Source organism: Homo sapiens, chromosome 10, assembly GCF_000001405.40.
Source record: "Homo sapiens chromosome 10, GRCh38.p14 Primary Assembly".
Classification (NCBI taxonomy): Eukaryota; Metazoa; Chordata; class Mammalia; order Primates; family Hominidae; genus Homo; species Homo sapiens.
The window spans coordinates 55,877,382-55,949,470 of NC_000010.11; the positions used below are offsets into that span (position 1 = coordinate 55,877,382).

At 35.8% G+C, this 72,089-nt stretch overlaps 2 annotated features.

The window, feature by feature from the left end:
- Window positions 21,912-22,487: an enhancer, noted in NCBI's record as "H3K27ac hESC enhancer chr10:57659053-57659628 (GRCh37/hg19 assembly coordinates)". NCBI's record gives its function as "activates a minimal SCP1, AML or CMV promoter by ChIP-STARR-seq in naive H9 embryonic stem cells {active_cell/tissue: H9 hESC(naive)}" and the evidence as "EXISTENCE:reporter gene assay evidence [ECO:0000049][PMID:30033119]".
- Window positions 22,488-23,062: an enhancer, noted in NCBI's record as "NANOG-H3K27ac hESC enhancer chr10:57659629-57660203 (GRCh37/hg19 assembly coordinates)". NCBI's record gives its function as "activates a minimal SCP1, AML or CMV promoter by ChIP-STARR-seq in naive H9 embryonic stem cells {active_cell/tissue: H9 hESC(naive)}" and the evidence as "EXISTENCE:reporter gene assay evidence [ECO:0000049][PMID:30033119]".

Sequence of the window (72,089 nt, forward strand, 5' to 3'; positions counted from 1 at the left end):
CTTTCTCTTCTCATTCTGTAACTTTCACAATGAAAATGTTTGCTCACTTGGTGTTGCTTCACAAGTCCTTGAGGCTATAATCACTTTCATTCTTGTATTTCTTCTCCTGAGACACAATAATTTCAATTGTTTTACCTTCAAATTTGGTAATTCTTCTGCCTGCTCTAATCTACAATTAAAACCTACTGGTCAATTTTTAATTTTACTTTTTAGTCAATTTTTAGTTTAGTTTATCTTTTCTTTTCAGGACAATAATTTATATTTGGTTTCTTTTTATAATTTCTCTCTTTCTTTTTTTTAAATGGTCATTTTGTTATATATTTAAATTTTTTCTTTCATTCTTTATTCTTGTTTTCCTTTAACCCTTTGAGAATATGTAAGAATTTAAAAAAATATTTTGCTGATTAAATCTAATGTCCAGGCCTCCTCAGGGATGGCTTCTGCCCATTTACTTTATTATTTTGAATATAACACACTTTCTATTTCTTTGTATGCCTTATGGGGCTTTTGTTGTTGTTCAAAACTGTGCATGCAAATATGGTGATGTGTAACAGTGGGAGTCAAATTTGCCCTCTTCCCCAGGGCTTACTATTTTTTTATTTTATTTTTAAGTCTGTAGTAACCCATTTGTTTTCCAAAGTATTTTTGCAAAGACTGAATTTTGTGTGTGTGTGACCACTCAAGTATCTCTTTCCTTAGCTCCTGTTTAGCTAATGCTTGACAGAGATATACTTTAATACCAAGAGCAAAACAAACAAACAAAAAGAAGCAAAACAGCTGGGCATGGTGGCTCACACCTGTAATCCCAGCACTTTGGCAGGCCAAGGTGGAGGGATCACCTGAGGTCAGGAATTTGAGACCAGCCTGGTCAACAGGGTGATACCATGTCTCTACTAAAAATACAAAAATTAGCTGGACATGATGGTGGGTGCCTGTATTCCCAACTACTCAGGAGGTTGAGGCAGGAGAAGCGCTTGAACCCTACATTTCTGGGTAGAAGGTGTAGGTTGCAGTGAGCCAAGATAACACCACTGCACTCCAACCTGGGCGACAGAGCGAGACTCCATATCAAAATAAAATAAAATAAATAAATAAAAGCAAAATAACTCAATAAAATGAAAACAAGAAACACAAAGAACACATAAAAACAATTAAAAAAAAAGAATCAAAAACAAAACAAAAATAATCAAATACTCTTCCAATCTTTGCAGATTGGCTCTTTGCTGGGACATGCCAACACTTTGGTAGTCTTACAATAAATTCTGATAAGCTCAAAGTGCAAGTTTGGGGTTTTCAGGGCTTTTCAGAGAATATGTCTTGCTTTAGGCATATGTGTGGGTTTCTCAATTCCCCCATATAAAAGGGTGCTGTGAATGTTCTAGTTTCCCCAAATCTCTCCCAGTATTTCCTCCAGGTTTTAGGCAATTTTTGTATGTTGAGATGGTAATACTTTGCTCTAATAATCTGTGGGTTGTTTGTCTTGGTGAGTTTTTAAGCAATGCCCACATTTTTTTTCAACCTGTGTTGTGAGTTAAGCAAAATAGAGTCTAGCAACTTTCAATAACCTGTAGGTATCCACAATCACATTAAACAGACAAACACAATTACTGACTAATAAGATCTGCCCATCTCCCTCCCAAACCAGGCACCAGGGTCTCAGACTGGGAATGTGAGCGTCTCCCTTCAAGTTTGCTGATGTGATGGGAAGAAAGTTGAGTAAGGGTAAGTAAATGCCACTAAGCTTTCCTACCATTTAAAGCTGCTATTTTCTTGTTCCAGCATTCACTTGGTTGCTGGGAACCTTTGTGTCTAAGAGTTATGACAAAGTTGGTTCTGATGCTGTCTCTTGCTTTCTCAATATTTCTGTGGGAGGGCAAGAGTTTGGGTCTGCCTACTCTACCATTATTCTGCTGTTACTCTTTGAAGTTTTTTTTTTTCTGATATTAGAAGAGCCACTTCAGAATTCCTATGGTTTCTGATTGCATAATGTATTTATATCCATCCAATGAAGCTAGTATGCTAAGGAGGGATCTCTTATTGACTTACTCTGCCTTAGATGCGGAATAGATGGCTATCCTGAACCATTCCTCTTTTTGGCTATGTGTAAGTATAATGTCAATTTGATTTTAATGATTTCTACTGAAGAACAGTTAACAGAGTATAGGCAATATTATTCTTGGGTTTGTTAACCAAAACTACATAGGTGTAAGAAAATCAGGATAATAATAAGATTCAGATTATGAGATAGTGTAAAAGAAAAAAAAATCATGTAAATACATTTTTTAGCTTTTGTATTGCCTAATAAACAAGGGAAAATAAAAAATCCAATAATCAAAATACTGCTACAATTATTATGTGAATAATCTAAATGGCATGCACTAATTTTTTTCCTGCTATTTGTTGACTCAAGGTAGCATATTTTCTTCAATTCTTCATAGATTGCCTTTTCTTGCAAATTAATTTATAAAATTCGTTTATTCCAAAGAGTTCATTTGATAATTATTTTAATTTCTTCTTGTTTAAAATTAATAGACAAAGAAAAAACAAAACATAATCTTACCTCAAAATTAGAAAAAAAATGAGCAAACATAAAAAAATTCAAATAGTCTTTGTAAACCACATATATTCTCTTCTCCTTCAGGCCCATCATCTTACAATGTTTCCTTATCACTTAGTAGCAAATAGACTCTTTTAGATTCACACTAATGCACACTCAATCTCACAGGACTTGTTATTTCAATGTGCTCCAATGTTTCTTATACAATTTACTTCTAATAAACCTTACTTTCCTCTCTCAAGTTAGAATCAAAATCAGTGGTCATAAATTTTATAAATCTTTTAAGGTTTGATCATCTCTGGTAATCAAATTACTATCATTTTAAGTAGCATTCTTTAACTGCTTCCTAAATCCACATTCAGTTCTTATCTCAAAATTACCTAAAGCTATTAAATGTATTTGATAATATTCTTCATAACATTTCAAAAGTAATTTCTTTTTTATTTTACTGAAAGAAACACAAAGATAGGGCCGGGCACAGTGGCTCACGCCTGTAATCCCAGCACTTTGGGAGGCTAAGGCTGGCGGATCACCTGAGGTCAGGAGTTCGAGACCAGCCTGGCCAACATGGTGAAACCCTGTCTTTACTAAAAATACAAAAATTAGGTGGGTGTGGTGGCAGGCACCTGTAATCCCAACTACTCAGGAGGCTGAGGCAAGAGAACTGCTTGAACCCAGGAGGCGGAGGTTGCAATGAGCCAAGATCGTGCCATTGCACTCCAGCATGGGGGACAAGAGTGAGACTCCATTTCAAAATAAATAAATAAATAAAATAAATAAAATAAAAAAGAAACACAAAGAATAAACAAATAATTGTTACATAGTGAAACAGGCATGGAGTGACCCACTCTCACCATGGATCTCTAGAATCCTATTTGTGGGAGATACCATGACGCCTACAGACATCTGAGCTGGAAGAGAGAATTGCCTGTAGAAATGGTTAAGGCAGAACTCCAGCCTGCACAGAGCCAAGAAGGTATGCCCTTGGAACAGCTGCAGTGGAGCACGACTATGGGTATCCATCCCCCAACACTCACTATACTCTCTAGGCAACTTTGGCCTCTGATAGCTGCCAGACCTGGACAGAGTTGGGCTATCTTACCTGTGGGACAGAGTCAGTTAGATCTGAGTACCCCACAGTCTGCTGGTTTCTCCCAGGGTCCCTGCCTTGCTATACCTACTTGCAGCACAACTTCAACTTGCCAGCGGCCACCACCATAGTACTTTTGCCAGCAGATCCCACCTACCCATTAGAGCACTTTTACAAATGGATCCCTGCCAATGCATACTCCCTTCATGGTCTCATCGGCATGCATTTGTTGGCAGCCCCTTTCAGAGTGTTGTTGCCAGCAGACTGGAAACACATTGACCCCTCCAGCACAGCAGTGGCTTAGCCTCAGGGGCTAGAGAACAAAGCTACAAGGCCTGCTCCCATTGTCCTAGGGACACACAGTCCAGGAGTGCTGAGCTGAGCCTTGGCCCTGTGAAACATCCAGAAACAAAGCCAATTCACTAAACCCAGCTTATACCACAGTCAAACCTTCAAGGGTATCAAAGAAGGTAAAAGCAAAAAGCCCCATCCAAAAGACAGCAAATTCAATGATTAAAGGAACTTCAGCCCACAAAGAGGAGAAAAACCCTATGCAAGAACTCTGGCAACTCTAAAGGCCAGAGTAGCTTCTTACCTCCAAAATATCACAACAGCTCCTCAGCAATGTTCTTAGCCAGACAAAAATGGCTGAAATGACAGACATAGAATTCAGAATCTGGATGGCAAGAAAGCTCATCACAATACAGGAGAGGGTTGAAATCTAATCCAAGGAAAACAGTACAACTGTCCAAGAGTTGAAAGATGATGTCACCATTTTAAGAAAAAAACAAAATGAACTTCTGGAAAAAAAATTGTTTTCAGTAATTTCACAATGACTTTTGAATCATAAATAATAGAAGAGACCAAGCTGAGGGAAGAATATCAGAGTTTGAAGAACAGTCATTTGAATTAATGCAGGCAGACAAAAATAAAGAAAAAAATAATTTTTTAAAAAAATAAGCAAAACCTTTAAGAAATATGAGGTTATATGAAGAGATGAAACTAATAAACATAGGATAAATTGCCATTCCTGAAAGAGATAGCGAGAGAGCAAGCAAGTTGACAGAGAAAGAGTAGACACATTTGAAGATATTGTTCACATAATTTCCCCCATCTCACTAGAGAGATCAACATGCGTATTCAGGAAATTTAGGGAACCCCTGAGGGATACTATATAAGAAACCATCACCAAGACATAGATAACAGATTCTCCAAAGTCACTGCAAAAGTAAAAATTCTTAAGGGCAGCTAGAGAAGGAGCAGGTCATATACAAAGGGAATCTCATCAGTGGACATTTAAGAAAAAATCTTACAATCAAGAAGAGATTAGAGGCTCATATTCCGTGTCCCTTCAGAAAATAAATTCCAACCAAGAACTTTATATCCAGCCAAATGAAGTTTCATAAGCAAAAAGGAATAATATCCTAATCAGACAAGATAATAATAAGGCAATTTATTACCACAGGACCTGCTTTTCAAGAGGTCCTCAAAGGAGTGCTAAACATGAAAACGATAGATCATTCACAGTCAATACAAAAACAAACTGAAGTACATAGACCATTGACAATATAAAACAACTATACCATCAAGTCTACGTAACAAACAGCTAACAACACAATGACAGGATGAAATTCTTACATATCAGTAGTAACCCTGAATGTAAATTGCCTAATGCTGCATTTAAAAGCTACAGGCCATGTGCGGTGGCTCACGCCTGTAATCCCAGCACTTTGGGAGCCCGAGGCCAGTGGGCCACCTGAGGTCAGGAGTTTGAGATCAGCCTGGCTAACATGGTGAAACCCTGTCTCTACTAAAAATACAAAATTAGCTGGATGTGGTGGCATGCGCCTGTAATTCCATCTACTCGGGAGGTTGAGGCAGGAGAATCACTTGAACCTGGCAGGGCGGAGTTTGCAGTGAGCCGGAACTGCACCACTGCACTCTAGCCTAGGCAACAAAGTGAGACTGTCTGAAAAAAAAAATAAAAAATAAAAAAGCCACAGAGTGGCAAGTTGAAAAAAAAATCAAGACCGAACTGTATGCTGTCTTCAAGATATCCATCTCACAAGAAATTATACCCATAGGCTCAAAGTAAAGGATGGAGAAAGATCTATCACGCAAATGGAAAACAATAAAGAATAGGAGTTGCTATTCATATTTTACTCAAAACTGACTTTCAACCAATAACAAGCAAAAGGGACAAAGGAGGGCATTACATAATGATAAAGGGTTCAATTCAATGAGAAGATATGTATACACACACACACACACACACACACAAAAAAAAAAAAACATTGCAGCACCTAAATTCATAAAACAAGTTCTTACAGATTTACAAAGAGACTTAAATAACTACACAATAATAGTGGGAGACCTCAACACCCCACTGACAGTGTTAGATCATTGAGGTGGAGCACTCACAAAGATATTCAGGACCTAAACTTGACACTTGGCCAAATAGACCTAACAATCACCTAAAGAATACTCCACTCAATAATTGACTGTACTTTCTTCTCCTCTGCACATGGCACATATTTTAAGATTGACCACACACTCAGCCATAGAGAAATTTTCAAACAAATTCAAAAAACCTGAAATCATACTAACCCCACTCTTGGACCACAGCACAATAAAAATAGAAATTAATGTTGAGATTTCTCAAAACCATACAATTACATGGAAATTACGATTTCTCAAAACCATACAATTATATGTGACTGGAGGAGTCGCTATGGGTTCTTTCACTTGACCAACCCTTTCTTTGCCAGGGGCAGAGAATGTAAAGGGGGTAAATTTATTGTCCCAAGGGCACTGCAAAAGTAAGCTTTCTTTCTATCTATCTGCTGAGGCCTCTTCTCTAGCTCCTTGCCTCTGTTCATGTCTATTGTTTTGGAAAAGGATGGTCTCTTTGTCTCAAGGCTGTGTGATACAGTCATCTCCAGTTAGGATTGACACCTTTTTCTTTCTTAATAGTGTTTGGCGTTAATTACAGGTAGTCGGGAGCCCTCTCATGTGCAGAACATCTGGTAGATTAACCTGCCAGTCTGGGTGGTTATACTGCTTTCTAAATTTCTAAGAACATCTTTCTTTTTCTTTCCTAAAGAATTCTGCAGAATTATTTGACAATATATGTATGGACCATGTTTCCTTGTGGTGTACACTCTGTTTTGGTTTATCTTTTTAAATCAAGTGTCTGTTTGGGAGGAGATAAAGATATTTAGTCTATTAGATTTGCTCCGCTGGATTTTTTTTTTTTTTTGAGACAAAGTCTTGCTCTGTTGCCCAGGCTGGAGTGCAGTGGCACAACCTCGGCTCATTACAAGCTCCACCTCCCGGGTTCACGCCATTATCCTGCCTCAACCTCCTGAGTAGCTGGGACTACAGGTGCCCACCACCACGTCTGGCTAATTTTTTTGTATTTTTAGTAGAGACAGGGTTTCACTGTGTTAGCCAGGATGGTCTTGATCTCCTGATCTCATGATCCGCCCACTCAGCCTCCCAAAGTGCTGGGATTACAGGGGTGAGCCACTGCACCTGGCCCAGCTGGATTTTTTAAAGTGTAATTAGATTAGCTGTCTTATTGTTTATTTAGTAAGATTAGTCTATTAATTAAAGTTTGATAATTAAAAATGAAACAAAACAGCCTGCTCCTGAATGACTTTTATGTGAAGAATAAAATTAAGGAAGAAATCAAAAAAAATTTGAAAGGAATAAAAATAAAAATACAACATATCATAATCTCTAGGACATAGCTAAAGCCACACGGAGAAAGTTTATAGTGCTAATTGCCTGCATCAAGAAGTTAAAAAGATATCAAATTAAACACCTAACATAACATAAAGGAACTAAAAAAAAGAGAGCAAACCAACCCCAAAACAAGCAGAATAAAATAAGTAACCAAAATCGGAGATGAATTGAATGAAATCAGATGCAAAAAATTCATACAAAATATCAAAGAAAACAAAAGTTATTTATTTGAAAGAATAAACAAGATTGACAGACTACTAGTTAGATTAACAAAAAAAAAGAGAGAAAATACAAATAAACACAATAAGACATGAAAAGTTGACCTTACCACTGAAATACAGAAAATCCTGATACACTATTTTGAACACTTCTATGAACACAGACTAGAAAATCTAGAAGAAGTGAATCAATTTCTGTAAACATACAACCTCTCAAGATTAAACCAGGCCAAAATCAAAATCCTGAAAAGGCCAATAATGTGTTTCAAAATTGAATCAGTAATAACAAACCTACCAGTCAGAAAAAGCCCTGGACCAGATAAATTCACACTGCAATTCTAGTAGATATATAAAGAAATCCTGTTAGCAATCCTACTGAAATTATTCAAAAAAATCATGGAAGAGGGAAACCTCCCTAACTCATTCTGTGAGGCCAGCATTACCCTGATACCAAAATCTGGCAGAGATACAACAAAAAAGAAAACTTTAGGCTAATATCCTTGATGAACACTGATGTAAAAGTCCTCAACATAATACTAACAAGCTGAATCCAGCAGTACATCAAAAAGCTTATCCATCACGATCATTTAGGCTTCATCTCCAGGATGCAAAGTTGGTTCAACACAGGCAAATAAAGTGATTCATCACATGACAGAACTAAAGGCAAAAACCAAATGATTATCTCAATAGATGCAGAAAAGGCTTTTGATAAAATTGAACACCGCTTCATGTTAAAAACTCTCGATAAACTAGGGATTGAAGGAAATACCTCAAAATAATAAGAGCTATCTATGACAAACCCACAGCCAATATCATACTGAATGGGCAAAACCTGGAATCATTCCCTCAGAGAATGGGAACAAGACAAGGATGCTCACTCTCACCACTCTTACTCAACATAATAAGGGAAGTCCTAGCTGGAAAAATAAGTAAAGTACATCCAATTAGGAAGAAAGGAAGTCAAACTATCTCTGTTTATGGATAACATAATTTCATACCTAGGAAAATCCTATAGTCTCTGCCCAAAGGCTCTTAGAACTAATAAACAGTTTCAGTAAAGTTTCAGGATACAAAATCAATACATAAAAATCAGTAGCATTTCTTTACCTCAATAATATATAAGCTGAGCACCAAATCAAGAATGCAATCACATTCACAATAGCCAAAATAAAAGACTAAAATATTTAAGAGTACAGCTAACCAGGGAGATGAATGATCTCTACAACAAGAATTACAAAACACTGTTGAAAGAAACCAGAGACAACACAACAAATGCTTATGGATAGAAAAAAATCAATATTGGTAAAATGGCATACTAGCCAAAGCAATTTACAGATTCAATGTTATTTCTGTTAAACTACCAATGTCATTTTTCACAGAATTAGAAAAAATATTCTAAAATTCATATAGAACCAAAATAGAGCAGAAATCATCAAAGCAATCCTAAGCAAAATGAACAAAGCCAGAGGCATCACAATACTCTACTTGAAACTATACTACAAGGCTACAGTAACTTAAAAAGTACTGGGCTGATACAAAGACAGACACATAGACCAGTGGAACAGGTAAGGAAGCCAGAGATAAATCCACACATTTATAACCACCTGATCTGCTACAAAATTCACAATAACAAGTAATGGGGAAAGGAATTCCTATTTGACAAATTGTGCTGGGGTAACTGGCTAGTCATATGCAGAAGATTGAAATTGGACCTCTTCCTTACACCATATGCAAAAATCAACTCAAGATGTATTAAATACTTGAATCTCTAAAGATGTGAGTAAGACATCAAACTATAAAAATTCTAAAGGAAAACCTATAAATTACCATTCTGCATATAGGACCTAGCAAAGATTTTGTGATGAATTCTCTAAAAACAATTGCAACAAAAACAAAAACAAAAAAGCAAACAGGACATAATTAAACTAAAGAGTTTCTGCATAGCAAAGGAAACTATCAATAGAATACATAGACAACGTACAGAAAATATTTGCAATCTATACATCTGACGAAAGACTAATATCCAGAATCTATAAGGAACTTAAATCAAGAAGCAAAAAACAACCCCATTTAAAAAATGGGCAAAGGAAATGAATGGATGCTTCTCCAAAGAAGACATACCAGCAGCCAACAAGCATATGGAAAAATGCTCAACATCACTAATTATTAGAGAAATGCAAATCAAAACCACGATGAGATACTATCTCACACAAGTCAGAATGGCTGGTATTTAAAAAGTCAGGAAATAATAGATATTGTCAAGATTGCAGAGAAAAGGGAGGACTTATACGCTGCAGGTGGAAATAAAAATGAGTTCAGCCTCTGCCAAAAGCACTGTGGAGATTTCTCAAAGAACTTAAAGCAGAACTACCATTTGACCCAGCAATCCCATTACTGGTTATATACCCAAAGGAAAAGAAATTATTCTACCAAAAGACATATGAACTCTTATGCTCCTCACAGCACTATTCACAAAAGCAAAGACATGGAATCAACCTAGATGCCCATCAATGGTGGATTGAATACAGAGAATGTGGTGTATTTATTCCATGGACTAATGAGCAGCCATAAAAAAGAACAAAATCATGCCCCTTGCAGCAACATGGATGGAGCTGGAGGCCATAATCTTAAATGAATTGATGCTGGAACAGAAAACCAAATATTTTCGTGTTCTCACTTATAAGTAGGAGCTAAACATTGAGTACACAGGGACACAAAGACGGGAACATTAGAAACTGAGGCCTTCTTGAGTTTGGAGGGTGGACGAGGATGAGGGTCAAAAAACTGCCTGTTAGGCACTATGCTTACTATGTGGTTGATGAAATCATTTGTACACCAAACCCCAATGATTCACAATTTACCAATATAAGAAATCTGCATATGTACCCCATGATCATAAAACACAGGTTGGAATAGGAAAAAAAAGAAAAAAAAAACAATTGTCACATAAGTAAATATTATATTGAAAACATTGTTATTTTCCTTTCCTAAAACATTCTTTCCCTTCACCTTAGTTTGACTTACAGTCATCAAGTCTTAGCATGAATATAATTTTCTTCATGATACTTTCTGAGTTGTTATTTATCATTAATTGTATATGCAACATTCTCCCATAGTACTCTCAACATCTCTTGTTTTTATCATAGTAGAATATCATTGCTTGCTATCAAACAATCTCCATTTAGCAAAAGTCTGAGAAAGAGAAGTGGGATTGCTGTCTTTGTCATCATTGTATATCAGCACATTACTTTGCTCGGTAAACACTTTCAAGGATAAAAACAGTATCCAACTTAACTAAGTAATATATATTTTTTTAAATTAGCAAACAACATCTGGGTTAAAGTTAGTAGGGTGGTAGTAAATGTTTATTAACTGGCTACTAAAAAATATGTTTATTATAAATTTGGAAAAAACTATCATATTCATTATAAAAGATTATTATAAAGTGTTATATTTTGTTATAAAATGGAAAGTATATTAATACATGTGCATTCATTATAAATTTTACTGAATAAAAAGCATAATATGATTTAACAAAAATAACGTCTATAATACTCTTTACTGTAAATTGCATAGAGCTAATTGATACTTACAATTGGCTTTCATTGTTCCTGCCAGATAATTGTATTCATAGAGAAACTACTGTTACAATTAATGAACACATGTAGTTTTGGTAAGAATACTGGTTGATATTCCCCTTTACATTAATTAGTAAGACAAAGGAGAAGTACTATGCCAGAATGTCTCTTGTCCACCAATGACGTGAATGACTTATTTATGAATCAGAGAGTAGTTCTAGGATATTGAAATAAAACTTTTTGTGTACATTATTCAAAATGTGATTGCTGCAGACACAACATACTTTTGTTTTTAACCTGTATTATAAATAATTTTTCCTCATGATAGGCTTAATTCTGAATAAATAACAAAATAGAAAATTAAGCCCCCATTTAAAGAGTTTGCCAATTTGTGTACTGTAAGTACTCCCACTGTTGCCAATTTCAAGCTTCTGATGTTGTCTCTGCATAAAGTTGGGAGAAGTAGCATACCATTACATAGTATTTTCACCACTCAGGTATGATGAACATAAGTAACCTCAGAAGCATAAATAATTGCAAAACATAAAATAATTAAAACAATAAATTTTAAGTATATATTTAATTTTTAAAATATAATTTATTAAAATATGTTTATATAATATAATTTTAATAATGGTTAAGTTTTAAAATCAGCTCAGAAACTTCCTAAAACTTTAACAATTAGCTCTGGTTGGGTGGTATATGCCAGCTCCAGCACATCGATGGAAATCATTACATATCTGTAATTTTAATAGAGTGAATTCAATTATCATTGAAGTATTTACTAATTGTACTATGCTATAGTTAATCTGATTAGTCCCCCAAATACTGTTCCTTTTATTTCTAAAAATATGTCATTCCCATGTATTTACCAATTCAGAAAATCTAAATTCTAAAAATCAGGGATTTTTGAAAGCATAGTCTTAAAAAATAATTTTCTTTTATTCTCTTTGTCTCTCTTTGTTCTGTTTTCCTTCCTTTCTTCTTTCATTAATTTATAGAATCTCTTTGAAAATAAGTTCTTGGTTTCCATGACAATACAGGAACACACAATAGTATTCATACAGTTTAAAAGTTTTAATGCTCCCACTCAACCTCTTCTGTGTTATTACTGTAGACCTGTTAACCTGGAAAATCAAAGGCCGCACCTGTAATCCCAGCACTTTGGGTGGCTATGAGAATGATTGCTTGAGCCCAAGATTCTGAGACAAGCCTGGGCAACAGAGGAAGACCCAGTGTTTACAAAAATTTATTGTTATTATTATTTGAGACCGAGTCTCGCTCTGTCGCCCAGGCTGGAGAGCAGTGGCACGATCTTGGCTCACTGCAACCTCCACCTCCTGGGTTCAAGCGATTCTTCTGCCTCAGCTTCCCAAGCGGCTGGGACTACAGGCGCACGCCACCACGTCCAGCTAATTTTTGTAATTTTAGTAGAGAGGAATTTCGTCATATTGGCCAGACTGGTCTCGAACTCCTGACCTTGTGATCTGCCCACCTCGGCCTCCCAAAGTGTTGAGATTACAGGCGTGAGCCACCGTGCCCAGCTCCAAAATTATTTTTAAAAATTAAGTTACTCACTTATCATCAGAGTTCTTTAAAACATTAATTATATAATTAGATATCCAAAAATCTTACCTCTTTACTTAAACCATTTGGAGCCTCAGTTGAGGTTTCCAAAGCACTGATCATTTCCCTCAGTTTTGTTGGCTGTCAGTGTTGTAATAAAAATACCTCCTATATTGTATGTATATGGCAATTTTAATGAAATTTTAAAAATTGAGATAGAGGCCAGGTGTGGTGGCTCATGCCTGTAATCCTAGCACTTTGGGTGGCCAAAGCAGGAGGATCATGAGGTCAGGAGTTCGAGACTAGCCTGGCCAACATGGTGAAACCCCATCTCTACTAAAAATGCAAAAAAATTAGCTGGGTGTGGTGGTGCATGCCTGTAATCCCAGCTACTTAGGAGGCTGCGGCAGGAGAATTGCTTAAACCTAGGAGGCGGAGTTTGCAGTTAGCCAAGATCGCATCACTGCACTCTAGCCTGGGCGACAGAGCAAGATTCCATCTCGAATTAAAAAAAAAAAAAAAAATTGAGATAGGGATTTAAGGTGATTCTAATGATTCAAGGTGGTTCTTTGAATGCAGGGATCTTGAAAAGTTAACCATTGTTTGATAAGCAAGTTGTTCAGGTGAACAAGCTATTATTCGAATAAATTAATTTTCAGAAATTTCATGAAGTAAAAAGTGAAGTTACTTGTTGATTAAAAGTCACATCTTCTTGCAGGGCGCGGTGGCTCACGCCTGTAATCCCAGCACTTTGGGAGGCCAAGGTGGGCGTATCACGAGGTCAGGAGATCCAGACCATCCTGGCTAACACGGTAAAACCCCGTCTCTACTAAAAATACAAAAAAATTAGCCGGGCGTGGTGGCAGGCGCCTGTAGTCCCAGCTAATCAGGAGGCTGAAAAGCAGGAAAACGGTGTGAACACGGGAGGCAGAGGTTGCAGTGAGCCGAGATGGCGCCACTGCACTCCAGCCTGGGCAACAGAGCAAGACTCCATTTCAAAAAAAAAAAAAAAAGTCACATCTTCTTAAGAATTTATTTGATAAAATAGTGAAGTCATGTTGACAAAGGTGACCTTCATTATTTATCCTGATAGTTAATCTGTATAGGTAAAGATGGTCTCCATTTTCATCAGCAAAACCCAATTAACTGGTACCAGGCAAGTCAAGTAATTAAAAAAATTTGCTTAGATTAAAGTTGAAATTAGAAGTAGTGACCAGATCAGTGTAAAACAGTATGTGTTTAAATGAATTCTTTCTAATCCCTTGAACAAGATTTCAATTTTCTTTACTCTAGGATTCCACATATGACTGAATACTATTTTTTAAGAGGTACTATTTCTAAGTTTTAACAAACACTTCAGAAGTTAGAGATCAGTGACAATCTTAATATATCATGGGTTGCATATTCATGAGTAACATTGTAAAGCTGAATATATACGTGGAGATTGTGGCTCTAATTGAGCAATGAATTCTGTATGTATAATGTTATTATTTTTAATCTTTAGTTTTTTCTCAACAGATTTTCCCTACAGCATGTCAGGCTTCTGTGAATTCATTTCATATACAAGCAATTATAAAATAATGAAATAGGAAGGAGACTTATCATTGCTTTGCAAATTTCTTCCCAAGTAAAATTTCTTTTTATATTCATTCTGCATGTCAAAATCGTGTATATTTTGCATAGAGCCCTAGAAATATCAAGGATCCAAGACTAGAATAGATCAATACATTGTAAAAATTCAGATTAAAATCAAAACATATCACTGAAGGCAGACTAATAGTTTTATACTCCTTCAAGCAAATATTTATTTTAAACTATTTAGTATGTATCTAAAGGAGAAACTGAGTTATTTTGAGAGAAAGGGTAGAAAGAAAAGCCTAAAATAGCACATGTAGTCAGAGTAGCATCACTTTCCCAGAGAAATTCAGTTCTGGATTCAAAATTGAACCCCAATTCAGCAAAATAACACAGTAATATCCAACGTTACCAGACTGATTTTACTAGAAAGTTGTTTAATATACTCTGTTTCTATATAAGTTCCTGTGTTCTTATCCCTCATTCATGCAGATTATTTGAGAATACCATTAAACATGGATAAAATTATTCTCAAATATATTTTTATTATCCCATCATATACTGCAATATTTTAGCATCGTTATGAACACAGGAACCTGCACTACTGACAACCTCACTATTGGGTCTGTTGCAAGAAGAGATTCCACAGTTATCTCATTTTTTGGACACTAGCACATTGCCTTATATCCTGTGAATGGTTAAGGAACACAGTGCAAACTCAAACTACTTATTTTAGAGAGAATGAAAGTAAGTCAATAAACACAGACTTTGCTTTCCCACAATTGAACCACAGTAACCAGAAAGCACAGTGCATGACACCATTTAGTAACTTGCCTAGGGTTTAAGGAAGAGAGTCTCAGGAACAATTATTTAAATTACATAGATATTAAAAATTAAAAGTAACAAAAGAACTAAACATTCCATCAGCTAAATTGTTTACCAGACCTTTGCCAGTAGATGCCAGATATTATCACTCTTTCAGTTAACATGATTTATATCTAAAAGAAGAACTGTTCAGCTATTTCATGATTTGTATCATTTAGTCATTGCTTTATTGTAAAATTCACACGTTATTCTTAACCATTTGATTTGTGTTGAGTGATAATAGTATAAATTTTAGAAATATAGCCTAGTAATCATTTTAGAGTGCTACTTTTAGTATTTATATTTCATCGTATTTTGTTCAAAAAAAATTTACTAGATTAGTCATTTAAAGATTTCAGAAACCTGAAAGTACTGAGCAAGCACTCTTCCAGTGCTTCCTAAAGAGCCTTCTTCTTAGACATAGTCTCCTTAACTATTGAGCATATTTATAAGTATCTAGCTATACCATGTCTGTCATATATTAGTATATTATATTTAAGTTTTATTTATATAACTATGATGAATTAATATGTCCTAAGTTCAGTTAATAATTGAACGTGTAAAAACACTTAGCTATTGAGTCACAGTATCTATATAGATGTTAGCTATTATTTCATCAAAGGACTAAAATATGGTTTTCATTCAATAGTGAAGTCTCCCACTGTACTTAATATCTTGTTTAATTTGCTAAAAGTGGGAATGTGGCTCACACATAAAGTTTTAGAAAAACATCTGTATTACAAAATTAAGCTTGTTTGTTTTACCAGATCTTGGAGTAAAATATAAAATCCATAAAAAGCAATCCATCAAAACATCTGGTATTTAAATAAATAAATGAATAAACAAGCAAACAAACAAGAAAAGCAAACAGCTAAATAAGACATACATGAATCTTAGTGAAAACAGATATTCAATAATTTTTTAAAAACAATTTATAAATTAAGAGATGGCAAATGTCATGTCAGAAATACTTATTTTGGCTTTATTATTTACACAAATATAGTATTTAGCAGTTAATAGATAATTTGGTGAAATTAAACAAATTTTTTTCAGTAGTATCAGGGAAATCAGTCACTAAAACACTTTAATATGGCACATAAACTCACCATAAACTGAGCTTTGTCCAATTCCCTGGCCAAATGTTGAACAAATGTTTTCTTTTTCACTAGATGTATGTTAAGGAGATGAAAACATTCCTATATCTTTAGTATAATATCATTTTTTATGGAAACTTTCATCAGCCTGCTTTGAACTGCACTTATGCATGAATCCTGATTCTCTGAATGAACATCTTTGAAGGCAAAGTGTCAGTCTCCCTCAAGGACCCAAGTTCAGTTCCTAGGGCAATTATTTGGCAAAAGGTGGACGCTCCATATCGAGACTTGAATGAATGCATGAAACTTCTGTTCAATAGATCATTTTCTCGCTTTTGCTGATTGCTTAGTATATTTAAGATGTAAATGTTTGGCTGTGAAAAACTTCAACCCCAACAAGCTTTGGCTCCACTAAATAATCAGTTTATTTTCCTCACTTTAGAGTTCAGTGGTCCAATTCAGAACAGAGATCCCACAATCCTTACCGACAGTCAGGTTCCTTCAACTTTATACTCTGCCATCCTTAATGTATAGGACTTTCCCTCAAGCTTACAAGAGTGCTCTGGCTCCATTAGACATCAAGCTTTTAATTAAGATAGGAGAAGGCTGAGGCTGATGGGGAAAAGAAAGGATAACAGGAGCAAGTCAACAGGACCAATTCCTTACTTTTTCAGCTTGGAGCCCCACCTTGTAACTCCTTACATCTCCTTGACCAGAACTGTGTCTCATGACCTGTTCTATATGCAAGCCAGTCTGGGGTGGTGAATTTTTACTACCAGGCAAAAAATGAAACTGATTGATATGGTTTGGCTGTGTCCCAACCCAAATCTCAACTTGAATTGTATCTCCCAGAATTCCCACACGTTGTGGGAGGGATCCAGGGGGAAGTTATAGAATCATGGGGGCCTGTCTTTCCCATGCTATTCTTGTGACAATGAATAAGTCTCACAAGATCTGATAGGTTTATCAGGGGTTTCTGCTTTTGCTTCTTCCTCATTTTGGCAGAGGAGTCAAATTCTTGGGTGGCTCTGTCTCTGGTTCTGATCTATGGAATGATTTTTTTTTTCTTTTTTTTGTCCCCATCTCCTTCACAGCTCCTGGATCTCTTCTTTGGGACAAACCTCATTTTGTATTTTTCTCCATGGCCACATTTGAGATGGACCATAAGGAAATGCCTTTCATGGATGCACAGCAGTTTTCTCTATTCCTTGTTGCATTGAGTTCAGTGTTCCAGCAAATGACCTGGGAATTGAAGCCTTACGAACACTTTCTAGCAGTTTTCAGTGTTTCTTTAGCAGTGCACTTTCATCAGAAACGTAGTAAATGTCCTACTCATTTACTTCCGGCCAATTTCTTTGATTAGTAACCACAGGTAGAAATGTTGTCTAGGCAATGTCTGTTTTTCTTCTACCCTCACCCCCGTAGGCTTTAAGTAAATAATCATTCCATGGAGGGAATTGAAAACGACAGCATCAAATTGGAGAATTATCATTTTTTATTTCATTATGGCTGAAACATCCCATTTAAGCAGATAAATCTTGATTGAAAGTGCTAGAGAGAGGCTTTAGATCATAAACTTTTTTTTTTCCTGTAAACGGTGTCTCATCACAGCTGCTTATAACAACTTCTATTTGGCATACAGAGGCAATATTGTTGAACCATTAAAGTTTACAAAGAAATCACACTGAATTTTTATTGTATGCCAGTGATTGAGTGTTCCTTCACAACTTGAGTGTTTAACAAAGTGGTTTTCCTTTCCTTCTCTGCTGGTAAAGTGACTGTTCCTCATATGATGTTGTTTTTTTCTTTCACACAATGCTTGGATGAAATCAATAAAATAAATAAGAAGGCAATTCTGATTTACTTCTTTGTTTTACTCCTAATACTGCAGCTCAGTCAGCACATAGTCTGTGGCTCAATGGTCTTTGTTTTACTCCTAATACTGCAGCTCAGTCAGCACATAGTCTGTGGCTCAATGGTCATTGTATGAAAGTTTTTCTGAAATGTTTGAAGAGTTTACATGTGCATCAAAAAGCTGACCAGCACTTGAGACTTTAATAGTAAAGTTAACAAATGCCTAGAGCCCAATCTCTTATTGACCACCCATTCTGTATTTTAAAATCTGTTACTTGGCACAACACAATATAGTTAATTAGTGTAATTAATCTGGATAATTCATTCAGTGGCTGTTAGTAATATATTCAATGCAAAAAATACAATAAAAAGAGTAGTTTAATCATTTAGTTATTTATTTCTTTTCTTTGTTTGTTTGTTTATGACCTAATTAAAAGGCAAGGATTAGCTGTGGAGAGTGGCATTGTGACTCCATTGTTACTTCAAGGACCCCAAATTCTACTTTCAGCTCCATTAATATTAGCATGTGACTCTCTCCCACTGTGCTTTAAAAATATCTGTGACTATAGTTCATAATACTGTATTGTATATTTGAAATTTGGTAAGAGAGTAGCTCTGAAGTGTTCTCACCACACACACCCACATAATTGTGACTATGTGAGAAGATGGATAAGTTAATGACCTTGACTATAGATATCATTTTACAATGTACATGTATATCAAAATATCACATTGTGTACCTTAAATATATACATTTTTATGACAAAAATATTCGCAAGGTCAACTTTATGGGTTAAACCTCTTATGTAATCAGAGAAGTCCCTACACTCAGAAGAAACTTTGTTCTTGGTTTAATGCCTGTATTAGTCTATTTTCACACTACTAAGACATACCTGAGACTGGGAAGAAAGGTTTAATTGCTGGGGAGGGCTCAGAATCATGATGGGAGGCAAAAGGCAATTCTTACATGGCAGCAACAAGAAAGAATGAGGAGAAGCAAAAGAAGAAACCCCTGATAAACCCATCAGATCTCCTGAGGCGTATTCACTATCACGAGAATAGTACAGGAAAGACTAGGCCCCATGTTTCAATAACCTCCCCCCCGGTACTTCCCATAACATGTTGGAATTCTGGGAGATACAATTCAAATTGAGATTTGGTTGGGGGCACAGCCAAACCATATCATTCCATCCCTGGGCCCTCCAAATCTCATGTCCTCACATTTCAAAACCAATCATGCCTTCCCAACACTCCCCCCAAGTGTTAACTCATTTCCACATTAACCCAAAATTCCATAGTCGAAAGTCTCATCTGAGACAAGGCAAATCTCTTCTGCTTATGAGCCTGTAAAATCAAAAGCAAGCTAGTTACTTCCTACATAAAATGGGGGTACAGGTATTGGGTAAATATAACCACTCCAAATGGGAGAAATTGGCCAAAACAAAGGGATTACAGGGCCCATGCAAGTCTGAAATCCAGCACGGCAGTCAAATTTTAAAGCTCCAAAATGATCTCCTAGTTCCTAAATGATCTCCTTTGACCTCAGGTCTCACACTCAGGTCACACTAATGCAAGAGGTAGGTTTCCATGGTCTTAGGCAGCTCCGCCCCTGTGACTTTGCAGGGTACAGTCTTCCTCATGGCTAAATTCACGGGGCTGGCATTTAGTGTCTGTGGCTTTTCCAGGTCCACAGTGTAAGCTGTCAGTGTATCTACCATTATGGGGTGCAGAGAATGGTGACCCTCTTCTCACAGCTCCATTAGGCAGTGCCCTAGTAAGGACTCTGTGTGGGGTCTCCCACCCCACATTTCCCTTCTGCATTGCCCTAGCAGAGGTTCTCCCTGAGGCCCCTGCCCCTGCAGCAAACTTTTGCATCCAGGCATTTCCATACATCTTCTAAAATCTAGGTGGAGGTTCCAAGACTCAATTCTTGACTTCTGTGCACTTGCAGGCTCAACAGCACATGGACGCTGCCAAGGCATGGGGCTTCCACCCTGAAGCCACAGCCTGAGCTGTATGTTGACCCCTCTCAGCCATGGCTGGAGCAGCTGGGACACAGGGCACCAAGTCCCTAGGCTGCACACAGCATGGGGACCCCGGACCTGGCCCATGAAATGACATTTTCCCCCTGGACCTCGGGGCCTGTGATGGGAGGGGCTGCTGTGAAGGCCTCTGGCATGGCCTGGAGACATTTTCCACATGCTCTTGGAGATTAACATTACATTCCTTGCTGCTTATGCAAATTTTTGCAGCCAGTTTGAATTTCTCCACTGCAAATGGGTTTTTCTTTTCTCTCACAGTGTCAGGCTGTAAATTTTCCAAACTTTTATGCTCTGTTTCCCTTTTAAAACTGAATGGTTTTAGCAACACCCAAGTCACCTCTTGAATGCTTTGCTGCTTAGAATTTTTTTTCTGCCAGATACCCTAAATCATCTCTCTGAAGTTTACAGTTCCACAAATCTTTAGGGCAGGAGCAAGATGCCGCCAGACTCTTTTCTAAAACATAACAAGAGTCACCTCTGCTCAAGTTCCCAACAAGTTTCTCATCTCCCTTTGAGACCACCTGAGCATGGACCTTATTGTTCATATCACCATGAGCATTTTTGTCAAAGTCATTCAACAAGTCTCTATGAAGTTCCAAACTTTCTTATATTTTCCTGTTTTCTTCTGAGCCTGCCAAACTGTTCCAATCTCTGCCTGCTACCCAGTACCAAAGTTGCTTTCACATTTTTCAGGTATCTTTTTAGCAGTGACCCACTCCCGGTACCAATTTACTGTATTATTCCATTTTCACACTGATGAGAAAGACATACCTGAGTCTGGGAAGAAAAAAGAGGTTTAATTGGACTTACTGTTCCACACAGCTGTGGAGGCCTTAGAATCATGGTAGGAGGTGAAAGACCCTTCTTACATGGAGGTAGCAAGAGAGAATGAGGAGAAGCAAAAGAGGAAACCCCTGATAAACTCATCAGATCTCGTGAGACTTATTCACTATCATGAGAAGAGCACAGGAAAGAGCTGCCCCTATGATTCAATTACCTACTGCCAGATCCCTCCCACAACACGTGGGAATTCTGGAAGATATAATTCAAGTCGAGATTTGTGCAGGGGCACAGCCAAACCATATCAACCCCCTTTTGAAATTTTTAACAATTTTTTCTTTGAACCTGCACTTTGTAAGTGAATTCCATGAGAAAATAAAGCACGTGCATGAGTAGAGGGGATTTGATGTGTGGCTGTGTACACAGAGGCTCAGACCCTAGGCACAGAGGGCAATGAGCAACTTGTAAACAAAACAGTTACACTAGCTAGAAAGTTACAGAAAATAGCAAAGAAAACAATAAAATGCCATTTTATAAACTAATATTTAAAATTAAATTTACAATTACCCCAAAATAATTTATTTGAAGACTTAAATATTTTTAGAAAAAAAAAGTTCTATTAGTGTCATCATCTCCAGATATGCTAAAATATATATTTTAAGCTAATTTACCAGAACCTTATCCACAAATTTTTACATTCTATAAAATACACTTAAGAGTTACAGTACCAATTGCATTAGCATAAAAATCCTTTCCAAAATTAGAAATTATAAATATTATCTGGATCTTGCATTTGTCCAAAGAAACTGGCATCACTTTCAACTATACTGCTTAAAAATGAAATTGCTAAAGTATATATTTAGAAGACAAAGTAAATTGATTTGCAGAAAATTTAGTCCAAAGAATCATATAATCAATCAAATGTCACATTAACAGACCATTATTATTTATTGTTATAAAAGTTATGAATGACATAATTTTTTTGTCCTTTGTAATATGATTTTCTGTCATTATATTGTTACTTATATATTACTTTACCCCCATATCAAATTTTAAAGTAACAAAGTATTTTCACGAAATATTTTATATTTATCTAAACATTTTCCCCTGATTTTTAAACAAGAGTCCCACATTTTTATTTGTACTGGGTAATGCAAATTTTGTAGCTGGTTCTAGATATTTGATAAAACTTCTGGCATTATGTCTACACTGCAGCAAGGAAATAGTAAAAATGAAATAGCAAGAAAAAAAAGCCATATGTGATAAATATTTCTGTCTTAGAAATACCTTCTTTCGGGAGGAGCCAAGATGGCTGAATAGGAACAACTCCGGTCTACAGCTCCCAGCGTGAGCGATGCAGAAGACGGGTGATTTCTGCATTTCCATCTGAGGTACCGGGTTCATCTCACTAGGGAGTGCCAGACACTGGGCGCAGGTCAGTGGGTGCGCGCACCATGTGCGAGCTGAAGCAGGGCGAGGCATTGCCTCACTTGGGAAGCACAAGGGGTCAGGGAGCTCCCTTTCCTAGTCAAAGAAAGTGGTGACAGACAGCACCTGGAAAATCGGGTCACTCCCACCCGAATACTGCGCTTTTCCGACGGGCTTAAAAAATGGCGCACCAGGAGAATATATCCCGCACCTGGCTCGGAGGGTCCTACGCCCACGGAGTCTCGCTGATTGCTAGCTCAGCAGTCTGAGATCAAACTGCAAGGCGGCAGCGAGGCTGGGGGAGGGGCGCCTGTCATTGCCCAGGCTTGCTTAGGTAAACAAAGCAGCCAGGAAGCTCCAACTGGGTGGAGCCCACCACAGCTCAAGGAGGCCTGCCTGCCTCTGTAGGCTCCACCTCTGGGGGCAGGGCACAGACAAACAAAAACACAGCAGTAACCTCTGCAGACTTAAATGTCCCTGTCTGACAGCTTTGAAGAGAGCAGTGGTTCTCCCAGCACGCAGCTGGAGATCTGAGAACAGGCAGACTGCCTCCTCAAGTGGGTCCCTGACCCCTGACCCCCGAGCAGCCTAACTGGGAGGCACCCCCCAGCAGGGGCACACTGACACCTCACACAGCAGGGTACTCCAACAGACCTGCAGCTGAGGGTCCTGTCTGTTAGAAGGAAAACTAACAAACAGAAAGAACATCCACACCAAAAACCCATCTGTACATCACCATCATCAAAGACCAAAAGTAGATAAAACCACAAAGATGGGGAAAAAACAGAGCAGAAAAACTGGAAACTCTAAAAAGCAGAGCGCCTCTCCTCCTCCAAAGTAACGCAGTTCCTCACCAGCAACGGAACAAAGCTGGATGGAGAATGACTTTGACGAGCTGAGAGAAGAAGGCTTCAGATGATCAAATTACTCCGAGCTATGGGAGGAAATTCAAACCAAAGGCAAAGAAGTTGATAACTTTGAAAAAAGTTTAGAAGAATGTATAACTAGAATAACCAATACAGAGAAGTGCTTAAAGGAGCTGATGGAGCTGAAAACCAAGGCTCAAGAACTACATGAAGAATGCAGAAGCCTCAGAAGCTGATGCGATCAACTGGAAGAAACAGTATCAGCGATGGAAGATGAAGTGAATGAAATGAAGCGAGAAGGGAAGTTTAGAGAAAAAAGAATAAAAAGAAACGAGCAAAGCCTCCAAGAAATATGGGACTATGTGAAAAGACCAAATCTACGTCTGATTGGTGTACCTGAAAGTGATGGGGAGAATGGAACCAAGTTGGAAAACACTCTGCAGGATATTATCCAGGAGAACTTCCCCAATCTAGCAAGGCAGGCCAACGTTCAGATTCAGGAAATACAGAGAAAGCCACAAAGATACTCCTTGAGAAGAGCAACTCCAAGACACATAATTGTCAGATTCACAAAAGTTGAAATGAAGGAAAAAATGTTAAGGGCTGCCAGAGAGAAAGGTCGGGTTACCCACAAAGGAAGCCCATCAGACTAAAAGCGGATCTCTCGGCAGAAACTCTACAAGCCAGAAGAGAGTGGGGGCCAATATTCAACATTCTTAAAGAAAAGAATTTTCAACCCAGAATTTCATATCCAGCCAAACTAAGCTTCATAAGTGAAGGAGAAATAAAATACTTTACAGACAAGCAAATGCTGAGAGATTTTCTCACCAGCAGGCCTGCCCTAAAAGAGCTCCTGAAGGAAGCGCTAAACATGGAAAGGAACAACCAGTACCAGCCGCTGCAAAATCATTCCAAAATGTAAAGACCATCGAGACTAGGAAGAAACTGCATCAACTAACGAGCAAAATGACCAGCTAACATCATAATGACACATCAAATTCACACATAACAATATTAACTTTAAATGTAAATGGACTAAATGCTCCAATTAAAAGACACAGACTGGCAAATTGGATAAAGAGTCAAGACCCATCAGTGTGCTGTATTCAGGAAACCCATCTCACGGGCAGAGACACACATAGGCTCAAAATAAAAGGATGGAGGAAGATCTACCAAGCAAATGGAAAACAAAAAAAGGCAGGGGTTGCAATCCTAGTTTCTGATAAAACAGACTTTAAACCAACAAAGATCAAAAGAGACAAAGAAGGCCATTACATAATGGTAAAGGGATCAATTCAACAAGAAGAGCTAACTATCCTAAATATATATGCACCCAATACAGGAGCACCCAGATTCATAAAGCAAGTCCTCAGTGACCTACAAAGAGACTTAGACTCCCACACATTAATAATGGGAGACTTTAACACCCCACTGTCAACATTAGACAGATCAACAAGACAGAAAGTGCACAAGGATACCCAGCAATTGAACTCAGCTCTGCACCAAGCAGACCTAATAGACATCTACAGAACTCTCCACCCCAAATCAACAGAATATACATTTTTTTCAGCACCACACCACACCTATTCCAAAATGGACCACATACTTGGAAGTAAAGCTCTCCTCAGCAAATGTAAAAGAACAGAAATTATAACAAACTATCTCTCAGACCACAGTGCAATCAAACTAGAACTTAGGATTAAGAATCTCACTCAAAACCACTCAACTACATGGAAACTGAACAAACTGCTCCTGAATGACTACTGGGTGCATAACGAAATGAAGGCAGAAATAAAGATGTTCTTTGAAACCAACGAGAACAAAGACACAAAATACCAGAATCTCTGGGACACATTCAAAGCAGTGTGTGAGGGAAATTTATAGCACTAAATGCCCAAAAGAGAAAGCAGGAAAGATCCAAAATTGACACCCTAACATCACAATTAAAAGAACTAGAAAAGCAAGAGCAAACATATTCAAGAGCTAGCAGAAGGCAAGAAATAACTAAAATCAGAGCAGAACTGAAGGAAATAGAGACACAAAAAACCTTTCAAAAAATTAATGAATCCAGGAGCTGGTTTTTTGAAAGGATCAACAAAATTGATAGACCGCTAGCAAGACTAACAAAGAAAAAAAGAGAGAAGAATCAAATAGAAACAATAAAAAATGATAAAGGGGATATCACCACTGATCCCACAGAAATACAAACTACTATCAGAGAATACTACAAACAACTCTATGCAAATAAACTAGAAAATCTAGAAGAAATGGATAAATTCCTCGACACATACACTCTCCCAAGACTAAACCAGGAAGAAGTTGAATCTCTGAATAGACCAATAACAGGAGCTGAAATTGTGGCAATAATCAATAGCTTACCAACAAAAAAGAGTCCAGGACCAGATGGATTCACAGCCGAATTCTACCAGAAGTACAAGGAGGAACTGGTACCATTCCTTCTGAAGCTATTCCAATCAATAGAAAAAGAGGGAATCATCCTTAACTCATTTTATGAGGCCAGCATCATCCTCATAAATGTTGTATCATCCTGATACAAAAGCCGGGCAGAAACACAACCAAAAAAGAGAATTTTAGACCAATATCCTTGATGAACATTGATGCAAAACTCCTCAATAAAATACTGGCAAACCAAATCCAGCAGCACATCAAAAAGCTTATGCACCATGATCAAGTGGCCTTCATCCCTGGGATGCAAGGCTGGTTCAATATATGCAAATCAATAAATGTAAGCCAGCACAGAAACAGAACCAAAGACAAAAACAACATGATTGTCTCAATAGATGCAGAAAAGGCCTTTGACAAAATTCAACAGCCCTTCATGATAAAAACTCTCAATAAATTAGGTATTGATGGGACATATCTCAAAATAATAAGAGCTACCTATGACAAACCCACAGCCAATATCACACTGAATGTGCAAAAACTGGAAGCATTCCCTTTGAAAACTGGCACAAGACAGGGATGCCCTCTCTCACCACTCCTATTCAACATAGTGTTGGAAGTTCTGGCCAGGGCAATTAGGCAGGAGAAGGAAATAAAGGGTATTCAATTAGGAAAAGAGGAAGTCAAATTGTCCCTGTTTGCAGATGACATGATTGTATATCTAGAAAACCCCATCGTCTCAGCCCAAAATCTCCTTAAGCTGATAAGCAACTTCAGCAAAGTCTCAGGATACAAAATCAATGTACAAAAATCACAAGCATTCTTATACCCCAACAACAGACAAACAGAGAGCCAAATCATGAGTGAACTCCCATTCACAATTGCTTCAAAGAGAATAAAATACCTAGGAATCCAACTTACAAGGGATGTGAAGGAACTCTTCAAGGAGAACTACAAAACACTGCTCAAGGAAATAAAAGAGGATACGAACAAATGGAAGAACATTCCATGCTCATGGGTAGGAAGAATCAATATCATGAAAATGGCCATACTGCCCAGGGTAATTTACAGATTCAATGCCATCCCCATCAAGCTACCAATGACTTTCTTCACAGAATTGGAAAAAACTACTTTAAAGGTCATATGGAACCAAAACAGAGCCCACATCGCCAAGTCAATCCTAAGCCAAAAGAACAAAGCTGGAGGCATCACACTACCTGACTTCAAACTATACTACAAGCCTACAGTAACCAAAACAGCATGGTACTGGTACCAAAACAGAGATATAGATCAATGGAACAGAACAGAGCCCTCAGAAATAACACCACATATCTACAACTATCTGATCTTTGACAAACCTGAGAAAAACAAGCAATGGGGAAAGGATTCCCTATTTAATAAATGTTGCTGGGAAAACTGGCTAGCCATATGTAGAAAGCTGAAACTGGATCCCTTCCTTACACCTTATACAAAAATCAATTCAAGATGGATTAAAGACTTAAACATTAGACCTAAAACCATAAAAACCCTAGAAAAAACCTAGGCATTACCATTCAGGACATAGGCATGGGCAAGGACTTCATGTCTAAAACACCAAAAGCAATGGCAACAAAAGACAAAATTGACAAATGGGATCTAATTAAACTAAAGAGCTTCTGCACAGCAAAAGAAACTACCATCAGAGTGAACAGGCAACCTACAAAATGGGAGAAAATTTTCGCAACCTACTCATCTGACAAAGGGCTAATATCCAGAATCTACAATGAACTCAAACAAATTTACAAGAAAAAAACAAACAACCCCATCAAAAAGTGGGCGAAGGACATGAACAGACACTTCTCAAAAGAAGACATTTATGCAGCCAAAAAACACATGAAAAAATGCTCATCATCACTGCCCATCAGATAAATGCAAATCAAAACCACAATGAGATACCATCTCACACCAGTTAGAATGGCAATCATTAAAAAGTCAGGAAACAACAGGTGCTGGAAAGGATGTGGAGAAATAGGAACACTCTTACACTGCTGGTGGGACTGTAAACTAGTTCAACCATTGTGGAAGTCAGTGTGGCGATTCCTCAGGGATCTAGAACTGGAAATACCATTTGACCCAGCCATCCCATTACTGGGTATATACCCAAAGGATTATAAATCATGCTGCTATAAAGACACATGCACATGTATGTTTATTGTGGCACTATTCACAATAGCAAAGACTTGGAACCAACCCAAATGTCCAACAACAATAGACTGGATTAAGAAAATGTGGCACATATACACCATGGAATACTATGCAGCCATAAAAATGATGAGTTCATGTCCTTTGTAGGGACATGGATGAAATTGGAAATCATCATTCTCCATAAACTATCGCAAGAACAAAAAACCAAAGACCGCATATTCTCACTCATAGGTGGGAATTGAACAATGAGAACACATGGACACAGGAAGGGGAACATCACACTCTGGGGACTGTTGTGGGGTGGGGGGAGGTGGGGGGGATAGCATTGGGAGATACACCTAATGCTAGATGACGAGTTAGTGGGTGCAGTGCACCAGCATGGCACATGTATACATACGTAACTAACCTGCACATTGTGCACATGTACCCTAAAACTTAAAGTATAATAATAATAAATTAAAAAAAAAAAAAAGAAAAGAAATACCTTCTTGCCCAGATACCTCACCTGGTAGTTCTTACATCTTCTTGGCTGTAATTGCATTACATGCTCTCACAATTTCAATGAAATTTGTAAAGCAGAGCATTTTAAATTGGGTACATTGCCACTCTGAAAAAAAATCCTTTTTAGATTTCAGTTTAGAGGAAAAAGGGTGAATAAATATTAAGGTATCCCTAGGGTATTTTTCATTTTGTTGATGTTGAGGTCATACTTCTAGCTTTGTACCTTATCACAGTCAATATCCCCTTTTCTTAATACTTACTTTTTAATGCCTTTTCTATTATTCTGAAATAAAGTTCTGGAAGAATTTTATATGTTACACATATAACATAAAGATAAATTGGTATAATGGACAAAATCAACTCTAACCATAATCCTAAGGAGAAATAAGAGTAACTATTATATTAGAAGTCATAATATATTGGTAAATGATTATCTCTATATATGGAATTGTACCAAAGCAAAAGTTATACTAGCAATAAAAGTTGGTTACCCTCCATAGGCAACTGTATAGTCCATTTTTACATTGCTATAAAAAAATACCTGAGATTGGGTAATTTATAAAGAAAAGAAGTTTCATTGACTCTCAGTTTCACATGGCTGGGAAGGCCTCAAGAAACTTATAATCATGGCAGAAGTGGAAGGGGAAATAACACAAATGTTGCATGGTGGCAGGAGAGACAGTGATAGGGGAATGCCAGACACATTTAAACCGTCAGATCTTATGAGAACTCACTCACTATCATGAGAACAGCATGTGGGAACTGCCCCCATCAAGCAATTACCCCTACCAAGTCTCTCCATTGACACATGGGGATTACAATTTGAGATGAGATTTGGGTTGGAACACAGAGTCAAATTATGTCATTCTGACTCCTCCCCCTCCCAAATCTCATGTTCTTCTCACATTTCAAAATGCAATTATGCCTTCCCAACAGTCCCCCCAAATCTTAACTCATTCCAGCATTAACTCAAAAGTCCAAGTCCAAAGTCTTATCTGAGACAAGGTATGTCCTTATCACCTATAAGTCTGTAAAATAAAATAATAAAACAAGTTAGTTACTTCCAACATACAATGGGGGTACAGGCATTGGGTAATGTTCTTGTTCCATATATGAGAAATTGGCCAAAACAAAGAGGTCACAGGCCCCAAGGAAGTCTGAAAATTGGCAGGGCATTCATTAAATCTTAAAGCTTCAAAACAGTCTCCTTTGACTCCATGTCTCATATCTAGGGTATGCTGATGCAACGGGTGAGCTCCCATGGCCTTGAGCAGCTCTACCCTTATGGCTCTGCAGGGTACAGCCCCCAGAGCTACTTTCCTGAGCTGGTTTTTCAGGTGCACAGTGCAAGCTGTCAGTGGATTTACCATTCTGGGGTATGGAGGATGATGGCCGTCTTCTCACAGCTCCACTGGGCAGTGCCCCAGGGGGTTTCTGTGGTGGGGCTCCAACACCACATTTCTGCTCTGCATTGCTATTATAGAGGTTCTTCATGAGGGCTCTGCCCCTGCAGCAGACTTCTGCCTGGGCATCCAGATGTTTCTATATATCCCCTGAAATCTAGGCAGAAGTTCCCAAAGCTCAACCCACAGGCCCAACACCACATGGAATCCACCAAGTCTTGGGGCTTGCGTTCTCTGAAGCAACAGTCTGATCTGTACCTTGGCTCCTTTTAGCCACAGGTGGACCTGGAGAAGCTGGGATACAAGGAGCCATGTCCCAAGGCTGCACAGAGCAGCAAGGCCCTGGGCCCAGCCCACAGAACCATTTTTGCCTCCTAGGCCACCAGGTCTGTGATGGAAGGGGATAACTTGAAGATCTCTGAAATGCCCTGGAGATGTTTTCCCCATTGTTTTGATGATAAACATTGGGCCCCTTGTTATTTATGCAAATTTCTGAGCAGGCTTGAATTTCTCCCCAGAAAATGTGTTTTTCTTCTCTACCACATGGTCAGGCAGCAAATGCTTTAAATTTTTATGCTCTGCTTCCCTTGTAAACACAACTTCCAAATTCAGATAATCTCTGTGAATACATATGATCATATGCTTTTAGAAAGTTAGGCCACATCTTGAAGGCTTTGCTGCATAGAAATTTCTTCTGCCAGATACTCTAAACCATCTCTCTCAAGTTCAAAGTTCCACAGACCTCTAGGGCAGAGAAAAAATGCAGCCCGTCACTTCGCTAAAGCATAGCATGAGTGACCTTTGCTCCAGTTCCCAATAAATTATTTATCTCCATCTGAGACCACCTCAACCTGGATTTCACTGTTCATATCACTATCAGCATTTTGATCAAAATCATTCAACAAGTCCTTAAGAAGTTCCACACTTTCCCACATCTTCTTGCCTTTTTTTGAGGCTTCCTGTTTGAATCTGCCTGTTACCCAGTTCCAAAGTTGATTCCACATTTTCAGGTTATTTTTAAAGCAGTGCTGGACTCCTGGTACCAATTTTCTTATCAGTCCATTTTTACACTGCTATAAAGAATACCTTGGACTGGGTAACTTATAAAGAAAAGAGGTTTCATTGACTCGTAGTTCCTCATGGCTGGGATGGCCTCAGGAAACTTACAATTATGGCAGAAGATGAAGGGGAAATAAGACATGTTTTACACAGTGGCAGGAGAGAGAGAGAGAGAGAGAGAGAGAGAGAGAGATAAGTATCAGATCTCCTTAGAAGTCACTCACTATCATGAGAACAGCATTGGAGGAACCCTCCCAATGATCCAATTATCTCCTACCAGGTCACTCCCTTGACACGTGGGGATTACAATTTGAGATGAGATTTGACTGGAGGCACAGAGACAAACCATATCAGCCACTAAATATGATAAGAGGCATTGCTATTAGTGTGATTTTCTGAAATTAGACAATAAAGTTTAGTAAAAACTTCAAGAAAATAAATGGTTATTTTTCTCTTGATTTATACTGAAGTCAAATTCTTGTGGGGAAAAATTATACATTAAAGATATGCTATTAAAAAGTTTGATTCCAGATTCATATGAAAACAAATATGTTTTATGATATAGATATTATATAAGAATATTAAAATGTCTGCAGTTCTTGAACATATTCTTCCTTGTGCAGATTATTGAACACTTTGCAAGATGTCTAACATCCCTGGTGCCTACTCTCTAAATATTAGTAATGCTTCACAAGCTATCTGAGAGCCAAAACATCTCAAGAAATGCACCATAGAAAGGTCAAATCTTTCCCCCATTAACCATTTATTGAAATTTTTGTTTCATTTGGAAAACTAACTTTATTTAAAACTGGATTATTCTGTTTTATTATATCTCATTTCCAAAGCCTTGCCAGTGCCTACTTCTTCCCAGGTAAAATTTTTGCATAGTGCTACCAAAATATGCAGTTCTTCCAGTGTACTATGGCATTTCCTTTCTCTATACTGTCACTCGCATGGCATGCTTTGCATAGAAAGTCTTGATCCTATTCCATACATACCTATTCAGTTGTGAAATTAACATCAAAGAATATTTTCCTCCATCTCTTAACTTCTGAGCAGTTTCTTATGTTAGTAACCGCTGAATGCTTCTATCTAAACTCTTCAATGATGTGACATTGGCAAAGTTACGTGTTCTCTTTGAGTATCAATTCCCCAAATTGTAAATTAAGGATATACTAGTATATACATTCTATGATAACCACATTCCATTCTATGATTATCATAATTATTATTATTCAATAAGACTGCATAATATGTGTTGAGCACTGTACTTGCCTCATAATTTCTCAGTAAATGTTTATTATAATTATTATTGGACACAAAATTATTATTGGATCACAATATGTAATCAGTACTGGATTGCAGACATTCTCAACCTTAGTGTCTTTCTATAACAATTACAAGATACTTAAAGAGTTTAAAATTTACAACCAACATTTTCTTCATTTTATAGCAACTTGTAGGAACTCTGTAATTATTTCTTGAAGGAGTTAAATAAATGCATGTATTAATCCTTCACAACATGGGGTGGAGAAAGATTTGAATGTGAAATTTTGGAGATGCTATCTTCTCTTGAATTAATTTGTCTATGATACTATCTTGATGTCCAGAGTTAAAGTTAAAACCTAAATTAACATTGTCCACTACTACACTTCCAGCCCAAATATTGAAATTAAGGTATTGTAGATAGCCCTTATATGGAAAACTAATCAGGACTGGAAAATCCTCAGTTTATTGCCCCATGGAAACAACATTATTCTGCAGGATGTCAGAAGTAGTTTTAAAAAAGGAATAATGAAAATAGTTCAGGAAATACAAGTTAAATCAAGTTAAATGGAGTAATCTAACTTTCTTTATTGCAAACATTTTCAGAACTTTAATAAGATACAAGACATTAAAAGTCTCAAAGAGGAAGATATTTAAAATCGGGGATCCTAATAGTTTATCTACTATATTACTAAAAATGCTTTTTCTTTCTGTTTATAAATATCAGACAGCAACCTTAGGAAGGAATAATAAAAATTACTTCAACTGTTGGCACATGTTACGAGAGAGAACAAATTGATAGCCGTAAAAGAAATAATGTGCAGTTTTAAAAGCAAGTTAAAACTGTTGCTACCTTAGTATTGGCTGAGGTCACAAGATAATAGTCACCAACAATGCCCACAATCCAAAGGGAAGTGTGATATCATCACACCAGAATGTTCCAAAACTCACCTAAGAGTTGGTTTGCTAAACTTTAATGACCTCAAGCCTATGAAAGAGCTTGGAAAGACTGAGTTAACTAGAAATTACAAGACAAATTTTGGAAAGTCATGTCTTTATGTGGTGAATCCCATCCATCCCTGGAGAGATTAGAGTATATTTTCCCCGCTGCTCAAGCCTTGGGGAAAGGCCTTGGTAGGACCACTGGGTGAGATTTACATGTTTATCTTGGAATTTTGATGACACTGCGCATGGATGTCTGACTTATTTCAGTAAAACCAAAGCATGAAAGGCTGTAACTGACTGGCTGCTCTGACAGCATAGTAAAAGCATATCACTGCTTGGTGAAGGCTGCCACTCAGCATTCATCAGAACAAATAATGTTTATGTTGAATCTGGCCCACAGTCTTCTCAGCAGGGCCAGATGAGAGAGTAAACACAAGGGAAAGATGCTGGGAGTACTACATTGTATGTGTAAGTTTTGCAGGAGTTTTAAGTGTTTGGGCGTTGGATCTGCATTCAGCAACATTAAGGTAATGATGGTTTTCAACTAGATCATCAGCAATGATGGAAAGCTCTTATGAGAGCTACACATCATCTATCTATACATCATACAACGAACTATTACAGAGAAATTTTCAGATTTAACTCATGACCAGAAGAAGCAATAGACTACTACATTTTAAATACTGGAGGAACAGGAGAAACTCTAAGCAGGAAAACAGAACAGAAGCTTACCAATAGACTTTAGCACTTTTCCCAGTGCAGAAGCCAGGCTGAAGTATACCCAGCACAAGAGCAAGAAGAAAGTACAACTTAAAAGGTTCTATATTTTATTATTTGAATAAAATATTTTGAGGAGCATACAATAAATTTTAAAAATTTTATTCCATAAGATTTATCAGAAAAGTTGATGAGGATAGATTCAGATTTCAACCAAGATAGAAGAAAAAAATGTATCACACAGAGTGGCTTACAATGGGCAAAGGAAAGAAAATAATGAAGTTAATTTCTATTAATATCCAATGAGTCCCTCTTGTTCAATATACAAATTATATAATCTTTAAAATTTGGTAATATTTTAAATTCCCACTACTCCACTGTCATCATTTTGCTAATGAAAACACTAAGATGCAATAGGGTTAAGCACTTCCCCAAGCTATGTGGCTTTCAGTGATGAGTTAAGTTTAGAAAACAAGTCTCACAGTGCATGGTCCATTGTGACAGTAAAAAGAATGTGCCTTATAAAAGCTTTATGGTATGGCAATGTTCCAATGATTTTCTCTTATTGGCTCCCTTAACATCAGTTCCCAGCTACACCCCTGTCAGCTGAAGTCTCACTGCTATATTCTCTTATTTTTTCTCTGCCCCACATCATATGTTCCTGTAAAAAAATAAGTTATCCTAAAATAACCTAATATATGATGCCACAACTCTGTTAATGGCAGTTCCCTCTCTTATTCTTTAACACTTTTAATCAAAAATTTAAACATTGACAAACAAAGCGTTAGTCCAAAGAATAGTTTTGTAGTTTAATGGACCATTGTAGACATTGGGTGAATCTACCCAGATTGTCTCTATTTATTCACAATTGCATGTTTCAATTAAGCAAAAGACTAGTTGTGATTTTAAAGAAAGATAAAGAGAATTGCATTGAAAACTCATAGGTAATAAACTATTTAATTTTGAAGGATACATATATTAATGTCTATCCTTAGCCCATGTTGAATATCATTTATGTATTCCATATGGCTTGAGCTGCTATTGACTAGTTGAAAAAAAAATACCACGATCTAGTATTTATTTCATCTAATTAAATATTCAATAATTCTGTCTTTAGAATTTTTCCACTTATACTTGAAGCATATTTCTGTCATTGTTATTGTTTTGTGGTTTTTCTTTTCCTCTCCTTTTTTAAACTCAAGCATTTTTACATGTTCTTATTAAACCTTACAAGGCATATGCATATAACGTCACATCACTGCAGGTTTTAGTTGTAAGTTCTGAAACGGACATCTCTTATTCTGGAATTCATTTATTGATATTGAACATTAGCTAATCCACAGAATTTCCAAGTTATCTGGGGAGTCAGTGTTTTGAAAAAAAGCAAAAAACAGATGAACTATGCCTTAAGAGTAATTTTCAAATAATATCACAGGATAATTGTGGTGAGGCTGCTTCTTCCTCTACTCTTTAACACTAAACAATGTAATTCATACTATCAACACTTCCACCCCTCATATTAGCTGCACCTGCTAGCCTTGTGGCCACTGCTATCCTTTATTCACAGCAAATGACTAATGGATGCAGTGGCTCTTCTTATAAAGACAAGAACTCTAGAGGTTAACACAAGTTCTAGATTTCCTCTATCATAACTGCCTGTATTCTTATGGGTAAGTTATTTTACTTTTTTGGGTTTAAGTTTTTATATTTTTGAAGTCAAGATCACTTTCACTACCAATAAAAACTATAAAAGACAAAATATTAACTACGTGTGTGTACACACACACACACACATCTGCTTGAAGATATAGGAACGTGAAACAGCAGGTTGTATAGAAATTCTTGGCCAAGATACAGAAGATGGAAAGTTAGAGAGGTGAATACAATAATTAAAGTTGGATGCCTCAAGGGATAATTTCACTACTTTCAGAGATAGAGCAAAACTATTGACAACTTCACATGGTTAGAGAAGCGAATGTGAAAGTCCATGGCTCACTAAATGTGGGGCATTGGCAAATCTCTTGTACATTTAGTTGGGATTAAGTAATACACTAAAAGTAATTCATTATTTGAGTATTCTAGAGAAATTCAAATTCTGCAATTAAATTCACATGAGTCCAGATGATTGTTGATTTATTGTCTGCAAGTAACAGATGAAAATCCCTTTAAATTTTAAAGATGACAGTAAAGTATATTTAAAAATAAAAAAAATCAAGCTCATGCAGAAATACAGAAACACAGACCCATTCTCCCCACCCCACTCCAATCCAAACAACAATAAAACAGGTAAGACATGGGAAGATAGGCTAGGCGCTGTGGCTCACGCCTGTAATCACAGCACTTTGGGAGGCCAAGGCAGGTGGATCACGAGGTCAGGGGATTGAGACCATCCTGGCTAACATGGTGAAACCCCGTCTCTACTAAAAATACAAAAAAAAAAAAAAAAAAAAAAAAAAATTAGCCAGGCGTGGTGGCGGGTGCCTGTAGTTCCAGCTACTCGGGAGGCTGAGGCAGGAGAATGGTATGAACCTGGGAAGCGGAGCTTCCAGTGAGCCGAGATCGCTGCCACTGCACTCCAGCCTGGATGACTAAGCAACACTCCGTCTCAAAACAAAACAAAACAAAAAAAAGATATGGGAAGATAAAACACATGAATGATAACCAGAAAAAAATACATATCAATGAAGACTCCATATATCAGAATCCTATATGTTCTACATACTTAAAATAAATATATGTTTTATGATAAAGGAGATAAAAGTTATGTTTGAAAATTCCACTGGAGAAAAATCTACGTTCTGGTCGAAAAAAATACCAATAAATATTTTAAAAAGAAAGCCCATGACTCCCCTATGAACACTTGTGCTTCAGAAAGAGATGTTTCTGGAGAGAAATATCTAAGCAAATATTAACAAAAATACACAAAGATATATCACTGTTTCAAAGGCCAGATAATATGAAAATGGCTACTAGAAAATCTGTGTATAAAATCCAGAGCAAGAGCCTATTTTGAAGAGCTCTCTTTTGACCCACTAACCAAAAATGGTAAAGTATTCTATGGCTCACCATTGACGTGTGAACATGACATTATTTTATTCTATTGTCTTGATGAAAGTCATGGGTCTGTGCTTGCAGGTGGATTGCTACAGTGCCCTTGGGAACTAGCCATGGTAGCAAACAGTATATTTCCTTAGGAGATGGGCCTTGAAGCAGTTCTACCTGTGAACTCAAGAAGCCCATTTCTTTCCACTATAAGATATGGCATGACTTACGTCAGCTCCAAAGACTCAGTGTATTTGCTTCAAATGACTTTCAGGATATCACAATCAAGATGATGCCTACTTCAACCTGAATCATGACTATTATTCTTAACTAATAATAGTCTAATGACCCTGCTATCTTTCATCACAGAGTGCTGCTTGGCATATTCTTTAAGAGAAACTGGCTTGGTCATTAACTTTGATTATGAGACTAATCTTCTAGCACTTGATACATACACATAGAAACTTTGAAGCTTCAATTCTGAGTTTCAAAGTTATGTATGCATATGCACATATGCATACACATATTCATGATACATAACAATAACTTAAAGCTGATTCTTCTGTCGACCTACCTTCCTGCTTTAGTTTATATAAATGGCAGTTAATTATTTAAAAGTGTGTTATTTTAAATAAATAATTATATTCTTTCATTATAAAAAGCTATATTGCATAGCATGAATGAGTGTACTCAAAAACTCAACTTATTTTAATTTTAAGTACACTTAAAATAGTCTACTATTTCTGGTGTACATAGGACCTTTTAAATTAACAAGTAATTTTTAGACTTGCTATACAAAACCTCAGGTCATGTGTCTGTTTGTTTCCAAGTAAGAAATAAATGATGTTAAAGATAAAATGTCCTCATATAGATACACAAAATCAGTGATTGCCAGAAATCTGAAGTAAAAGTCATGAATAGTGAAGAGCCAAAAACAGCATATGATCCTTTAATCACCTCATTGTTAGTGTTTACAAAAAAGAACATTGCAAACCTATTATTTAAGTTTGTATTTCCCTTGCCACAACTTACTACCAAATAATCACTAAATGCTTTGCTCAGAGTAGTTTCCCACATACGTTCTTATTATTCTGCTGCTTCCTAGTTTGATGGAAATTTACATTCTGCCGTCTGTGCAAAGACACAGTCCCGGCATTACCACAGCTCTATGACCAAGTTGTCAAATAATTGGTTTGCCAACCACTAAGTCACATAAGGGAATAAAAATCTAAGAGCTTTATTCAATAAGACAAAATAACAAGGATTATAAGAAGTGTTCCAAAGCTATTATGTGTAGGTATTAAAAGTAATTTTTGTTCGGTGTGTGCTTTACACCTACACAATTATCAGACAAAAGTTTTTATAAGAAAATGATATTGTAGGTATTAAATCATTAAGATACATGAAAATATGTGGGTCCTAGAGCATTATTCAATAAGACAATGAAAAGAAGGACTGTAAAATCATCCCAAATATTTGATATGTTTCAGCTTAGAAAAGAATGTCTTAGGTGTTTTATATCAGCATTCCTGTTAACATTTCCCGATTAGCAACTTAACCATCCAAAGAACATTCAAAGTATAAATGTTTAACTTAATTATCCACCAAAGTTAACATATTATATTGTGCTTGAGAATATTTTCAAACCCAATATGATATGATTGTATCTTATCTACCTTACTGGACATATGCTGATCTTATTATAAAGTTTAGTTGAAAGGACAGATAAAATTAAAATCTATGGATATAATATATTAAAGCCAATAACTTTCTACCATATTCTATGAATAAAAATACATTTACTTAAATTAATGTCTCCTTTTTATCTTTTGGCAAAAAATTATTTTTAGGGAAAAATACCCAAATATAAGCAAATTCAAGAGTTTGATTTTGCCTTAAAAAGGTGATGATTTTGCTATTGTGAATAGCACCACAATGACAGAATCACCCTTAGCCAAAATTTCAGCACCACTCAGTATTCCCATGTGACAAACCTGCACATGTACCCCCTGAATCCAAAATAAAAGATAGGGTTTTAAAAAGGTAGTGTTTTGATTACTATTTTAATGTTAAGTTAGTGGTGCTTTTCAATTACTTGTACCAACCACCTAAATGACATCTATTAAGTATTATTCCTCTGTTGAATATACAAATGTGTTTACCATTTTCTCATGGGTTTAAGGATGATCCTGATGTTGTAAATTTTCTAGAGAAAAAATAAATATGATTAGGCCTATCTATGACCTGCAGGTTTCCAAATTCTATATTCACTGAGTACAAGGTATTTTTTATATTCTATCAGTGTCAGCGTTGAAACTCTATCAGAAAAACTGAAGTCCCAAAGGGATCCAAGCAGAAATAAATTATTATAAGGCAAAAGGTGTTTATAATCTTAGAGACATCAAGGTGACCCCCAGTATTTGATGCCTCCTCATGCTCACAACTTCTTTAATCCCTTCCACTTATGTGTGGGCCAAACCTGTGATTTACTTCTCACCAAAAGAATATTCCAAAGGTAATGAGATGTCACACTCATCATTATGTTACATTATATAGTACTATATTTTAGCAGACTGGGTCAGGGGAGAGAAGGAGGGTGAGAAAAGAGGTAGGGAAGCAGAGAGAGAGAAAAAAATGAGAGAAAGAGAGAAAGAGAATTTTCTTTTGAAAATCTTCTTAATTTTCATAAATTAAGAAGTGATGTTGGAGAAGTCCAAATAGTAAGAACCTTCAGGTGGCCTCTAGGAACTATGAGTTCTCTGGGGCCTGAGGGTGGCCTCTAGCTAACCAAGAGAAAATAGTCGGAGCCATCATACAACCAAAAGGAAATAAATAATGCCATCCACTTGTTGGTGTTGGAATTCTTCCCCATTAGAATCTTCACTAGTTATGCTTCCAGATGAGAATCCAGTCCAGCCAACACATCGATGGAGCTCAGGACATAGCTAGGTGGTACATAAACCCCTGACCCCAAAAATCTATGAGATCACAAATATGTTTTGTTTGTAGCTAAATATGTGGTAAATTGCTACACAGAAACAATGAATGCACTATCAAAAAATAAATAATCAAGCTCGGAAAAGATTACTGTTAGCTCTCTCTGGTTTACCCTGGAGGTCTTCGGAATGGAAACTACTAGTGATTAGAGATTCGTATTCTCCCAAGATAAGTGATTTGCATGCATCACAACAACTGAGTTCAATGCAAAATCTTGAATCAAAAATGATCCACCAACTATCCACTGGGATATCGAAGGAAAAAAAAAAGCTTAGGTTTTTCTTTTGCCTTTCAAATATCTTGAGTACCTCTCTTACCTGAATGGAAACAAGAATTCTTCTGGCAAGAGACTCGAAGAAATAGATTCCTCTAACTTGAAACATCTATTTAGCACCTAGTAATAGATGAAAAATGGCATTTTCATGGTTAGATGTACTGCCTCTCTATGAATCTAATTCCTATGGGAGGCAACATGTCATTATATTTTGATTTGCATTTTCCTTATAATTTATGATGTTGAGCAGTTTTTGCTCATGTGATGTTGAGCACACACCTTTTGGCCATTTGTATGCCTTGAGAAATGTCTGTTCAGACCTTTTGCTGATTTAAAAATTATTTAATTTTTTTAATTTTTATTTTAGTTGTTGAATTGTTTGGGTTTCTTATATATGCTAGATATAATCCTTTGTCAGATGCATAATTTACAAATATTTTCTCCCATTCTCCTGGCCATCTATTCACTCTATTGATTCCTTTGCTGTGCAGAAGCTTTTTAGTTTGACATAATTCTATTTGTCTATTTTTGCTTTTGTTGCCTGTGCTTTTGAGGTCTTATCCAAAAATTCCTTGTCCAAGCCAATGTCATGAAACAGTTCCCCTATATTTTTTTCCTAGTAATTTCCTAGTTTCAGTTCTTACATTTAAGCCTATAATCCATTTTTAGTTGATTTCAGTATATGGCAGAGATAAGCATCTAGTTTCATTCTTCTGCATGTGGATATCCAGTTTTCCTAGCACCATTTATTGAAGACACTGTACTTTCCCCAATGTATGTTTTTGGTGTCTGTTGAAGATCATTTGGCATAAGTGTGTAGATTTATTTTGGGGTTCTCTATTCTGTTGTGTTGTGCATATGTGCCTGTTTTTATATCTGTACCATGCTGTTTTGGATTCACTTTACCTTTATGGACATGCACAGACTGAAAGTGAAGGGATAAACAAGTATATTCCATGCAAATGGAGACCGAAGAAGAGCAGGAGTTTCTATATTTATAGCAGATAAATAGACGTTAAGCCAAAGACTATAAAAAGAGACAAAGCCATTCTATAATGATAAAACGGTCAATACAGCAGGAGGATATACAATTCTAAATATATATACACCCAACACTGGGGCACCTAAATATATAGAGCAAATATTAAGAGACCTAAAGGAAGAGACAGACTACAATACAATAATAGTAGGGGACGTCAACACCCCACTCTTAGCAGTGAACATGTTACTCAGACAGAAATCAACAAAGAAACATCAATCAGAGTTAAACCATTTTCTAGACTAAATGGACCTAACAGACATTTGCAGAACATTCCAACCAACAGACCCGAAACATACACTCTTCTCAAGATGGAGCATTCTTTAATATTCTTTTTTTTTAAGGTGGCTGGAATTTTTGTTGCTTCTATTAATTTTTCAGAAAAATATTAGTGAGAAACCAACTGCTCCCAGGTACTAAATTGTGGATATACACAGATAAAAAATAGTGTCTAGATCTGCAAGGGGCTTAGAAACTAGTGAGGCAATGACTTACATCAGTTTGGGCATGGGAAGTAAATGACTATTTTTTAAAATAATTAAAACTTTTATTTTAGATTTGAGGGTACATGTGTAGATTTGTTACATGGATATGTTATATGATGCTGAGGTTTGGGCAACAACTGAACCTGTCACCTGGGAAGTGAGCATAGTACTTAACAGTTTTTCAGCCCTTACCCCTATCCTTTCCTCTCCCCTCTAGAAGTCCCCAGTGCCTATTGTTGCTCTCTTTATGACTGTGAGTACCCAGTGTTTAGCTCTCATTTCTAAACGAGAATATGCAGCATTTAGTTTTCTGTTCCTGTGTTAATTTGCTTAGGATAATGGCTTCCAGCTGCATCCATGTTACTGCAAAGGACTTGGTTTCATTCTTTTTTATGACTGTGTAGTATTCCATGGTGTGTATGTACCACATTTTCTTCATCCCAGTCCACTGTTAATGGGCACCTAGATTGATTCCATGTCTTTGCTATTGTGAATAGTGCTGTGATGGACATACGAGTGCAGGTGTATTTTTGGTAGAATGATTTATTTTCTTTTGGATATATACCCAGTAATAGGATTGCTGGGTCAAATGGTAGTTCCATTTTGAGATATTTGAGAACTCTTCAAATTGCTTTCCAGCATGGCTGAGCTAATTTACATTCCCACCAACAGTGTATATGTGTTCTCTTTTCTCCATAGCCTTGCCAGCATCTGTTGCTCTTTGACGTTTTTATATAACATACTCAGGGTGGGTATGTTTGGTTCCCAACCTATCCAAGTTAAAATGTTTTACCATTTTAAGTTTTACTTGATACCAGTATTCATAGTCAAATAATTTTAGATTTTTTCCTAGAGTTTGCAGTATAAAAAGTCAGGAATAAGATGAGGAAGCTAAAGGAAGAACTTGACTTACAAAAATTCTGAAATACTAGAGAAAGGCTTTAAATAATTAGTTTTGTACAATTATTGATTAGTTGACATCTAATTACAACATATTTAATTGGCTTGGGGCTTGGTGTGTTTATGCTGCTTAATCCTAAAGTTTGTATTCAAGCACTTAAAAGGATCGGTTAATTATTTTTTATTTAAGTTGTTTCTGGAAAATTGTGTAGAATAAAAATAACTCAAAATATATGTGTCCTTTAATACTTCAGCACTTTTGTAAAGTATATAACATTTCTTTGGTTTGCTACTTATCACCTTTTTAATTTTTTTTTATTATTATACTTTAAGTTCTGGGGTACATGTGCAGAATGTGCAGGTTTGTTACATAGGTATACACGTGCCATGGTGGTTTGCTACACCCATCAACCCATCATCTACATTAGGTATTTCTCCTAATGCTATCAATCCCCTAGCACCTCACCCCATGACAGGCCCGGATGTGTGATGTTCCCTCCCTGTGTCCATGTGTTCTCATTGTTCAACTCCCACTTATGAGTGAGAACATGTGGTGTTTGGTTTTCTCTTCCCATGTTAGTTTGCTCAGAATGATGGTTTTCAGCTTCATTCATGTCCCTGCAAAGGACATGAACTCATCCTTTTTTATGGCTGCATAGTATTCCATAGTGTATATTTGCCACATTTTCTTTATCCAGTCTATCATTGATGGGCATTTGGGTTGGTTCCAAGTCTTTGCTATTGTGAATAGTGCTGCAGTAAACATATGTGTGCAGGTATCTTTATAGTAGAAAGATTTATAATCCTTTGTGTATATACCCAGTAATGGAATTGCTGGGTCAAATGGTATTTCTGGTTCTAGATCCTTGAGGAATTGCCGTTCTGTTTTCTGCAATGGCTGAACTAATTTACACACTCCTAGCAACAGTGTGAAAACGTTCCTATTTCTGCACATCCTCTCCAGCATCTGTCTCCTTTTTAATGATCGCCATTCTAACTGGTGTGAGATTGTATCTCATTGTGGTTTTGATTTGCATTGCTCTAATGATCAGTGATGATGCCAATTATGTGATTAATTTTAGAATAAGTGTGATGCAGTGCTGAGAAGATTGTATATTCTGTTGATTTGGGGTGGAGAGTTCTGTAGATGTCTATTAGGTCCACTTCATCCAGAGCTGAGTTCAAGTCCTAAATATCCTTGTTAATTTTCTGTCTCGTTGATCTGTCTAATATTGACAGTGGGGTGTTAAAGTCTCCCACTATTATTGTGTGGGAGTCTAAGTCTCTGTGTAGGTCTCTAAGAACTTGCTTTATGAATCTGGGTTCTCCTGTATTGGATGCATATATATTTAGTACAGTTAGCTCTTGTTATTGCATTGATCCTTTACCATTATGTAATGCCCTTCTTTGTCTTTTTGATCTTTGTTGGTTTAATGTCTGTTTCATCAGAGACTAGGATTGCAACTCCTCCTCTTTTTTTTGCTTTCCATTTGCTTGGTAAATATTCCTCCATCCCTTTATTTTGAGCCTATATGCGTCTTTGCATGTGATATGGGTCTCCTGAATACAGCACACTGTTGAGTCTTGACTCTTTATCCAACTTACCAGTCTGTGTCTTTTACTTGGGGCATTTAGCCCATTTACATTTAAGGATAATATTGTTATGTGTGAATTTGATCCTGTCATTATGATGCTAGCTGTTTATTTTGCCCATTAGTTGATGCAGTTTCTTCCTAGCATCGATGATGTTTACAATTTGGTATGTTTTTTCAGTAGCTGATACTGTTTTTTCCTTTCCATTTTTAGTGCTTCCTTCAGGAGCTCTTGTAAGGCAGGCCTGGTGGTGAAAAAATCCCTCAGCATTTGCTTGTCTGTAAAGGATTTTATTTCTTCTTCACTTATGAAGCTTAGCTTGTCTGGATAGGAAATTTTGGGTTGAAATTTTTTTTCTTTAAGATTATTGAATATTGGCCCCCACTCCCTTCTGGCTTGTAGAGTTTCTGCCGAGAGATCCACTTTTAGTCTGATGGGCTTCCCTTCGTGGGTAACCTGACCTTTCTCTCTGGCTGCCCTTAACATTTTTTCCTTCGTTTCAACCTTGGTGAATCTTAAAATTATTTGTCTTGTGGTTGCCCTTCTCAAGGATCATTTTTGTGGTGTTCTCTGTATTTCCTGAATTTGAATGTTGGACTGTCTTGCTAGGTTGGGGAAGTTCTCCTGGATAATATCCTAAAGAGTGTTTTCTAACTTGGTTCCATTCTCCCTATCACTTTCAGGTACATCAGTGAAACATAGGTTTGGTCTTTTCACATGGTCCCGTATTTCCTGGAGGTTTTGTTCATTACTTTTCTTTTTTTTTCTCTGATTTTGTCTTCACACTTTATTTCATTAAATTGATCTTCAATCTCTGATATCCTTTCTTCCGCTTGATCAATTAGACTATTGATACTTGTGTATGCTTCACGAAATTCTTGTGCTGTGTTTTTCAGCTCCATCAGGTCATTTATGTTCTTCTGTAAACTGGTTATTCTAGTTAGCAATTCCTCTAACCTTTTTTCAAGATTCTTAGCTTCCTTGCATTGAGTTAGAACATGCTCCTTTAGCTCAGAGGAGTTTGTTATTACCCACCTTCTGAAGCCTACTTTTGTCAATTCCTCAAATTCATGCTCTGTCCAGTTTTGTTCCCTTGCTGGCAAGGAGTTGTGACCCTTTGGAAGAGAAGAGGCATTCTGGCTTTTAGAATTTTCAGCCTTTTTGCACTGATTTTTCCTCATCTTCGTGGATTTATCTACCTTTGGTCTTGGACACTGGTGACCATCTTTGTTGGGATTTTTCTGTGGAAGTCCTTTTTGTTGATGTTGATGCTAATCCTTTCTGTTTGTTGGTTTTCCTTCTAACAATCAGGACCCTTTCCTGCAGGTCTGCTGGAGTTTGCTGGATGTCCACTCCTGACCCTCTTTGCCTGGGTATCACCAGCAGAGGCTGCAGAACAGCAAAGATTGTTGCCTGTTCCTTCCTTTGGGAGCTTCATCCCAGAGGGGCACCCACCAGATGCCAGCCAGAGCTCTCCTGTATGAGGTGTTTGTTGATCCCTGCTGAGAGGTGTCTCATAGTCAGGATGCACAAGGGTCAGGGACCCACTTGAGGAGGCAGTCTGTCCCTTAGCAGAACTTGAGCACTGTGCTTGGAGATCCACTGTTCTCTTCAGAGACAGCAGGCAGGAACGTTGAGTCTGCTGAAGCTGCACCCACAGCTGCCCCTTCCCCCAGGTGCTCTGTCCCAGGGAGATAGGAGTTTTATCTATAAGCCCCTGACTGGGGCTGCTGCCTTTCTTTCAGAAATGCCCTGCCCAGAGAGGAAGAGAAATCTAAAGAAGCAGTCTGGCTACAATGACTTTGCTGAGCTGTGGTGGGCTCCACCCAGTTCGAACGTCCCAGGGGCTTTGTTTACACTGTGAGGGGAAAACTGCCTACTCAAGCCTCAGTAAAGGGGGACACTACTCCCCCCACCAAGGTCGAGAGTCCCAGGTTGACTTCAGATGGCTGTGCTGGCAGTGAGAATTTCAAGCCAGTGGATCTTAGCTTGCTGGGCTCTTTGGGGGTGGAATCCGTGGAACTAGACCACTTGGCTCCCTGGCTTCAGCCCCCTTTCCAGGAGAACGAATAGTTCTATCTCACTTGTGTTCCAGGTGCCACTGGGTTATGAAGAAAAACTCCTGCAGCTAGCTTGGTGTCTGCCCAAATGGCCACCCAATTTTGTGCTTAAAACCCAGGGCCCTAGTGGTGTAGGCACCTGAGGGAATCTCCTGGTCTGCAGGTTGCAAAGACCATGGGAAAAGTGTAGTATCTAGGCCAGAATGTACCATTCATCATGGCATGGTCCCTCAAGGCTTCCCTTGGCTAGGGGAAGGAGTTTCCTGACCCCTTCAGCTTCCTGGTTAAGGCAACACTCCACCCTGCTTCTGCTCACCCTCCATGGCCTGCACCCACTGTCTAACGAGTCACAATGAGATGAGCTGTGTACCTCAGTTGGAAATGCAGAAATCGTCTGCCTTCTGTGTTGATCTCACTGGGACCTGCAGATTGGAGCTGTTCCTATTTGGCTATCTTGCCAGCCAATTCCATAAATGACTATTATTAAGAAGTCCCCTACTGTTATTTAAGAGAGAGTTACCCTTAATCTATAGCTTGAATTATAGAGAGAAAAGAAAAGGAAGGAGGTAGTGAGACAGTGGTGATCCATGGAAGCAGTGATCCATATTTTAGCTTCTATCTTTCCCTTTTCTTTCAGAGTTGAGACTGTTTCAATCTCTCTCATTTTCTCTTTCTGACTTAATTTATAAACTCTGCTGATGCGAGCCAAATCTGAATTACATCTGGATCACAAATCTAAAAATACATTCTTTATTCTTGCTCAATCTCTTTTACTTTTGTGTTGGAGATAAATGAAGGAAAAATATGAAAAAAAAATTGCTTGCTTGAATTACAATGCTTGCTTGCATATATGCTCATTAACAATCATTTTGGCCAAGGCAGTTTTAAAATTATTTTTATTACTCCTACTTTGATAAAGCCTTTAATTGCAGCAACATATCTTGGCTTTTTCTGTTGTCACCCCCTCGCCACCCCATCACTGTCAACATTGAACACAATGTATATATATGTTATGTCCTCAAGAGATACTTTTTGAAATGAATTCCAACCTCATGGTGTGGTCTTTTCATAACCCTGCAGAGTAATTTAGCTGAAGTCATCTCAAACTTATGATTCAAGTGTCTCTAAACACATAGGCAAACAGATATGCATTGTAATAATCTCTTCAAGTTAAATAGCACTTCATCAATAATCAGGTATATTGGGATGAGATGATTTCTGGTGTGTCCTTAGTGTGTTTTAGAAGAAATTATTTTATTGTTTCCTTACTTTGTAGAAAGCATTTTCATTTCCATAGTCAGTATGAAGTAAGTCAGTTCACAGGCACTGTTAATGTTCTTCAGATAAATAAAGATACTTTTCTTTTTACTTATAAATTTCATACCTTTGACAGTTTCCTGGTTTCCTAGATTAGTATGATAAAAAATTAAGTTGCATGTTGAGAATTTTAAAAACAGAAATAGAAGATTGTCTGGCACACATTTCTGGTTTTTAGCCACAATTACTTTTTTTAGTTACATATTTTCTAGTATTTTTTTTAAATTTTAGTACAAATAGAAAACATTTTGAAAGTAAAACCCAGAAGACACATATTTTGTATATATCTTTATGACAAATTGTCTATTGCAGCAGAGAAAATAGTCTGCAGACTTGTCATCAAGATTCATTACAATCGCTATTGTTTCACATAAAGAAGAATTTAGCCTACAAAATAAAGCAGAAGGACTTTGGGAACTGCTACTTAAAATGAGATGAGAGTATGAATTGTGTTAATGCAGATAAAGCAGTCTTGACAAGAATATCTTTAGATTGAATGCACCAATCATTGGTATTCTCTGGAAAGTAAGTGACTGCATTTTGATTACCAACTCAAAACACCACTATTTGGGGGTAAATTAAAAAGTTTATAGCTAAATGCAGAACTTGAATTCAACTTATTCATAGACATGAGGCAAAGCAAAGAAAAAAAAATTGCCAGTGAACCAGAAATTGTGTGGTAAATTTTAATGTAGTCGTGATGTGAAGAATAAGAAATGCTATAGAAAACAAATAGTATTTTACTCTTTTAATTTATCAAATTTGAAAGCACAATGTGAAGATTACATTTTTATTAGTTCAAAAAAAGTAGAAATATTTACCATTTGCTGTGAGATTGTTGTGCAGCTCTGAGCCAGCCATTGATAGCTGAGTTTCCCTATGAAGTGACTGCTTCATCAGAATTATATGGTTTATATAATCATTATTCATATTCCTTGGCCCCACCTTAGTCATACTCAATCAAATTACCAATATTAGACATAGAAATTTAAATATTTCCTTCAGGTTATTTTTAATATATACTCACATTTGAGAATCATGGCTCAAAAGCATAGACGTTTCTATAAACAATTAGCTCAACACCCTCAAACTCATTTGTAAATTAAGAGGGTTTATATTAAAAGTCATCAGAACAGAAACTTCAAAGAAGAAAATATTCTTAGAAAATTCACAAAATTGATACCCATTGTATAACTTTGAGTTTAAAAATATTTTAATAAATAGGGATGAGAAACAAAAGTTTCAGTTGATTAATTCACTTATGTGAAAACATTTATGGAGGTCTTACCCAAGAGTAGTGTCCTAAACACTGAGGGTATAGTGATGAATACAAAAAACTAATAACAATTTCTGCTCTCCAAGCGGCATCAACATTTTTTTCCACAACAATCTAGGGGACGAAGCAGAAAATAATAACGTAATAAGTAAACTATACAGTAATAATACCACTTTTATAAGTTTTTCTTTGTCTTTGGGTTTCCAACAGTTGTGCTATGATTGTTACGTATGTGGTATGGCTGTGTTTGTGTGTATGTGTGCGTGTGTGTGTTTAGTGTTTATAAAGAAGGTGATTAGTTTGACGTCTTTTGTCAGTTTTATTTTGTTTTCAGGAAGTATTTTCTCAAATAATGTTTACCATTTGCTGTGGGATTGTTGTGCAGCTATGAGCCAGCCCTTGATAGCTGAGTTTCTCTATGAAGTGACTACTTCAACAGAATTATAGGTTTATATATTCATTATTCATATATCTTGGCCCCTCCTCAGTCATATTCAATCAAAATTACCAATATTATTAATAGCCATCTTTACACCAATCCTCTGAGTCACAAATTATGTTTTTTAGAACTATAAATTATTTCCTATGTTACGTTTAGGCTCTCTTGTATAGTTTCTAGCCAAACTTCTTTCTGTGCCTTAATGGAAGTACTTTCTACTCTCTATTTTTTAGTTTACCAATCTTCCCTTGTATTGTGTCTGCTTTTGATCATACCATTTGACACTACATTTTTAAATAAATTCAAGCTCTAAGATGAAATATTTTATCTTTGAATGTACTTCTGTAACATGGTTTTCAGAGTTATTTTTAAATAACTGTCCTGTAACTCTTACATTCAGATAAATTTGAATGCATTTCAATGTGTTTTTATTATTTGTTTCTATCTCTCTCTTTCTCTCTCTCTCTCTGTGTGTGTGTGTGTGTGTGTGTGTGTGTGTGTGTTTGGGGAGAGGCTGTGTGTGTATGTTTGTATGTGTAATATTACATCAGAGAGGAATTAATTTTTTTATCAGGAAATAATGTATTCAGAGACCTGCTTAACTCATTTGAATCTGATCCATTTATCATAAGCTCATTCTTGTTAGGAATGTCCTTTGTGGATCCACAAGTGGAAGTCTGGATAGTGTCCACACCCTCTCCACTCTGGTAAGCTCTGAATCCTGTTTTGTTTTTCCTATACAATGAGAAACAAGGTTTTGGTTTCTTAACAGATATTTTCTACCTGGTTTCTCTGATTCTTACTCCATGCATACAAAACATATGTGTTGACAAATGCTTTGTTAGTTTCATATTGCTTTGTTAAAAATAAAAAATAACAAACTGGAGGCTTAAAATAACACACATGTATTTCCTAGCAGTATTTCCAGGTCAGGAATCTAGGCATCCTTAGCTGTTTCTTATGCTCAAAGTCTTACAGGCTACATCAAGATGTTGGACAGACATCCCAATTGGAGGCTTAAGAAGAGAATAATTCACTTTCAAGCTCATTCAAATTGTCAGAAAAATTTATTTTCTTGTGTCTGTATGACCAAAGCTTTTTGTTGGCTGTCACCTAGAGACTGCCCTCTCTGATCCTAAAGATGCTCACCATTCCTATAGCCATTTGGCAGTTATCTTCTATGTGAGATTTTCCAACATGGCTTCAGACATCAGTAAATCAATAAGAGATAAACCTCAGTTGGAGCATATATATATAAATATATATATATACCGACACACACACACACACACACACACACACACACACACACACACACACACATATATATACTTTTGAGACAGGGTTTTATTCAGTTGTTCAGGCTGGAGTGCAGTGGCATGATCATGGCTTACTGCAGGCTTGGCCCCCTAGGTTTAAGGGATCCTCCCACCTCAGCCTCCTATTTTTTTTATTTTAATTTTTTTTTTTGTAGGGACAGAGTCTTACTATGTTGCCCAGGCTGGTCTTGAACTCCTGGGCTCAAGCAATCTTCTTGCTTCAGCCTTCCAAAGTGCTCAGACTATAGTCGTGAGCCACTGTGCCCAGCCCCGATTCCATTTATAAAAGCCTTCGCCTGATTACATGAGACTTGGCTGATATAATCTCTCAGCTGATTACCTCAAAATAAACTGATTTAAAAACTTATTTGTATATGGAATTTCACATTTGCCAAGTCTCATTGACTGAAAGCAAGTCACATGTCTTCCTTGCACCCAAGGGGAAGAGATTATACAAAACATGAGCAAGAAATTGTAAATGCCATGAGGACTGTCCTAGGGTCTTTCACAGATGCCTAGTAAGAAATTGCTCCCAGTGTATCAGACACACTTATCTTAGTTGCCTTTTATTTATGTTTTTGGATCTTTAATTTATGACTCCATGAAAAATGTGAATTTATATTTATTTATTTATTTATTTTTGAGATGGAGTCTCACTCTGTCGCCCAGGCTGGAGTGCAGTGGTGAGATCTCGGCTCACTGCAACCTTGGCCTCTCAGGTTTGAGTGATTCTCCTGCCTCAGCCTCCCGAGTAGCTGGGATTACAGGTGCCTGCCACACACCCAGCTAATTTTTTTATTTTTTAGTAGAGATGGGGTTTTGCCATGTTGACCAGGCAGGTGTTGAACTCCTGACCTCAGGTGGTCCGCCTGCCTCAGCCTCCCAAATTGTCGAAATTACAGGCATGAGTCATCGTGCCCATCCCCAAATTTAAATTTTTACCTCCAAAATCTAGTGAAACTTTTGTAAGTCCTAGTCAGCTGCTTTCTCTTTGAGTTTTGGCCAATGAAATGAATTGATAAATATCCCATAAGGGACAAAAATAATTGCCTTCTTTCCCCTTCAAATCCTGCTTCCTTGGTTGTTCTTTGCACCTCAAATTGCTCTTTCTTATTTTATTTGTCGGGTTGGTTGGTTGTGTTGTTTATTGCAGTTTTTACAGTTGTTCTCAGGCAGAATACTTCTGACACCAGCTGCTTCATCAGAGCTAGAAGCAGAAGTTTGATAGAGTTTGATGGTACAAAATTATTTTAATCTTTTGCAAAATCCAATTCCTTCTTTTTTGAAATAAGTTTACTTGGCTTTACATAATACAGTAGATAAGGTATAACTTAGAAGAATTATTGTGTTCCTGTTTATACACCCTTTACTTAACTCTATTAATATAAATGGATGTTTTGGGAATGTTAGTGTTTTAGTATTCCAAGAAAAGAAGGGAAGCAGATTCAAGTTAAAAAAGCTATGTTTAAATTCACATTGTAACTTTGTTGCCATCAGTGATAGTGGCAACTGAGAACATGGATGAAAGCCTTAATCACCCTATAATCTTCATTAATCTCTTCCCCATCAGTCTTTGAGAAGGATAATAGATAGTTTCTCAACCATAATAAGGGGAAATGTCAAGCCCAATTCAAATCAGATCCTTAATCCTAAGCCCTTCCTGTAGAAATTTCTGGAGTTTCCACTAGTTGCCAACTATAGTCCTTATTTATGGTACAATTAATTGTCTGATTCAATTTCCTCAGGAAATCTGGCAATAAAAGAGAAACTTATTTTCCGAAGGTTGAAATACCCCAGAATTAAGGTGATTTGTCAGTGGCTACATATGAAAGCAACAATAAGCCTTTTAGGATTTTAGGTTTCAATTAAATAAAACTTACAACATCATTAATATACAATATTATCATTGGAGAAAACATAATTAAATATGGCAAGTTATGGAGCCAGACTGATATGTTCCAATGATTGCAGAAGTTATTTTAACCATTTGATATTTGGTTTTCTCTTCTATGAAACCAGGTTAATAATATCAATGGTCAACACGTGTCTTTATTGAGTATAAAAATAACATAAAATGTGTATAGTATAATATAGTATAGTATATTTAAAAAATATAAATCTGTTTTTAATCTCTCTTTTTCCCCAATTTTTCTCTTATTTGTTTTCCCTCCTCCAAGCAGATAATTAATAAATGCATATTTTCTCAAGGGAGAGTTTTGTCTAAGTAGAAAATAGAAACAAATATCCATAGATGTGTTTTCTAAAAGCTTAAATTATCCAGAGAGAGAGAGAGAGAACTTGTTGGCTTAAGCAAAGTACTTATGAGATATATAAGAAGCACTTCTCCCCAAGAATGGAGAGAATGATGTTAAGCCTAGAGTAAGGAGAATAAGGAAAAATGAGTAATTATTACACCAGGAGAGAGGAGCCCTCCACCATGCTTCCTCATGGAGCAACTGGGGTAGTAGAGCAGCCCTAGAGATATTTGTAGCACCTGAGAGTGAAAGCAACCTGTGTCCTGCTTCTCAGAAATAGCTCCAGTGAGAGAATGGTTCCATGAGATGTCCAGAGAGCTCAACTTTCAACCCTGGGTGAAGCTGATTAGTGATTTCAGAGGGTTTGTGAGGCCAATGGTGCTCAGGAAATTTGGCAAAACACCTAAACTATATCTAATATTTTGAACTATATGAAAATGAAATTGTATTTTTGCACACATAATTGTCTCCTAATATTCTTACCTTTTATAGTAATAGCAATAAAAAAGTATTATTATAGTGTATGCCATGTATTAGTACATTTGCAACTTTAGATAATATTTCTCCCCCTTCACAATGTAATTTTAGGCTAACGACTAAAGCAAATTCTATTCCTGACTTAAAAATCTGGGCCAATGTGAAACTTAACATGATCTAAAGATAAAACCTTTAGAAAACAATAACAGTAAGCTTCACAATGTTATAGTAAATTTTCCTAAGAGAAAAAGGAGGAATACAAAAATGTTCAATATCATAATGCAATATGAAACATCAGCAGAGATCTTACAGCCATTAAAATGAGCAAAGAAAATATTGTGCAAATGCATGCCTATAAATTATGTAAAATTGACAAGTTTCATGAAAGATGCATATTATCAATATGACACAAAAGAAATAAAAAATGTGTCTATTCCTATATCTATTAAAGTAATTGAAATTGAGGTTAAAAGCTTTCCTGCAAAGAAGTCTCCATGGAACTCAGATGACTTCAGTGGTGAACTTCACCAAATTATACATAAAGAAATAATAGCAATTTTGGAAAAATCTTTAATAACATGATGAGAAAGGACAATTTTTCATGTCATTTTATGGATCCTGTGTTTCCTATGTACAAAATTAACCAAATCGGGGCTCCCATCTTCCCCAGCCTGCTGTTGTCCTCACTGCCTCTTCCTATCAGGATGATGGTGAAGCCAGCCATGGTTTTCCCAGGGCCAGTCTTAAGGTATCTAATAAAGTCTGAACTCTTCCCTACAAAAATATTAAATAAAATAAAAATCTAAACATTAATATTCCCGTAAGCATAAACTCAAAATCCCTTAAGATGTTTTAGCCAAAGGAAATCCAGCAATTCATGAAAAAAGGTATACACCATGACCAAGTTGTATTTATCTCAGAAATTAAAGAAAAATCTATAGATAATTATAATAATACAATTCTAAGTTATTCCTCTCTATGATTAAAATCTTCCTGAAAAGGTCCATCCTCTCCATTCTATTCATCATTGTGCTGGGATCTTAACTATTGCTATAAGGCAAGAAAAGGAACTAAAAGGCTAACAAATTGGAAAAATAAACGAAATAACTTTATTGAGATATGACATACTCATGTAGTTAGAAAAGCCTAGGAAATTTACAAAAATGCTGCTAGAACTCACATATGAGGTAAAGATGTTTTAAGATATACTATCAACAAACATTTGCCATTTCTATATGCTCTCAATGAACAATATTAAATTGAATTTTAAAGTTTTAATGTAAATGCCATTTAAAGTAGCTTCAAAAACATTACATTTTTCGGTATGTATTTAGCAAAGTATGTGTAAGATCTGTGTACTGAGAACTACAAAACACTGCTGAAAGAAATTAAACCCATATAAATTGAGAAATATACAATGCTATTGGATTACAAAAAACAATATTATTATATTAGTTATCCCTAAATTGATGTGTAAATGTAGTGTAATACTAATTAAATCTCAGCCAAACAACTTTGAGAAAGAATAATAGATTGTGAAGATATTTATTTATTGTTTTTAATACTTAACATAATGTCTCTGTACTAAAGGCAGTATATTTGGTTAAAAAAAAACAACATACAGATCAATAAAACAAAACAGAAGGTTTACACATAAATGCCCATACATACGATTAATTGCCTTTCAATATGAATTTCAACTAATTTGAATAAGAAAAAGGTAGTTTTTTTCAATCTATGGTACTAGAAAAATTGTATATTCAAGTTAGAAATAAAAAATTGTTTGACTTTACCTGTCACTAAACTAAAAAAAAAAGTAAGTAAAATGAGTAATAACTCTAAATGTAAAAGCTAAATTTGTAATTTAAGAATAAAACATAGGAGCAAATCTTCTCTGCTGGAGAGTAAACAAAGATTACTTAGATAGCACACAAAATACAGGAAACATGAAAGAAAAAACATTATAAATTTGACTTACCATGACCATTTAAATATTTTGCTCTTTAAAAGATTTCAATGAGCATATGACAAGCCACAAATTGGAAGAAATGATTCATAATTTATATATATATTAAGGACTTTCTTAGAGTATGTTTAAAGAGAATTTACAACTCAATAATAAAAAAATACAATTTTTACAAGTGAGCACAAATTTGAATAGACTTACCAAAAGACGATACATGAATGGCTAAGAAGCACAGGAAAAATTGCTGTACATCAGTAGACATTAAGAATGTGTAAATGAAAAGCAAAATTTTATAAAACCACACAAGTTCTAGAATGGCTAAAATTAAAAAGACTGACGATAAAATTTGTTGACTACAGTAAGGAGAAACTGAAAATTTCATATGCTGTTGGTGCAGTATCCACGGGGTCTTTTGAAATACTTACTCTGGGTACATCCAGTTTTCCTATAAGAAGTGTTAGTAGTCTGAGATCACTGCACAGTGGAAAAATCCAACCTTGCCACATAGAGAGGACATGTGGAGTCAGAGATACCCAACTAACACCATTATTTTCCTTCCATTCCATCCCAGATGCTAGTTATGTGAATAAGAAAGCTCTTATAGGTCCACAGCCTTGGCTATCACCTGACTAACAACTTAAGGGATCCCAAGTAGGAATCACCCAGACAGCCTGGAAAACCTTGAGAAATGGTATTAAGTTTTTGTTTTAAGTCACTAGGATTTGGAGTATATTATTAGAACTTGAAAAGGATTGCAAGTAATTGACTTGGTTTCACATGTAGGTGGAACAGGGAAATGTGCAATATTATATCTAGGGACTGAAAAATACCCTCAATAACAAGAACAATACAAATATCAGTTCTGAATTCACTCATGATAATTTATATTTCAAATTTTTCACTTAAACTTTTTCCAGGGATAAATACTATTAATACTCTCTGAAGATAATTACTTTAAACTTTTTCAATCACACATGAATTAGAAAGATGAAATCACTAGATATTCTTTACTAATGAGATGGTGGAGGTAGTTTCTCTATAAATTCAGAGAAACAAAAGTACCAGATAGAAGAAATAAGTTTCCATTTCAAGTTTGATTTTAGCTAAATTTGACATAAGTTAATTGAAAGAAAAGTAAGCTTATTTTAATTTATGTTGCATTTCACCTGTCTCAAACAATTATGTCTTTTCAATATCTAATATCTATGCTCAGAATATTAAAATTCAGTGTAAAGCAATCCAGAAAAATACCATAACAGCATTTTTCTTTTTTATGTTGACCCCATGAACTTGTTAAACTGATAAGAACAGAAAATTTATCTTAGCCATAAAGCCAAGAAGCAATGCATGAAATTTTAAATGGGTTTTTCTAGTTAACATTTTTTTTAACTTTCTGGGTAAAAAGAAATATATATTAAATTCATGTTTAAATAAATAATCTAAAATGGATTTAATTTTTAGTGAAATTTAATTTCAAACTTTTGCTTTCTTACTGACTTTTCTTGGTCTCTGGGGCCCAAAATTTTTAGACAACACTTTATAATTGCCTCAGAAATACAGCTCTGGTATTCTATGATATATAGATTGTCAAAAGGCACTCGCTTAGGAATTATGAAACCAGTATACTAAACCCGTCATCTGATATTAATTACAATATTAATTTTGGTTAAAGTCTCAAGGAACAGTGCCTGATTTGGCATTTTCCTTACTTTCTGTCACTAGAACAGGAATATTTCAGACAGTGATAATCCGTTAGTCCAAAGTAAGTAAATCACTGAGTTAACATCCTAGCAAATTTGTGATAACCATGTAATATGAGTGAGAAATTAACATTTGTTTCATAGAACCATTTAGAATTGAAGCCATGGTATAACAAAACACCCTAATGATAAAAACAATTGACTGTGGAAGTGTGATATTGTCATCATGCCCATATGCACACACGCATCTATGTAAACATACACCTCACACACCATACACCACTTAAAGGCCAGATGGCAATTAATAAAGACATTGTTCTCAAAGCCCGGGAAAGTAGCATTTGTGTTATATAAGGGATATATACCTTGTAAAGCTGTGACTAAAATAACTTGAACTTTTACCATTAGAAGAGGAAAGCATAATGCTAAATGTTAGTAGTGTGAGTTGATTGCTATTGACCATGTTTGTCCAGTAAGCATCAGAAAAAGCTATGCACAAAAATAACTTTCCTGATTTTGAAGGTAGTAACAATAGAAAATAAAATAAGTCCACAAATTCAGGCATATATGAGACTGAAAAGGACAATTGCTTTTCAATCTCAAAAAATAAAAGATAAGCAAAACTGCTATGAAAAATAAGGACTAATTGAAAATCAGGCTGAGTAAAGGATGAAATCAAAGGTATATTCATCACACCATAAATTAAATCTGAATGACTTGAAGTGGTGACTCACAAATTTTTTCAGTAATAAGATGGCTCCAAAAAATAGATTAAAATATTTGAGAATTCCACAAATTTGTAGGCTCAATGACGAGAAAGCAAAGATATACAGCAAATCTTAGAAAGATGTCTATAAAATTTTTTTTGTTATTGGTGTATGAAACTGGATTCAAATAGATAAGAAGTCTTTGGTTTCAGGCTAACTGCTAAAGCAATTTCTATTCTGACCTTTAAAAACCATCTGTACTGGTTTAAGTCTTAATATGATTTTTTAGTCTACAAACATCTACAGAGAAGAGAAGCAGGCTAGAAACGCTATTTAGCATCCAAGCGGGGCATGTCATCATAATAACAAAAGTTCCCTATGTATATCTTACATTATTTCCCATTTTCAAAGAAAGATTCTACTGTATTAATCCTGTCTCTTTGTCATGATATATATTTGATGTGTGAGGACAGATGTAAATCTATATATTCGGACCATTGAGTGGCTCCCCTAGTTTATAAACCTACAGATGGAGAGGAGCTACCCAATAGTCTGAATAGATACAAATATTACAATTTGGTATAGCAAACTATATTAGCCTAATGAGAAAGGGAACAGAACACATTTGTATGAAAAGCTTCCAAAGAGCTAGTAATTTACAAAGTCTTTTTATGGGCAATACCTGGAAAATGTATTAAACATGAGAGTGTAATTTATTTTATACTATAATATTTTTGTTCTATTCTAATTCTGAATGTTTTATTGTATACCAAACTCACTTAATTTGAATTATTCATAATAATATATTTTTTAAAAATGTGATGCACTGAGACCTATTTCTGCTTAGAAATTTTCTCAGATGTACAGCATCTCCCTTTTTAAACTAAACAATTGTCTTAGGTCTAATCTGAATCTTATTCCTTAATGGAAGAAAATAATTTGTAGAAAATCATCTTGAAAGATATGGAATTGAAGGAATTGTGTCAGTCTCTATAAATAATATTTAGATATGGTAAATATTTAGACATGGTAAAGCAATTTTGGTCAATTTACCAGGTCTTTGGAGTTTTTAAACATATTTAAGCGTGAGCCCTTAACAAGTCTTGAAATATATACTTTGCTTCAATTCTATTTTTAGATACAGAAAATCCCTGGCTTATTAGAACTGTTTCCTTGTTCCCTATTACCTATGACCACAACTTCTTTGTATCACCTACCATTTACAAAATTTATCCATTTCATAAAATATCCCTCCTTGAAATTCACAGTAAGAGTATATTGGCCTTTATTTTAGTGGTTCCAAAGAAAACAGGGCAAATTCATATATGAAGTCTAATTAAATAAAGGCAGATGGCTACATATTTTCTCTTCCTGGTAGGGACAGATCGGTGTAAGAAGGCTTAAAGTCAACATGAAAGGTTTAGAAAATCACACTTTGAAAAGTAATAGCCAATCTACTTTAGATATCGTTATAGTTTGATATTTGTCCTCTCCAAATCTCATGTTGAAATTTAATTCTCAGTCTTGGAGGTAAAGCCTGATGGTAGGTGTTGGGTCATGTGGGTAGATTCCTCATGAATGTCTTGGTGTTGTCCTCCCAGTGGTCAGTGAATTCCCACTCAATTAGTTCCCAGGAGACCTGATTCTTAAAAAGAGTCTGGTGCCACCCTCCCCTCTCTGGTTTCCTCTTTCACCATGTGATGCTGCCTCCCCTTTTTCTCGCTATGAATGAAAGCTTCCTGAAGCCCTCACCAGAATCAGATACCGATGCCATGCTTCTTGTAGAGCCTGAAGAACAGTGGGCCAAATACAACTCTTTTCTTCATAAATTACCCAGCCTCAGATATTCCTTTATAGCAATGCAAATGGACTGAGACAATTATTTTCCAGAAATTCCTGGAGTGAGTGTAAACATAAAACAAAGAGACTTCGCAACTGATTCTTGACCAACTTCTTTTAAAGGAGTTCCTAATAATGTCATTAATAAAAATTACAAAAAAAAAAAAACCCTAAATGGGCTTCTGAAACAAATAATTACTGTGAATTTTTAAAAATAACACAGGACCTATTTTGAGTCATTCACTATTGATAAATCAGGTAGTTACTGAGTTAAAATATGCTGAAATTCATATGAAAAATAAATAGTAAAGCCAACACAATTTATTCAGATTTTTTATGAAATGTTTATGTTTAAATTCAGGGCTTAGGTGAAAGTCAGAACATGAAACGTTTTACTGATTGTAGATGAAGTGAAAGAAATTGTTATCCCCATGCCATAAAGAAAGAGACAGGCATGTCTGACTCCTGTTTATTTTAACTTTGGTACTGAAAACAATTCAAGTTCTGAAACCATGTTCGTGTTACATGTATCGGACAAGGGGAAATTATACGTTACATATAGAAGAGCTCATAAAGGATAATAACCTAAAAAAGTCCAATAAAGTATAGTTGTAGAACATAAAGCAGGCAATTAAATGGGAGAATGGCTAATAAATATATAAAATATCTTGATATTTACTATGAATAAAATAATTGCACATGAAAGCATAATTTAAAAAATACACAACTGTAGAATTTGTATATATACAAAAATATACCACAAAAATTATGCAAATAAAATTTGCAATTTTAAGTTGTATTTAAAAATACAGGTTTTCTGGCCAGGCGTGGTGGCTCACGCCTGTAATCCCAGCACTTTGGGAGCCAAGGCAGGCGGATCATGAGGTCAGGAGATGGAGACCAGGACTGGCTAACATGGTGAAATCCCGTCTCTACTAAAAATACAAAAAAATTTAGCTGGGCATGGTGGCAGATGCCTGTAATCCCAGCTACTTGAGAAACTGAGGCAGGAGAATCACTTGAACACAGGAGGCGGAGGTTGCGGTGAGCCGAGATCACTCCGTCACACTCCAGCCTGGGCGACACAGCGAGACTCCGTCTCAAAAAACAAAACAAAACAAAACAAAACAAAACAAACAAAACAAACAAACACAGGTTTTCTGTGATAACACACATGCTGCAGTAATCCAACCAGATAGTAAGACTTTCTATTTTCATAGTAGTTTCATGTGACACTGAGAAGAAATCTGGCTAAAATGTAAAATAAAATTATTAGATATGATTACAAATTCTACATTTAATTTTATGAATTCTATGAAAACTACTAACATGTAGCAATTCTGATTCTTCCATAAATATATTAATATATATTTAATATCTCATAAAGCATTGTTTCAAAAGGACAAACATTGTAAAATGGTAGACTGGTTTCTCACCAGTGTTAAAAGCAATTTAGTCTTTGTCAAGTGCATCTATATTGGTGGTATAGACTTCGGAGAAATTTTATAAAACAACAAATTTTTAAATCCAAATTAAAATAAAAATATTGCTCATTGATTTCATAGCAGTAATAAAATAAAATGCACAAAACCATATATGATATGAGATCCCCTTGCTATTATACGGCAGCTGCAACTAATATTAATTTCCCTTTTTGTAGCATCAAGTACTTGAACTTCTGGCTGAGCTCCCTAGTTAGAGATGTTACTAAACATCCACATATCTAGGTTTTTTTTTTTATGATGGTGCTTACTTTTTCTTTACTTTGTAATGTAGGGTTAGTTAATTGGAGGACAACATATAGGGTAATTTCTTTTCTTGGAAGGATTTGGAAATTGATACTTACTGCTTTGAAATGGCTTTAGAAGTGTCAGGAATCTCTTAAGCTGGCAATTTTTCCTGAAGACATTTGTTTGAGAATATTTGCCAGCAAGTAAAATTGTAAAAGGATCTTTGGAGAAGAGCCACTTCAAGCTTTAATTTCACCAATGAGAAACCTGAATGATTAAATTATTTAATAAATTTTACATATTTCAGACATCTTGTATCTCTATTCCAGATCTAGAGGCCAGGGTTATGTTCAACTCATCAATCTTTTCACTCTTCCACACACTCTATAGTATTATTATAGTTCTTTATCCAATATTGGCACTAACTGTATATTTTTCTTTAATAAACTTGGGAAAATAGTAGAAAGCTGGAACTGGACCAATCTAGTAGAAAGCTGGAATTGGACCAATCTACAGAGTACTTTCAAGAAACTGAAACTTGTAATAATTCAGTCATTTCATTCATTGCAGTCATTTCCACTTTTACAAATATGTGAGATAATTGTATTGTGGAATATGATAGTTATATATATTAATTTATGTAATAAAAACTATTTTTTGGCTACATATCTGACAGAATATAACATAAAAATAAAGCATTCATTACCAGAAAGCCACTGATAGGCAATTTCTGTTTCAATACCCGAGCAATTCTGATTCAATTGCATATTTTCTTATAAATTTCCTGAGTAAATGAGATACAATTCCATTAAACTTTGTTGTAATTTTGGTACTTAGGACTTTTAAAATATGTTGAAAAAAATCATCACAGTGATTTACTATAGGGCATAGGGATACTTTATTTCTTTCCCAACATACTCTAATGAATTGCCAATTTCTCTTTATTTATATATTAATTTATATTGAGGTAGATATTTTATCATTTTCACTGGATGTGCAACTAATGATAGAGATGATATATGTTTGTGGATATCAGTAAAATTTTCCTGGTGAATTCTCAGGTTCTATGACAACATTTAACAGTAAACATTTAGATTAGACATTTAGGTACATTACGATTCTTAGGTTTTATAAGATTTATTTATTTAATAAATAACTTGAATCTTAATCCAAATATGTGGCACTTAAAGGTGTAACAGTCCTCATAGAATTTAGCTAGTAATAAAATAAAACAACACAACAGAAGACTGCAAAATTGAACTATAATATTAAAAGTTGGACCAAGGGGAAGGAAACAATACTAACAATGGGATTATCTTATAAGATAGCCCCTAAAGAATAAGAAACATAAATAAAGAAATGAGGAAATGTTTCATTATTTTTTATTTGCTTAGAAAGGCAAAATATTTGAAAAAAAGTAGTGCTCATTTTTTTTAGCTCAACATTAATTAATAGAATGAAAATATGTGAAAGGGTTGTAGTCTTTTGTTAGATCAGTTTTACAAAAGTGGCTGCAATGCATGATGAGAATTTAAAAAGCTGCTTTTATTTTCTGAGAGCAGGAAGTCGGTGCATGCAGTGAAGGAGTGACCTCAACCATATGAGGCTATTGTTAGTATAAGGAATCATGAAATACATTAGGCTGTGTAAGTAAACACATTAAAAGTGAAAATAAAAGAAAAAAATTTTAAGTGTTTCAATATCAAAACAAAATAACACATGGCTTTCCTTCACTAAGACTCACCAGTCTTTGAGGCAAAGATGAACTTATGAAATATAAAGAAAGGTCGCTCAAGCAGCCGAGCATCTTCATGAGACCGGACTGTAGCTGTGGTTTTAAATGAGGGCCTTTTGAGCCAGGACATGCTTTGCTTCAGTGCTCGGAAGAGCAACTTTGTTTGAAGGTGACCTAGGAAAAGACGCCATATAAAGAGCCCTGTTCTGTTAATGCTTCCAGAGTGATAAAGATATCAAAGTGCTAAAAACTTATTAGAAATTCAGTTCACTTTCAACTGCTCTACAAAATTTATATATCCTGCCATCAACAAAAGGATCAAGTGAATTGTGAAGATTTGGTACTTAGCCAACATGTAATCTTTGCTAAATTATATATATATATATATATATATATATATATATATATATAGAGAGAGAGAGAGAGAGAGAGAGAGAGAGAGAGAGAGAGAGAGAGAGAGAGACATTTATTTCCCAGAGAAGCTCTCTTGTGTGACTGGATCAAGATCTATAATTTTAATGTTAATTGTGAAAAGGACATTAAGTTATATTCTCAGAAATGTTAAGATGGTGTTAAAAGCAAAACCTTAGCTGAATTAAATTTAAAAGACTTTAATTGAGCAAAAAACAATTTGTAAATCGGGCAGCCTCCCAAGCCAGAGCTGGCTCAGAGACTCCAGCACATCTAGGTGGCAGAAGATTTATGGACAGAAATAGACAAGTGACATACATGGAACTGAGGTACAGAAACAGCCAGATTGGTTGTGGCCAGGTGTTTGCGTTGTTTAAACACGGTTTCAACAGTTGGCCATGTTTGATTGGCAAAAACTCTATTGTCACAAGAGTAGGCTACAGTGTGTTTATGACCCTAGCTTACAGTTCATGATGTACAGAGAAACCTTTAGGCTGAACTTAAAATATGCAAGGAGGCAGCTTTAGGCTAAGCTTGATTTAACCATGGTAAATTTTATTCTATGTGGTTTTACTATAGTAAATTAATAAATACAATATAAAGTTTAAATTATACATTTAAATATGTTGACTTTAAACTATATTTTCCAATTATTGATGTATAGTGGAGACTTCTCTTTCAGTAAAAGTTCTTAGAAGTTCCACATGATGCTTTGCCGTAACTACAATACATCATCTGTAGTTTCTGGTTCTATTTAAGTTTTCTTTAACTTAAAGACCTTTGCAAAGGAATTTTAATGACAAATAGTTTTAAATTTTACTTTTCCCCCTAAATATTTTACAGTAATCTCATCTATATCAGATTTAACAGCAGCTTTTAATTTTTTTTCGGGGCTGAACAATTTAATATTTGAACTCCACTTAATTAATTGAACTTAGATTTTTAAGGAAACAAAAGCCATCATTTGTCAATTACATTTTTCATTCACATAACACTTTAATAAATTATGTAAGTAGTCAAATAATTCAACTTCAAATATCATGGGGATTAAGTTTCAGCAGATGAATTTGTATAGGCCGTAGGACACAAATATTCAGTACTAGGAGTAAGAGAGAATTTATTATAGTTAGCCACAAAGTATAAACCTAAATTTCACCAAGAATGAGCATTTGATAACATTCTTAAATTTAATTGTCAATACACCCACCTTTTCCTTCTGTACTTTTCCTTCTGTACTTTTAAAGTAATACCAAATCAGCAAACACACTTAAAGTTTTTACTTAGAAACATTATCTAATTAAAATTATTCAATTACAAAAGAAGAACCTCAATCTAACATTTTTTTTCTAATTCAATAGATTTTTCTTTCTTTTTAATGCAAGAAATATTTGAATTTAAAAGTAGTGGTCTGCTATAGTTTGTAGTTTTCAAATTTAGTAGCTGTCCATTAGTTTAACAAATGACTGATAATTCATGAATGTGTAAAATGATTTGTTCTACATGTCCTTACTATTTTTGTTATCTAAAAATGCCTTAGTCAGAAAAGACTGACAGTATGGGCGTAGGGTCTGAGCAAACTGATCCTTGACTTATTCTAATTTCATGGTTTTTTTTTTTTTTTTTTTTTTTTTTTTTTTTTTTTTTTGAGACGGAGTCTCGCTCTGTCGCCCAGGCTGGAGTGCAGTGGCGGGATCTCGGCTCACTGCAAGCTCCGCCTCCCGGGTTCACGCCATTCTCCCGCCTCAGCCTCCCAAGTAGCTGGGACTACAGGCGCCCGCCACTACGCCCGGCTAATTTTTTGTATTTTTAGTAGAGACGGGGTTTCACCGTTTTAGCCGGGATGGTCTCGATCTCCTGACCTCGTGATCCGCCCGCCTCGGCCTCCCAAAGTGCTGGGATTACAGGCGTGAGCCACCGCGCCCGGCCGACTTATTCTAATTTCATGGTTATTAATGTAGGTTGGCCAATCTTTGTGGGGGATTTTTTGTTTTTTATTTTTTGAATTATTTATTTTATTAAAGCCAAAATTGACAAAGCCTTCCACTCAAAGACCTTTATGAGATAAGGTCCACACTACACGGAGGAAAAACAAAGAGAGTGGTACACAAATTGAGCATAATGGGGAGAATGGAGGTAAAGATCAAAAGAGTGTGGGTAGGGAGTGGGGCAGGCAGGACATCAGAGCCAGGAGAAAACCACAGAAGAGGAAGTATGTGAGGTAGAAGAAGCTATTCTGAAGATAGCCTCCTCCAAAAAGTTTAGTAAAACTAAATTCACATAAACTCAAGCCTCAGAAAAGTTTTTAAGTTAAAATCTCGAACAAGTTAATGTAAGTTAAAATAGAAAAAAAGAGCAGAAAGTAAGTGAAATGCTGTAGTTGGTGTGCTCTTTTATTCTACTTAGTTAATGGTTGCTGGTACTAAGCAATACCAATGATATATTCTTTCTGCCTCTACCTCTGCATGTTATATGCCTGTATTTCTATACCAGTAGTGTTTTTCTTAATGGTTACTTAGAATAAGAGTGTAAAGAAGACCAAAAAAATAAAAACTCAGCAAATGCATTTTTATTAACTAGGAAATAACTTACTTATAGTTAAAATTAGCTATTTCATGTATATCCTGAGAAATGTTAAAATATGAATCAAAGAGGACACCTTGTGTCGGTGAGGGGGAGGCTGCTCCCCAAATCCCTAATCCACTTGACTGTTAGTGTTTCAATTTCCTTTGAACAGAGGAAGAGGAGTCTGAATTTATTCATTCCCACTATTCGCAGTCTTTCCCACATTATACCTGCAACTGAATGCCTTGAATAATTAGATGCTACAAGGTCCAAGTCAATGTGGCAAGTCTAATCCATGAAAATACATAGTTTACTTATCTGGTTTATAAAAATAAATAAATAAATAAATAAATAAATAAATAAATAAATAAATAAATAAAGTGAAAATACCCTGTGTGATTCTCAAAAAGTTCTTGATGGTACAAGTCAATACAATCTCTATTTGTAAAACGTGTTCTTGACTCAAGATCGTATCTTTTATCAATTGCACAACTCCTTCCCAGACTCTTGTATGGGTTAATGCCTTAACCCTACTTGACTAGGTTCTTTTTTTTCTCTTAGCTTACATTATTTTGTAATATAAACTATGTAAACTTTGGGTAATTTTATTTCTGCAAACTGAAAATCTTCCCCACACCTCTCCACCTTACTGACTACAGCAACTCAGCACAGTGTTCAAATGTATGTATACTTTCAGGCCTAAAAATTATGTTATTTATATTTGGTCTTTATGCCAAAATTAATATATTGTTTTTTACATTACTATGTGTATAAACCTACATGGTACCATATTTTAAAAAATACAAAAATTTCTTATTATTTTTCTTATAGCTCTCCATTATTGACCTGGATAAATTTGTTTGCTTTGTAAGAATTTGATTATCTTCAAAATTAATAGCAAACTGTAAACTCTATCATCTATGAGAATCTACCAAGGCGTATAAACTTTGTAGGTCCATGGTTTACTTAATTAGGTTATTTTCACAATTCTGTTCTCTGTTTTTTTTTTCTTTTTTCCAAAAATATTACCAAGAAAAAGGAAGACACTCTGTGGGAAAATCATGAGACTCATATGATACTGACAAAATATATTAATGTACTTGCTCTCATCCACAGTTTTGCTTCTTGTGATTTCAGTCATCTGCAATAAAGTACAATAAGATATTTTTAGAGACCACATTCACATAATTTTTATTACAGTATATTTTTATAATTATTTTATTATTATCGTTTTTTATTTTTTATTATGCTGAATTTATAAATTAAACTTTATTACGTGTGTATATATACATTGGAAAGAACATAGTATATAAGGTTTGGTGTTACTCATAGTTTTAAGCATTCCCTGACACTCTTTAAATGTATCCCCTGCAGATAAAGGGAGACTTCAGTAATTCTGAAAGAAGAAAGTATAAGTGATACAGGTTATGAGTCAGTACAACAGTGTACTTAGAGCCTACCATGAAATAAATGTTTAAATAGAAAAGTATCCAAAAAATCATGAGAATTGCGTCCATATCCAGGGAATGTTCTATACAAATGTGTGACCAGATCTTATTTTAATATAGCTTATTTAATTTTTACAGTAAAACTTTGTTACTTATTCCTCAACATAGAACAATTTGGAATAAATCATCAGAAAAGGAAAATCACAATAAAGTTGGTTGAGGCATACATCTGTTGTTTTTACATTCTAGCAGAGAATTTTCAAGATAATGGGTTATAAACCATATCATACTGAAGGAGGATATTGTGCTTGCACCTGGTGTGTCCCGAATTCTTGTCTGAGAGGAATGAGGTCACGTGGACAAATTGAAGGATGGTAAATGTGGAAAATTTTATTGAGTGATGAAAGTGACCCTCAGTAGAGAGTGGAGAGCTGGAAAGGGGATGGAAAGGAAAGCCACTCTCCCCTGAAGTCAAGCTGCCTCTCTGCCTCTCTCTTCTGAAGACAAGTTGTTTCTTCCTGACATGCAGCCACTTCTTCCTCTTGTCCAGCTGCTTCCCCTCTCTGCTGGCTGAGTCTGGGGTTTTTATAGGCACAGGATAGGGCAGGGTAGGCCATTGGTAGTTTAGGAAAAGGCAACATTCAAGAAGGAAAACAGTGATAGAAATTCTTACTTTGGCCTGCAGGTTTCAGGATTTTTGTCTTGAAGGTGGGGTTTTGCCAGGGACTCACCATTTTCTGCCTTGAATATCTCTGCCTCCTGCTTTTATTATTGTATCAATACTAGCACACAGGTTTTGTTCAGCTTACACTGTTTTTGAATCACAGTGTGTTTAAAAATGGAATATATCACATAAATATTTATCTATCTGTCTATTGCAAGAATTCTATTCTTTCCTGATAAACATTAAAAGTTTTGTGAGCATATTTCTTTTTTTTCTTTCTTTCTTTTTTTTTTTTTTTTTGAGACACGGTGTGTTGCTGTGTTGCCCAGGCTAGAGTGCAGTGGCCTCAATCATCACAGCTCACTGCAGCCTTCACCTCCTGAGCTCAAATAATCATTTCATCTCTGCCTTCTGAGTAGCTGGGACCACAGGCATGTGCCACCACACTGGCTCATTTTTAATTTTTATTTTTCTATAGACATGAGGTCTTGCCTAGTTACCTAGGCTGATTTCAAACTGTTGGGCTCAAGCCATCCTCTCACGTTGGCCTCCCAGTTTTGGGATTACAAGTGTGAGCCACTGCACCTGGCCTTGTCAACACATTCAACATGATGACAGTCAACTTGAGCTGAGATGCTGCTGTTTTAGATGGGCCATGCTCCATGGATCCCATGCTCCCTTTTCCTCCAACATTGAGACTATTTTCTGTTCATCTTTACTGCCTTGAATTCATGACCCTTAGTCTACAGAAGGTGTTTGAGAGTATGAATATTAATTTCAAACTACTATTTCTACTTCTTCAGGTGAAGAAATAGTCAATGATAATTGATACTTTTAAGAAGGTGCACTCTTTCATAATCAATAAAACTTTAAATTAGCCTTAGTAGCATTAAATGGCACCTTTGAATTAAGTTTTCAACAAAACAAATAAAAATTTTCTGTTTAACTAAGGTAATCAGAAAATTCAATTAACCTGGACTATTGAATAAACACTAGCATTATTAAAATGTTTATTTTTTAGGAATAAATGATGTATTCAACATACAAGTCAATTTTAAAAGTAACATTTCTATAAGAAAAATATATCTTAAGTTTATTACAATTATATATTTCAAATATATTTTGTTTTAACGTTAAGTGTAAAATTAAAATAGTCTAGTTTGAATATATAGATATGTATTTAATTATTAACTATTTATTAAATTTCTAACATACATATCATATCATTTAGACACATCAAACCTCCTGTGAATATCCAGACTGTTCAGGGTATAAATTACTCTAAATAAGTGTCATTTTAAAACTGCTAACAATGTTTTTTCACAATTCATTTAAATGCAGATTATCATTAAGAATTTTCATTATTAGGGTGTGCTGTAATAAAATTAAGACTATACATCCTACTGATGTGAATAAGTTTCTTATTTGAATGATCCTGGACTATTGTGATTTCAGGCTTTCTAGATATTATTTATACAGAGTATTCTTTCAATTTTACATTTAACTCCTACTTCTCATCTTCTCATATGCCAGAACAATTATTATTTTCTACCACTGAGGCTCTTTAAATTTATACAAGTAATACATTTTTACTATCAGTATTGTGATATAAAGACTGTCATTGAGAGTCTTTTTGACTGTCTAGCACTCTGTTAATGAGTTTGTAAGAAAACATGGACAAATGTTGTGTTAGTGCACCAATTTTTGCTTTAAATTATGGTTTTTCTATAATAAGAGTGTGAAGAAAGTTTTGGCTTCTAAATTTGGAATTATGAAGCTTTATACTTATTTATTTACACTAACAAGATTAAGGATAGAGGAAGTGTGCCTTGAATGTAAAGCTAGAAACAAGACAATACAATTTAAAAAATTACAAAATCTAAGTGTTTTGAGCTTATACTTGTGCCTACTAAACTGCTCCTCAAACGGCAGAATGATAAAGTAGAAAAGTAAAAATGCTGAAATGTGGAGACCTTTGTGGGTTTTTAATTTTGTTTGTTTGTTTCGAGACATGTTGTCACTCTGTCACCCAGGCTGGAATGCAGTGGCATAATCATTATGGTGGCTCACTGCAGCCTCCACCTTCTGGGCTTAAGTGATCCTCCCACCTTAGCCTCCTGAGTATCTGGGACTGTATTGCATGGGCTACCATGCCTGGCTAGTTTTTATTATTATTATTTGTATAGATGAGATTTATCTATGTTGTCTAGGCTGATCTCAAACTCTTGGGCTCAAGCAGTCCTCCACCTTGGACTCTCAAAATGCTGGGATTACAGGCATGAGCTATTGCCCCACCAAAGACCGGACTTTGAATCTTCGGTATGATATTTACTAACAAGGACCATAAGGAAGATATTTAACATCTCCTACCCTTGATTTACCTACCTGCTAAGTGAACAGAAGAAAGACCTCATAAGTTTGTGAAGATGAATAAATTTTGTCAAAATGAATAAACAAAATAATGAAAATCAAAAAGAAAACTCTAAGGTGTACATTTAGACAATTGATTTATTTTGCTCTTTTTAAATAGAAGTTTTTAAAAATAATTGCCTGACATTTGCAGTGTTAGTTGTATGTGCTGACAACTTGAAAAACCCACGTATCATCTTTTAGTCTCTTTCAGTAAAGTATTGTTTACAATCCTTATCTGTTGAGGTATTACAAGGATTAGTATTTGTAAAATGTTTTAAAAGCCCTTTGTTAGGTATAAAAATCATTGCACTAGCATTTTTCCTAATCCACAGTAAGAGATATGCATGGGTGTTTATTATTAAGTAAATGCTCTAGATAATCCAATTTAGTGAGATTGTAACGGCTGACTGGTTAATACAAATTCTATTCCTGTAATACCTATTGATAGGGAATTTTATATGAGGAAGTGAACAAAAAGAGTTGGTGTAATAAAGCTGGGGTCTGAACAATAGAGCTCAAGATGATTATCTATAAATAATCTGAAAAGATATTTTATTTGATACACTACAGGTGCATCTTTTTCCTGATCCTGATATTTAGAATTAAAACTATCATAAACAACAATTTTAACTAGTTTTTAGGCTCAGATAAGAATGACTCGGCCGGGGCCAGTGGCTCACACCTGTAATCCCAGCACTTTGGGAGGCTGAGGCGGGTGGATTGCCTGAAGTCAGGAGTTCGAAACCAGCCTGGCCAGCATGGTGAAACCCTGTCTCTATTAAAAATACAAAAATTAGCTGGGCGTGGTGGCAGGTGCCTGTAATCCCAGCTAATCAGGAAGCTGAGGCAGGAGAATTGCTTGAACTTCGGAGGCAGAAGTTGCAGTGAGCTGAGATCGTGCCATTGCACTCCAGCCTGGGCAACAGAGTGAGACGCTGTCTCAAAAAAAAAAAAAAAAAAAAAAAAAAAAGAAAGAATGACTCATGCATCCATATATCTGATTATTCCTATATCCACCATTTTACATTTTACCATTCATAGAAATCCTTGACTCCTTACTTTGTTAACAAATTGAACAGTGATTAAAAATACAACATAGAAATGAAAACAGTAGAAATTTTAAGTCAAAAGAAAATTTAATTTCTTAAGCCTAACCAAATATTAAACAAGAACTAAATAATTCTATAAAATTGGTTGTTAGTAATTAAAACAATAACAATAACAACACTAAGTTCCCTTGTAGGGATAATATGGAAATAGAATTATCAAATTTATACAATAAAATGTATTTCATTTTAGGTTTCAAAGAAGAAAGTGGAAAGCAAGCTTAAGGCACTAGCAAGCATCAAGTAGAATAGAACATTGCAAAGGCAAAAGGTGAAAATAGCTTTATCTCTCAGACACAAACAACTATCTCAATCTCTATTTTGAGTGTATCATTGGTGATTTCAAATGTGCAGAAAGAAGCATTCTTAATCATTACTTGATCATGAATATAATTTCAGAAATAATCACCTTAAAAAGCAGGCATCTTCACCCAAAATTAAGGCTTACGTTAGTATAGTAATGTTCAATCTGCATGGAAACTGGTCTGAGATAAAAGAAGTTAAACTGAACATCAAGAGAATTTTGCTCTAGTTTCATGCTTTTCAGTATTTGAGTGATCTTGGAACATTCTTTTACCTTCTCTGCCTCAGTCTTCTCA